General features: G+C 38.6%; 1 protein-coding gene and 1 long non-coding RNA gene across 2 annotated transcripts; one reads left to right on the top strand and one right to left on the bottom strand.

Moving 5' to 3' along the window:
* The first annotated feature begins 22,472 nt into the window (after positions 1 to 22,472).
* LOC132063391 (DUF21 domain-containing protein At4g14240-like) lies at positions 22,473 to 34,147 on the top strand. The gene is made up of 13 exons (XM_059455910.1): positions 22,473 to 22,853; positions 24,062 to 24,138; positions 24,699 to 24,782; positions 24,872 to 24,985; positions 29,227 to 29,310; positions 29,427 to 29,498; positions 29,697 to 29,764; positions 32,035 to 32,122; positions 32,212 to 32,285; positions 32,370 to 32,679; positions 32,775 to 32,821; positions 32,904 to 32,985; positions 33,756 to 34,147. Exons 1-13 carry the CDS (start codon positions 22,619 to 22,621, stop codon positions 33,867 to 33,869), a joined length of 1,449 nt encoding a protein of 482 aa, XP_059311893.1. The 5' UTR covers positions 22,473 to 22,618; the 3' UTR covers positions 33,870 to 34,147.
* A 130-nt stretch (positions 34,148 to 34,277) lies between these two features.
* On the bottom strand, positions 34,278 to 36,651 carry LOC132063392 (uncharacterized). The gene is made up of 2 exons (XR_009416370.1): positions 35,026 to 36,651; positions 34,278 to 34,640 (listed from the first exon to the last, which is right to left on the bottom strand). It is a non-coding gene; the product is annotated as an uncharacterized LOC132063392 (long non-coding RNA).
* Positions 36,652 to 72,089: the final 35,438 nt, after the last annotated feature.

A 72,089-nucleotide genomic window follows, 5' to 3' on the forward strand; every position in this document is an offset into this window, starting at 1 on the left:
CTAAAGTAGTGGTCTTCTTCAACAACATTGATTAAGCGCTACAAGCTTGTTTCTATATGTGGCAATTCTCAATTATCTGTAAATTTTGTTCTTTATTGTTATTTGTTCTCTTGTTCAGCATTATTTCAGGACTGGTACATCTTGGAGATGTTGAGAGTTTTGGTATTTCGCCTTGATTTTTCCATTGCTATTTTTGGGGTGCGTGGTCCATGGATTTTTTTTATTCAAACTGCAAGATGACCATTGACTTGAAAATGTACATGATTAGATTTTGATTGATCGATTCAACATGGATCACACACGTTTTCAAAGATTATTGTACCAAAAAAATAAAATAAAGCCTCAATTTTTGAGTCAGACTGGCTACCTGAATCTTCTGGAAAGAAAATGTAGATGTACGTGAATCTAACAAAAGGTCGATTCCAAGCACATGGTGTTTGTTTTGGAAGTGGGTCATGCAAGACCGTTGGTATGAAAGATTCAATCAAACACTTAAAATTGTTGAATCTAATCAACCTTCTATAACTAACTTCTAGTATTTGACCAATGTTTTAAGAGATGCTTTACGCAACGCGAAGATGTTTCCCGAGACACGTTTCCAGCAAACTCATGTATCTTAAATTTTATAATTTCATAAGCGAAAGTAAAATTTTCATTACAATTCTGCACATAAATCCCCAATAATATAGAAAAAAATTATTATAATTATTATTGAGAAAGTTAGGAAGACAAAAATGATAATAGCGGAGATATCTTTAAAATGAAATCGTCGTCCACTTCATCATTGATCTCCACATCTACTAATCCTTCCCACCATCAACTAATATTCGCACTAACTTTGTTTATATATTTCAAAGAAGGAGAAAATAAAAATTGTAAGAGCAATGACAAAAAATGAATAAATTAAAGTTGTTTCAGGAATATAGTGTTATAGAATCTCTATCCTATCAATTACAGGCATAATCACCTAAAAAAACTAATTATGGCAGTGTTATTTTTTATGAGAATTACTTCTTTATTTGTACATTTTAGGAAAAGTCACAACAACATGAAAACATGATAGCATAAAGTATAAATATTAGTATACCAATTATAAAAAATATGATCTATAGCAAAATACTTTTAAGATAATAAAAATCAAATTTTACGCTCGGGCGTACGTTTTTACGCCCGAGACTTACACTTTTTTGCTTGGGGCTTACGTCCCAAATTCTAAGGCGTATGCTCTATAGATCTACGCCTTTCATTTGAGCCCATGAGCGATTTTGGTACGCCGCGCCCCAAGACTGACCCCGAAATGCCTTTGAAAACACTAATTTGAACTAGTCATGTCAATTGCTAAACTTCATGGCAACTTCCGGAAAACTTTTTCACTTTTTTTTTTGAAAATCAGTGTTTGGACATGAAAATTCCAAGTTGGAATTTAAAAAACACCTAAAACCTTGCTTTCACTTTTTTTCTTCACTTTTGTCATTCAATACGAATAAACAACCAATTTTTTTTTTTTAAACAAAAGCTATAACCAAACACAACTCCAACTTCAAAAATTCTAAATAAATTTAAAAATATTTGGCTTCTATATCCAAACGCCTACTAATATAAAGTTATAAACTTCGAAGGAGTAAAAAAAAAAAAAAAAAAAGAAAAAACTACTCTAGATATTGGAATTATAAAAGGTGGCGATATGCGGAACTGAACAAATAACCACTATTTATAGATTTATTTGTGCTTGTTATGAAATATTAGAATAATATGGTGGATGTCCAATTCCTAAAGAATTAACTCCCACTACTCTTCTCCATGATGTATAGTTAATCCTCCACTACTTCCTCACCATTATGTGGTTATTACTCCCACACCTCCATGATCTCCCCCATAACTATCCCATGATGTCAATTGGTAAATGTCATCTTTAAGACATCCTTTGTAACTCTACCTCTATGTAATAGTATAAATAGAGGTATATAATGTGATATGAATAGACTTGAACAAGACTTGGAACACATTTGGATGAATAAGAAATCTCTCCTCTCTTGTCTCTTTATCTCTTTATTGTTCTTGCTTCATCTTTTGATATATTGTACTAACTTTTTAGAATGATTTTACAAAACGTTATCAGCACGAAACGCTCACTCTTTGTCAAGAACGATAGTAGGTGCTTTTTAACTTTCACATGCCTTGTTCATACCCTTTGGCCTTGATCGGTTTGCGTAAACTTGAGCTTTTGGTATGGATCTTATTAAATAATAATAGTATTATTATAAAGGGAGTATAGGTATGTGATCTCAATTTATTTTTACTTTAATTTTCTTTGGTAGGTTATAATAGTTTAAACTTAATTCATATATTGAGTTCTATAAATTATGTATAAGCATAAAGTAATGGGATTTTCTAGTAGTCGTCTATACGACTTTTCTAAGCTTTTCCAACTAAAGATATGGTCTCACTTAGTTCTAAAAGTTGCGTAATGTGGTCAACAATATTCATTTCATTGATGTTGTATAATTATTGTTTCAAATTGACCATTAGTTTTCTCGCCATTTATTGTGTCTTACATTTTTATTCTCGTGGCGTTTTGAAAACAAAGTTGCTATTAGTTTTGAGTTATTTCAAAGATCGCTCCTTTCATTTTAGTTATGGCACAAAAGTTTGAAATAATCACTTGAAGGTTGTAACCGAAGTCCTTTAATATTAATATTAATATTTATTTAAGCCTGTAACCACTAGTAGTAGTGATAATGTTATATCCCGTACTTTGTACGTTGGAATATTTTAAGTTGGTTGCGACAAGTTATGGACAAGACTTTTAATTTCCGGTTTTGTTGATTTTGTGTTAATGTACAAGTTGCATATTCATCTTTTCATTGGCATGGAGTGTTAAGGGTAAATTTGGAATAAGGAAAAATTTGGGGTTAAAAGTGAATTATGGAAAGTTAAGCATTTCATGAAAATTAAGGGCTAGAAGTGAAATTGTGGAAACTTAATATTTCATGAAAATGGCCATATGTGGCCATGTGTGGGATGTGGGCCATAGCCCACATGTGTTAATTATATAAGTGGCAAAAGATGACTAATTAAGTCATCTTCGTCATCTCCTCTCCTAGAAATTTCAAGAAGCTTGGAGAAAGAAAAGAGAGGGAGGGTTCGGCCAAGGGGAGAAAAAATGGAAGACCAAAATTCTTCTTCAAAAAATTATTTTCTTCTAGGTTTTCAACTCATCGGAAGGTCCTAAACAACATGGAGTAATTGTTAGAGCAAGCAAACCAATCATTTTTGCAAGAACAAGTCCTAGCCGAGTGAAGGAATTGAGTGAAGAAGGTAAGGTTTAATCTTCTCTTTTATATGTTATGGATGGTTTGGGTATGTTGTAGTATGTAGAGATGAATGAAATTCATGAAAACATGGATGTTGATGCTTGGCCGTGTACAAGTGTGTGGTGTAAGAGTGGTGAAGTAATTGTAGTTAGCATGTTTGTGTGTTGTTGTAATGTGTAAAAATGGATGAAAGTCATGAAATTTATGTATGTGATGTGTGGCGAAAATGGGCTGATTTGGCATAGACATGTTGAACTAAGTTTGTGTAGTATTTTGGTTGTTGTTGTTATGGATTATGTGATGAGAATGAAGGTATTGAATGATTCAAGTTGAAGTTGTAATTGTTGTGTTTAGTGTATGTGTAGTGTAGTGTAGAAGTGAAGACTTAATTTTATTTAGTGTCTTGGATTGTTGTGTTGTGGATTCAATGATGCAAAGGAAAGTTTAATGGTTCAAATTGAGGTTACAACCGTGTGTGGGCTGTTTTGAAAACTAATGTGAATTAAATGTAATTTCTTGTATTTATGAAGATGATGTTGTTAAAGTGTGGATTGTTGGTGTAGTTGATGAATTTGGAAGGAAGAAATGTATTGTTGATTGTTTTCTTGAACTTGGAGGGTTTTGGATTGTTTGGTATATTGGATGGGCTGATTTGAATATTTTGTGGTTTGTCCGAAGTGTTCTTGAATCTTGTTTAAATGGTTTGGATTAGTAGTTGAACGTATGAATATTGACGTTGGTTCGATTGTATGCGGTTGATTTGAATGAAAATGGAATATCGTCGAATTGTATAGAAAAGAGTTACTAATGTTAGAATGCGTTTTGAATTCATTATTGATGTTGTTGGAATGGTTGTTGGAATTGTTGTTGGTAATATTGGCCGAGTTGAATTCTCGGGGTTGTTGAACTTATGGGGGAAATCTTTCCAAATTTACGTAAATAAAGCGTGGGATTGGATTCTTAAGTGCTTATGGCTAATGTTTGGTACTTAATGACCTTATTGTAGATTTTGAGCGTACCGAGACTTGAGTTTGGATTAGCCTAGGAAGCAAATGAGGTATGTAAAGCTTACTTTCCCTCCTTTTGGCATGTCTTAGATGTGGTTAAGCTATGATACGTTACGAGCCTTGGGGGTAATTCTATTCTTAAAGTCCGAGCATGTTTACGATGCTTATTTGCTTCTTGATGTTGGCATCCTTATATGGTCAAGCTATGGTTTATATGTCTTCGTATGATTGGTTTTCAAATCTTTGCATAAAAAGTTTTGTTTTCAAAAGAGTTTTGTAACTACGAACGTCCGTAACTTTCACGGATAGAACCGATGGCAGTTTTGATATGCTCGTAAATGATTCTATAACGTATAATGACTATGACTTTCGTAGGCGGCCCGGGATTGGGTTGACGCTCGTCCGTGGGTCCCGCGACTTTCTTGTATAGTTCGATGGCTTTTGAAAGAATTCAATATGACTATCTTTCCGACCCCGAGTATGATTATTTATTTATTGAGTCTGAAATAAGGATTTTTATGTATGTGATTTTGATACGTAACTATGGGTTCTAAAGTTCGGTTTGATATGTTCCCGAGTGATATTCGGAAGAACACCTGATTTGACTATTGTTTCGATTTTGAACTAACAGTTCGTTTTGATTATCTATTGGGTCTTTGTAAGTGTTTTGCATTGCATATGATTTTCCACGATTACGCTCGTGCATTTATTGTTACTTCTTCGCCGAGTCCGGGCCAGTATGTTATCGTGCACTATGCTATATTCCGAAGTATGATGTGTTTTTCGAAGTATGATGTGATATGATATATGATGTGATTCGGAGTATGATGTGTTCGGAGGTATACAATATTCCGAAGTATGATGTGTTGTGGCGCCCAGATGGAGTGGCGATCACGTTCTGTCCGCCGGGTCCCATTATGGACCGCATATGATATGATATGATACATGATGATATGATATGATATACGACGATATGATGTGATATATGATGATATGATGATTCTGTTTACCGAGTCCCTCACTGGAGGGCCGGGACACGTTATATGTTATATGTATGTAACGGAATATGATCGGTTGGTATCGGGCGGGGTGGTGGGGCAAACCCGATGGTGGGGCAAACCCGGTGGTGGGGCAAACCCAATGATGAGGCAAAATTCCACATTGGTTCGGAGCAAATCCCACATTGGTCGAGGCAAATCCACATTGGTTTAGCGAATCCCTACGTGGTTTAGGCAAATCCCACATCGGTTAATGACCGTATGATAAGTTATGACGTTATGATATGTTACGGTATGTATATGATGACTATTCGCTTTATGTCACTCGGTCCATTAAGCGGATATGATACATGCGTGGATATGCATGATTTGTATTTCGGGAATAAGCATTTTGGCATTCGATTATGTATTTTGTCTTAACCTCGATGTACGATTTGTGTTTCGAGATACAAGCCCTTTTGGTATTTTGGCTATTATGCTCACTTTCTCGTACTCACTTACTTCGGTTATGACATCGTTTTCCGTATGCCATGCTTTACATACTCGACTATTCACGTCCGACCCCTTTCTTCGGGGTCGCGTTTCATGTCGCGCGGTATATATGGGATGAGTTGAAGATGTTCCGGCGGGATCGGGCGTTGCGCCTAGTCGAGTGTTAAAGTTATGATAACGAGTTATGTTAGAGCATGTTGTCGTGTGTATAAGATGTCAGTTTGTAAGCGGCTATGTAAGCCGATGTATTATTATGCATTATATTTCAGATGTCATATGATTGCAGAATTTTATTTGATTTGACAAAGATGAAAGGCATGTTTGTTTTCCGAAATTTTTTCATTATGTACTTATGTCATGTTTTGCGGGCCCAGTATGATTATGAGTATTACGAAAGTCAGCGGGTTCGCTCGGCCCTAGGTAAGGGTCGGGTGCCCATCATGCCCTATCGGAAATTAGGGTGTGACAGATAATATTTTCAGAGGCTGGATCATGTTGAAGGCATGTTTGAGAAACACCGCGAGTTGATCTTATGCCTTTTGGTGGGTTCAAAACCTAATGTACTAATAAGGGTAAGACATCGGATTTTGAGTCTTGATGCCCTATATATGATGATAATATAAGATATTGGGTTCAAGTCCCATCGATTATTGACCTAACACGCCTTTATATGAATAAGACGTTGGGTTTGAGTCCCGATGAACTATATTGATGATATAATGATGACTAAGGCAAAATAATGTGTATATTTGATGTAAATTCGTGAAGCCCATCCCACTTGATATGCTTCATTCCGTGAGGGGAATGTGGTAGCAGGGCATAATAAGTCTAAGTGAAAACAAGAGGTTAAATGAATGAACGTGGACGTGGCAAAGGACAAAATAATGTTAATCATCATTGTGATAATATAAGAGGAAGAACATTATGGGTTCTCAAAATGGCCACTTCTAAAAGTGAAGGTAATTTTTATCATCAATATGGTATGAAAGATAATTCGGACGGTTGACGTGTGACCTAATTTGATAAAATTTTATAAATCCTCCATCAAAAGAAAGTAATACAATTTAAAAGTGATGTCGAGGTGGGTCTATGAATATGATAAAGACAATGGGCTTATAATGCAAAATTTATGAAGCACGCATATATGATTGTAGTTCATTCCTCGAAGAGAATGTGGCTTGTGATAAGCATCGTGAATGCTCGCCCATTTTTTAAAGTGAAATATGTAAAATTATGGGAAGGTTTAATGTCTTCATATTACTACAGCTATAGCGGGTAAACTAAATGTATGTGAAATGTTGCTTGTTTTTCCTCCGAATTTGTACCACATAAATACAACATGATGGAATCACGTACTACGGAAGTTGGCATGACCGGTTGACCATCTGACTCAAATGTGATGTGAAAATAATTGAGAATTCATGTGGTTATATATTGAAGAAATAACATATTCTTCAAGAATTCTTTTGTGCTGCTAGTTCTCATGATGACAAATTGATTAATTTACCAGCTAAGGTTGGGATTTTATCGCATGTTTTTGGAACGTATAAACGGTGATATATATATATGGGCCCAGTCACCTGCCATGTGGACCGATTTAATATCATATGGTGTTAATAGGTGCATCTATGTTGTGGTCACATGTGCATTTGGTATCAATTTGTGATTTGGTTATTGCAAGATTGTTTGGTCAAATTATTATATTAAGAGCATAGTTCCAAACTATGAAAATTATGTCGATATGTTGGTTTGTATTCAAGTTGGTTTAGCAGAAATTGTATGCCTCCAATTATAGCTAAACAATTGGTTATGAGAACAAATCTCCCAAAAAGAAATTTGGTTTGAGATAGGTTATTTAATATGTAGTAGCACTTGTAAGCATCAAGCCAACAAGTTATAATAAGTTCCCCTATTATTGGTTCAGGGTCAGAAATCAAATAATTCCCAACTAAGAGTTTGAATGTGTGTAAATGTATGATTTAATTGCTCCACCACAATGCCCAAAGATGGGTCCCCAAATAAGGTTGGAAGGTAAATGTTAGATTTCCTAACATTAGGGGGAGGGATGATAGGCGGTAATGAAATAATGTATATTTAATGAATTATCACCGGTATGATCCTCGTTGAAAAGATAATTCAAGTTAAGCGTACGCATTTGCCGACCCAAAAGACAATATTATATTCAGTTACCGCAAATGCTCCAATTAGAACTAAAGTCCTTGAAGGACAACGTCTATGACGATAGAATCGGTTCCACACATAAAACTCCTTGAAGAAGGAGAGGAGCAAATGATCAAGATGGTCATAATAATGAGGCAGCGCTTTAAAAGAGCACCACGACATAATACTTTATAAAACCTTGGGAAAGGTTCAATTACCGAAATTGATATAAAAAAAATGAAGAGATCTCGATAAGTTATGTCGCATTGGAACCGATATCAAATGACCGTCGACGGTATCTTTGAAATAATGTAGCGCTTGACATTATAAATGGTGATGAGGATCTTGAATTCAAATTTGTCAAAGAATGTGGATAGATATAATGATTGGCCAAATAAAATACGCAATTCAAGTATATTTTGTTTCAATTGGAAAAGTGAAGTTTTGGACCTATAGTCCAAGGACCGAAGGTATAATTGGGGTACAAATGGGTTCCGTGCGAAAAGTAAAATGAGAAATAAAAACCGTAAATATAAAGTATGGCTTGTGCCTTGTGGCATAAAGGTTTTTTAAGTCCTGCGACATTATTATATGGAGATGTATGTATTCTCCTGTGGTGGATGCAATGGGATTTCTTATCAATCTGGCAATATATGAAAATTTTGAATGCATATAATTAATGTTGTCAATATGGCTATATAGACAATGAAAGAAATCTATGAAGAATTTAATTTGTTCTGAAGCATATAGAGCTTTACGAAAATAAAGCTTTAGCAAATCTTTATATGGGTTAAAGCTATTCCATTGAGTACCCCAATGGTTGTGATGTCGCTAGATATAAAGAAGACCTCATGCAAATAATGGGTATATTGGATTATATACTACAAAAGAAATATTTGATATAGATTTGTTTATCCTAACAAATATTATCAAGGTTTTGTTGATTATGTAAAATGCAGGACATTATTTGTATTATTACGCAAAGTTTGTTCTTCAAGTTACTTATTTGCATGTGAAGATATCGATTATTACGTTCGACATGTCGGTCAAATGTTGATACTTATTCAAGTCCTGCCAAGGTGATAGCTACTTACAAACTTGCATAGCTCAATTGAAAGAAGGATATAACAAAGGACACAAAATACAACACATTTCGTCAAAGTTCTTTTCCACGCATGATCTTCAACAGAAAGGTGAAATAGATGTTCAACAAATACACTCGATTGATAATTTGACGGATGTGTTCATTAAAGCATTACCAACCTCAACATTTTGAGAAGCCGTTATACAAGATTTGGATGCGTCGTCTCCAAGACTTTAGTGATATTTTAATCGGGGGAGTATAATGTACTCTTTTTCCCTTAGTCGGTAGGTTTTGTCCCAACTTTGGGTTTTCCTTGCAAGGTTTTTACGAGGCAACAAGCAATGCGTATTACAAGATATATGTGTACTCTTTTTCCTTCATTAGGATTTTTCCCATTTGGTTTTTCCTAATAAGGTTTTAACGAGGCACATTATCTATATGGACATCCAAGGGGGAGTGTTATGAAATATTAGAATAATATGGTGGATGTCCAATTCCTAAAGAATTAACTCCCACTACTCTTCTCCATGATGTATAGTTAATCCTCCACTACTTTTCCATTATGTGGTTATTACTCCCACACCTCCATGATCTCCCCCATAACTATCCCATGATGTCAATTGGTAAATGTCATCTTTAAGACATCTTTGTAACTCTACCTACGTAATAGTATAAATAGAGGTATATAATGTTATATGAATAGACTTGAACAAGACTTGGAACACATTTGGATGAATAAGAAATCTCTCCTCTCTTGTCTCTTTATCTCTTTATTGTTCTTGCTTCATCTTTTGATATATTGTACTAACTCTTTAGAAAGATTTTACAAAAGTGTTGTAATTTTGTTTCGGATGGAATAATTTATAATAAATCCGCCTTGTTTATCTTGATGCAATTGGTGTTTCATATGTATCACAAATCAAATCAACACCAACTTTAATAGATGAATATAAGGGGCCTATCTTCGTGTGTTAAATTGGGAGTACTCATTTAGATACATTGAATTGAACATTGGGAGTACTCATTTAGATACATTGAATTGAACACCAACTCAATCTAAATTTTGTAAAGAAAATTACAAGCAACTGTATCTTTAACGACATACATTCATGAATGAACGGAGTGCTAGGGTAGACTATTAGTTAGATGTTTTTAGCAGTTATCCACTTCGCAGTTGACTACCCAGCGTTTACCTGATACACCAGAGGTGTGTTCTTCCCGGTCTTCTCGTACTAAGGAAAGTAAAGGTGCTCGTATAGTATAATGCTCTAACGCCCACTCTAAATATGGACTCAACAACACAGACCTTTTTTCTGACTTGTGTGTAAATGGAAGTCTTATATTAATGAGAGATTAGACACCGATATATATACTAGTGGCCGATATATGAATATAATTTGGAAATTAAATACAAACAGAGAAATGGCCCATATTTGAAAAACAAGGTTATCCATTAAATTACAGAGCTAGTTCCATGCAGGAATCAAGAGGTCAAGTTCTAAATATCTAAACCTAAGGGCAGTATATTTTATCACGTTTGATTAAAGCTATAACAGTATGAGATAAATCGTTAAAGGTTTCCAGGATATTAGGCATTTGATGATCATGTGCATTCTCTTGTCAAATGAATTAGCAAAACAATTGTTGAAAAAAAAAAATAGCGGTCGAAAAAGAAAACCCAGGATCTTTTATGCTTGGGTTAAAATAGCAGGCTGGGCCCAAAAACTATTAACAGACTTTGTCCAACCCGTCCGAATAACTTCTTTCTGCTGCAAAAAGGGGGTCATTTGCACTTTTGTCGTGCTAATCTTTAATTTTTTTCCCTTCAAAATCGAACATGTGTCTAGAGGGGAATAAGTTACGTATCATAATATCCATAAATCATACCCGTTCCATGAAAGGACTTATGCTCCTCTAGGCATATGTTCGATTTTGAAGGGCAAAAATTAATGACCAGTCCATTTGAGGGCCAAACCTTGCAATTACTTTGCAAAAAGATGTGAGCATCCTGAATTGTATACACTGGATCCTAGACTTCGGCATCCCTTTTATGTCATGATATGAGCCTAAATCATGATAATTATCTGCTAGCCCATGTTAACCGAAGCCCAACAAGTTGACCTTAGCCCAAGAAATTAGCCTTATTGCTCTTTATTTCCAGAAGAGTCATTGGCAGTTTTCCTCCTATTTTGTGCTGGTCTTTAAGCTTTGTCCCTCATAATAAACAACTTTTTTCGGGGACATAAATTTATATTTTCACACCATAATATCTAACAAGTTATGTTCGTGCCCTTAAAAAAACTTATGCTTCCCACTAGGCATAAGTTCGATTGCTAAGGACAAAATTAAAGACCAGCCCATTTGAAGAGAAAAAATTACAGACTAGTCCGTTTGAATGGCAGAAGTGCAATTTTTTCTTTCCAGAATTGTGTCTTATTATTTGCTTTAGTAGTCTCCTTGTAATTAATTGGACGCACGTCAAGACACACGTTTGAGTTACTGTTCTTTATAAGCAGATGAAAAGTTGACATGCAGATACAAGTCCTACATAGAATTGACGTTTCTTTAACCCAAAAGTGTGTAGCAAATTTTAGCATCCTACATGCTGCAAGATGATATAGTAGGCTGTGGAATGTAGGAGCTTAAGTGGGAAAAGGCAAGTCATTTCTTCTTAGTCAATTGGCACATTGAATGTTCAGTTAGGTCAAAATACTTTATTGCAGAACTTAAAGTCTCTAAATGCGAAAATTAGCACTGTTTTTTCTTTTTTTTAAGTCCTCATAATGTCGGAGTCTTATTTTCTACATAAAATGCTGACTTTTATTTTTCATCCAAACAATGTTTATAGTTTGCCAAATAAATTATTTTCATTAATCTCTGTTGCCTGTAGTTTAATGTCACTTGATTCCGCACCATTCTACCGCAACAACATACCCAGTGTAGCCTCACAAATGCGGTTTAGAGAGGGTAGGATGTATGAAGATTTACCCTTACCTTTGTGGGAGTAGAGATGTTATTTCCGATAGACTCTCAGACAAGGTTGCGAAACATGGTATCAGAAAAAATATAACAACAAAATAGCAAGATATAAAGCAAATGAGGCAAATACACATCGAAGAAGAGAAACTACGTGATTACTAACTAATACTACTAATAAGGAGACACTCGGCTAACTACTAACCTTCTAGTCTAATCCTCGATGTCCACACATTTCTATCTAGGATCATGTCCTTAGTAAGATGAAGTTGTGTCATTGTACTATCTAATCACCTCTCCTAGTTCTTTTTCGGCTTACCACTATCTCTCCTAACCCCTATTATAGCCAGCCTCTCGCGTGGGCGGAGCTAGCCCTTCGGGCGTGGGTTCGGCCGAACCCAGTAGCTTTGATCCGAACCATATATTTGTATTGAATATTTTGTCAAATATGTACAAGTTATTAATTTAGAACCCAGTAACTTTAAAGAATTAGAATTCCGAACCCACAAACTTCAAATCCTTGCTTCGCCTCTGTCTGTCGCACCTCCTAACTGACGCATCCACACACCTCTTCTTCACATGTCCGAACCATAAGTATAACAGTATAAGTAATATTTATATTAATTGTACAAGACTTAATTTTACAATCAAACATTACATTAAAATTTAGTACCTGTTGTAAATTGGATGTCCTCAAGTTAACTTGGATGGCAAGATTCTTTGGCCACCAAGTGAACTTGGTCACCAAGCCACCCTTATTGCTTGGCCACCAAGCTGTTGCCTTTTGCTCCTATAAATAAGAGTTCCTCTGTAAAATATTATATAGACAATTAAATCTCTCTTAAGTTAAAGGTTGAATAATATATCAGTCTCTTTCTATATAATTGTCTTTGATGTATTTACTTTATAGTCTTTATTTTATAACACGTTATCAACACGAAACTCTGCCATCTCGAGCAAATACTTTGAAAGCCTCGAAGGTATTGACTTTCTTTTTCTTAATTAATGACAAATCTTTCTAAACGTGAATTTGTTGCCTTGGATATATCTAGCAAAAGCTACCTGTCTTGGGTTCTTGATGCAAAAATTCATCTTGATGCGATGGGTTCGACAGACACCATCAAAGATAAAAATCTGGCATCGAATCAAGACGGTGCCAAGACAATGATATTCCTCCACCATCACCTTGATGAGAGCTTGAAACTAGAATATCTCACTGTTAAAGATCCTCTTATGCTGTGGAATAATTTGAAAGATAGATATGACCACCTGAAGATGGTTGTGCTTCCACAAACACGTTTTAGTTGGATCCATTTGAGGCTACAAGATTTTAAATCTATCTATGAATATAATTCTGCCGTGTTTAGAATCATTTCTCAGTGGAAATTAAGTGGTGAAAATATCACTGATCTTGATATGTTAGAGAAAACATTCTCCACTTTCCCTGCCTCGAGTATGCTCCTGCAGCAGTAATACCGAGAAAGGAGGTTCAAGAAATATTCTGAACTAATTTCACATCTTCTAGTGGCTGAACAACATAATGAACTATTAATGAAAAATCATGAAAATCGACCTACTGGTACTGTCCCATTTCCTGAAGTGAATGTGGCAAACTTTCACCATTTTAGGCGTGGAAAAAGTCGTAGCCCCAGTCCTGGCCATGACCGTGGCCGAGGAATTTTTTTTAATCATGATAGCCTTCTTGCACCAAAGAATACCCTTCACCACCAGTAGTGTAAAAAGAAGGATGAAAAGCATGAAGTTGTGCAAAGGAAAAATTCAAAAAATAAATGCTACCGACGTGGAGGAAAGGGGCACTGGTCACGTACTTGTCGTACGCCTAAGCATCTAGTTGACCTTTATCAAGCCTCCCTAAAAAGGCAGAAAGAATGCTGAAGCAAATTTTATTTATGAAGATAATGTTGAGCCCATGCATCTAGATGTGGCAGATTTCTTTGAACTCTCTGAAGGAAAAATAGATCATCTGATCGATGATGGATCTGTAATAAGTCAGATATTTTCATCCATGTTGTTACAATTAGCTAATAAAGTTTTGTTTCCATAGTTATGTAAATAAAGTTTGTGTAATGTTTTGTTTAATAATAATATCTACTTTAATGTTCACTTTGTCTATTCTTTCATTTTGAAGAATATATGGAAATTCCTCAAATTTTGTTTGGATCAATGACCAATCATGAAGATATTTGTGTGATTGATAGTGTAACAACGCATGCCATCTTCAAAGATGAGAAATATTTTTCTCACTTGCGTAGGAAAAGGAGAAATGTTAGTACAATTTTTGGCAATTCAAAATTGAATGAAGGCTCCGGAAGAGCTACTATATTTCTGTCTAAGGGGACGAAACTTGTTATAGAAGATGCATTATGCTCTTCTAAATCCCCAAGAAACTTGTTAAGTTTCAAAGATATCCTCGTAATGGGTATCATGTTGAGACATTAAACAAAATAAATAATAAATATCTTGGGATTACAAAGAATGTCTCCGGCCAGAAATATATTTTGGAAAAATTACCAACTTTGTCTTCGGGTCTGTATTATGCAGAAATTAGTACAATTGAAGCACACTCGATTGTAAATCAGAAGTTTAATGATTCAAGTACTTTTGTGCTTTGGCATAACCGAATAGGTCACGCTGGATCAATAATGATGAGACGAATTATTGAAAATTCGAATGGACATCCACTTAAGAACCTGAAGATCCTTAAAAGTGGTGACTTTTCATGTGCCGCTTATTTTCAAGGTAAATTAATATCTAAGCCATCACCAATGAAAGTTGACATTGAATCCCCTGCCTTTCTAAAGCGTATACATGGGGATATATGTGGACCTATTCATCCACCTTGTGGGTCATTCAGATATTTTATGATCCTAATAGACGCATCTTCAAGATGGTCTCATGTGTGCCTCCTATCGTCTCGCAACCTAGTGTTTGCAAAATTATTGGCACAAATAATACGCTTAAGGGCACAGTTCCCAGATTATCCCATTAAGGCTATACGCCTCAATAATGCCGGAGAATTTACATCTCAATCTTTTGATGATTATTGTTTGTCAGTTGGGATAAAAAAGTTGAACATCCTGTAGCTCATGTTCATATCCAAAATGGCCTTGTTGAGTCATTTATTAAACGACTACAATTGATAACAAGACTACTACTTATGAAAACACGGTTGCGAACTACCTTTGGGGTCTTGATATCTTACATGCCGCATCTCTTATTCGTCCCAGACAGACTCATTATAATAAATACTCCCCGTCATAATTAGTATTTGGTCATGAACCAAATATTGCTCATCTCCGAATCTTTGGCTGTGATGTATATGTGCAGGTAGCACCACCACAATGCACTGAGATGGGCCCCCTAAGAAGGTTAGGAATACATGTTGGGTTTGAATCACCCTCTATTATTGGCTATCTTGAACCAATAACTGGAGATTTATTCACTGCTCGATTTGCAGATTGTCGATTTGATTAAATAAATTTCCCACAATTAGGGGGAGACAAAAAATAAATTAAAAGAGGAATTGCGTGAAAAGTTTCATCACTATCCCATTTTGATCCACGTGCCTCTATATGCGATCAGGAGATCCAGAAGATCATTCACTTGTAGAAAATAGCAAATCAAATGCCAGACGCATTTACTGATTTGAAAATAATAAGTAAGTCACATATCCCTACAGAGAATGTGCCTATCCTGATTGATGTCCCAAAGGGACAACCTACTAGTGTCATAGCCTCTGAATCTTATACACGCCTGAAGCGTGGTAGGCCATTGGGTTCCAAGGATAAAAATCCTAGAAAAAGAAACACGAAAAATGATCAGAATGACACTATGAAAGAATATAACGAAAATATTCAAGATCTAATTAATCCTGACTCCTGAAGATATCAGGGAACCCGAGACTCAAATGAATAAAGAACTATCATTAAGTTCTTCTGGTGATGGGATAGATTTGAATAGATCGAAGATTATGGTGAATAATATTTTTGCATATAATATTGCAGTGAATATTGTGAAAGACATTGAGGATCAGTAACCTCAATCTGTCGAAGAATGTCGACGAAGATATGATTGGCCAAAATGGCAAGAGACAGTTCAATCAGAATTGAATTCACTTGCTAAACGTGAGGTTTTTGGATCGGTAGTTCAAACGCTTAATGGTGTAAAACAGTTGGCCACAAATGGGTCTTTGTGCGGAAAAGGAATGAGAGAAATAAAATTGTGAGATACAAGGCACGTCTTGTTGCACAAGGATTCTCTCAAAGAGCCGCTATCGACTATGAAGAAACATATTCATCCGTTATGGATGGCATAACATTTCGATATCTCGTTAGTTTAGCTGTACATGAAAGCCTTGAAATACATCTGATAGATGTGGTTACAGCTTAACTTTATGACTCACTTGATAATGAAATTTACATGAAAATTCCTGAAGGATTTAAAATGCCTGAAGCAATTAGTTCAAAGTCTCGGGAGATGTATTCAATCAGATTACAAAGATAATTATATGGTTTAAAACAATCAGCGAGCATGTGGTATAATCGCCTCAGTGAGTACTTGATAAATGAAGGTTATATAAATGATGTCATTTGTCCATGTGTTTTTATTAAGAAAACAAAACCGGAGTTTGTTATACTTGTTGTTTATGTTGAAGACATAAACCTAGTTGGAACTCTAGAAGAGCTCCAAAATCCGATTGAATATTTAAAGAAAGAATTTGAGATGAAAGATCTCGGAAAAACAAAACTTTGTCTTGGTTTGCAGATTGAACATTTTGGCAAACGGGATCTTTATCCATCAATCTGCTTATATCGAAAAAGTTTTAAAACTATTTTACATTGACAGTGTGCATCCGTTATGTACTCCAATGGTTGTTCGCTCACTTGAAACGAGTAAAGATCCGTTCCGACCTCAAGAAGAGAATGAAGAGTTTCTTGGTCCTAAAGTACCATATCTTAGTACAATTGTTGCACTTATGTATCTTGCTAACGCTACAAGACCTGACATATAGTTCTCTGTTAATTTGCTAGCAAGATATAACTCTTCTCCCACACGAAGACATTGGAACGGAATCAAGCATATACTGCGATATTGTAACACCTCGTGCATTCGGTCTAAGATTTGACTCGTAAGACGGGGGTATAATGAACCCAATTTGAGTAGTGTGTAAATGGTGTTTGAAACCCAATCAAGACATGAGAAGAGTCCTTTAGCAAAGGAAAGTCGGAAGCTACCCCACGGAGCGTGTTTTCAAGTGAGTTTGCACCATATCTCAATTAAAATGCGTATACAGAAATATCTGTAAGGAATTTGGGAAAATTTCCTTCTTGAAAGTTGTAGATCTTTGAAATACCTTTCCAACGGTATATTATGAAGATCAAACAGACATCTGTACAAAAAGTTATGCCCATTTTACTAAAACAATATTCTGCCGATTTACGGTGGAATCTACGGGCCGTAAAAATTATACGGGCCATAGATTTGAGCCGTAAAATTGGTCCAGAAAGCCCAAATCACTGTAATTGATTTACGGTGGGATCTAAGGTCCGTAAAACTTTTACGGGACGTAAAATAGGGCGTAAAATGGGTCCGACAGCAATTTTAAAACTTCGTTTTAAGGCTTTTTCACTTCATTCTTCACACCCCCAAGCCCTAGAACGACCTTCTATTCTCTCCCATCATCAAGAACACCAAGGTAAGCCTACTCTAATCATTCCAAGTTAAGTCTAATATATATCCTTGTAATCTAAACAAGAAATCATCATTCCTAACCTAGGGTTTTCAAGAAAATCCATCTCAAGGTTCAAGAATTCAAGATTTTGGAAATCTTCTTCAAAATTCAAGTCTTTAATTCAAGTTTTGGAGCATTACCAAGTATGTAGGGTTCTTTGTCTACGTGTGGGAACATCATTGTTCTTCCCATGCCTCTTCTTCCATAAAAGTATGAATCTTTACGAAAACTAGGATTTTTAACCATGTTCATGATAACCCTAGGTCCATGTCCCATGATTATATTATGTATTGAATTATTATTAATTCTTTATTGAGTTCTTGATATTTCATTATGATTATTGAGAATCCGTTCGAAATCCATGAAAACCCATACTTTGCATCCCATGGGTACCTTCATGCAAGTTATGAATCATTATGTTATTTTCAAGAAAACACTCTACATGATTTACACGTTTTCATGCAAGTATATTATGTAACTATATTGTTCAAACCCATGTTTTGCAAGCTATTTGATATGAAACCGTGTTTATGTTATATCACTTCAGAACATGCTTACAAGTTATTTCATGACACCATGTTACAAGTCATTTCATGAAATCATTTTACAAGTTAATTTCGTGAAATCATGATTACAAGTTATTTCACGTTATTTCAAAATTATGGGCTTCTTAGCCAACTATATCATGTTCATGTTTTTGGGAGTTGCTTAGTTAACCGAGAAGGCTCGAAGAAAAGCACGAAACTATGTAGCCACCGTAGGATAAGGGTTATCAGCAAGGAGGCAACACCTTCATTATGCAGTTTGGAACCTTACATGCTTATTATTATTATTTAAATCTCGTATCCCTGGCAAGGTGTGAGTGTTCTGCTGGTAGGACGCAAGTACCAGACCATGTTGTCGGTTATATTATAGCACTCCCCACGTTACAAGCAGTTATATATATATACATGTATTTCCATTGATTTACTGTTTTCGGACTTTACTCCCGCTTCATGCTCATGTTCAGGTTATATCCAGTTTCAGTTCATGTCTTATACCTATATTATATATATCTATATGTAATTATATCCATGTCGTATACTCATGTTCATGACTGTGTTTCGCTTTTTAGTTTCAGCCCTTATCATGTTATTTCATGTCTCATGTTATTTCATTCAGTTGCTTTATATACCAGTACATTCAATGTGCTGACATCCCCTTTTATTGCCCGGGGGCCTGCATTTCACGATGCAAGTACTGATTTATAGGATGACGTATTTGCTCAGTAGGACAACATTCGTATCAGCTTATTGGTGAGCCCCATCTCATTCGGGGTTTAGTCAACTCTTTATTTTATGATTAGCTATGCATCTAAGGTATCTTTGGGGGGCACTTGTCCACGAGTATGTATTCTATGTTCAGATTTATGTTAGAGGTTTCATAGACTAGACAAGTCAGTTATGTCATGTCACACTTTCGGAGTCGTATAGCCATTTTGGCTCATTTATGTTATTTCCGCACTTATGTTTAAACAAGTATTTTGATTAAATATTATGACTTATTGCATTTTGTAAAGGCTCATCATGCATTCACGTTGTATTCCGCTCATGCTATGCCTCATGATGATTCAGCAAGCCATGTGGTTCGCTCGGTCACATGCAGTAATGCACCGAGTGCCGTGTTTTGCCCAGGCCATGGTTCGGGACGTGACAGATATCTGAAGGGAACTATTAACATGGATCTGTTTTATGCTAACAACGTTAGTGCAGATATTGTTGGTTATGCAGATGCAGGTTATTTATCTGATCCACGTAAAGCTCGATCTCAAACAGGCTATCTGTTTACATGTGGAGGTACTGCTATATCATGGCGATCTACAAAGCAATCCATTGTTGCTACTTCTTCGAATCATGCTGATATAATAGCTATTCATGAAGCAAGTAGAGAATGTGTGTGGTTGAGATCAGTGATACATTTCATCAGAGAAAGATGTGGCCTGAAGCGTAATACAAAAATACCCACAGTATTATATGAAGACAATGTTGCATGCATAGCTCAATTAAAAGTAGGCTTCATAAAAGGAGATAGAACGAAGCACATTTCACCAAAGTTATTCTTCATACATGATCTCCGGAAGAATGGTGATATTGATGTGTAACAAATCCGTTCAAGTGACTATCCAGCAGATTTGTTCACTAAAGCTTTGCCGACTTTAACTCTTGAGAAGATGATATTCAAGATTAAGATGTCGACATCTGAATTTTGGTCTTTGTCAGGGGGAGTAAAATACGCGATGTACTCTTTTTCCCTTAACCAAGGTTTTGTCCCATTGGATTTTCCTGGTAAGGTTTTTAATGAGGCAGCTCTCAAAGTGTATTACTAGATATGTATACTCTTTTCCCTTCATTAGGACTTTTTCTCACTCCGACAGGATTTTTCCTAATAAGGTTTTAACGAGGAACATCATATAATTAATGGACATCCAAGCAGGAGTGTTGTAAATTGGATGTCCTCAAGTTAACTTGGATGGCAAGATTCCTTGGACACCAAGTGAACTTGGTCACTAAGCCACCCTTATTGCTTGGCCACCAAGCTGTTGCCTTTTGCTTCTATAAATAGGAGTTCCTCTGTAAAATATTATATAAAAGCGGAATAGTCTGGTAGACCCCTGTACTTTTCCAGAATTGTCATGCCGATGTTCGTACTTACGAATTTGTCAAACAAACCCCTCTACCCTTCAAAATTGAGCATTTTAAACCCCGCTCATTCTATATGGCACTTACTAATACACTCTTTCAAGGAGCGCGCGGCCTATTAAAAAGGCACGAACAACCATTTTTTTGGTGTCATCTTCTTCCCCGATGTTCATCCTCCATTGTTGAACAAAAATGAGCTTTTTTCTTGGCTTTTTTTTTCTCTCTCTCTCTCTCTCTCTCTCTAATTTTTTTCTGTCCAATTCTTTCTCCTCTCCCCAATCTTCTTTGTTTGTTTCTTATCTCAAATCTGAATCTTTATCATGAATATAGAATCCTCTAGCCAATAATCCAAATCTTCTTTAGAAATTCAATTATATGACCTCTTTGTAGAAGGGAAACCCATCAAAATATCAAAAATACTAACAAATTAAAAATGGGTCAATCAAAAGATTTTAAAAGATCACCACACCTCAAAATTAACCCATAAAGGATTTTGAAGTAGAAATTATGCATCTTTTACCCATTAATACTTTCAAAAGACTTGAGTTGTTTGAGAAAATTTAGCCTCAAATTTTAAAAATACAAGATTTTTTTCTAAATCAGTAAAAAAGAAGAAGAAGAAAACAGTGATTATTCTCCTACTTTTCTATCTGAATAAAAATGGACCACCAAACTTCTTCTCCACCACCTACCGCCTTCAGCCATGGAAATGGACCATCAAACTTCTTCTCCCACTTTTCGATATGGACAAAAAATTTAATTTTCTGTCTCAATTTCGTTTCTTTATTCCTTTTAATTTTAATTCTATGATATATATAAAGAGGAAGAATTGTAAGGGAAGAGGAGGAAAAACGTGAGGGGGGAGAGAGAGAAATCAATGGGGAGGGGATTAATGGTTGAAGTTGTTTTTTTTAATTTGATTTTAATTATTTTTAATTTTTCATGTGACATGGCATTTACACATTGTTATTTTTTGACGTGACAGCTAGCGTGGAGGCGTTTAAACAACATGCACCATGAGCAGATCGAAAAAGGGGTTAAAATGCTCAACTTTGAAGGGTAGAGGGGTTTGGTTGACAAATTCGTAAGTACGAACACCAGCATGATAATTCTGGATAAGTACAGGGTCTACCAGACAATGAAATCTCTCTTAAGTTAAAGGTTGAATAATATATCAGTCTCTTTCTATGTAATTGTCTTTGATGTATTTACTTTATAGCCTTTATTTTACTTTTTTTTTTTGCGCGGATTGCCCTTCATTTGGGGTGGTCTTTAATTTTTGCCCTTCAAATTAGTTGTCTTTAAGTTTTGCCTTTTCGCTTAATCTGTCGAAGTTATGGGTTCGAACCAAGAAAAAAAAAAAAAAAACGCAAGGCAGAATTTTGAAGAGGACTACTATTGGATTATGGCAGATGATTGCAAAATTCTGGCAATGTAAATTCTGCCTTAAGGCAGAATTTTGAAGAGGACTACTATGAGATTATGGCAGATGATTGCAAACTAACACTTATACTAATGGGGCATAGTTTGCATGCCTAATGGGGCAAAGTTTCTTGCAAACTATGCCTTATCAGGTAGATTTTACTAAGGCATAGTTTACCTGCAAAACTGTACCTTAACACATAGTTTGCAGGCAAACTCTGCCCCTCAGGCATAATTTGCCTACAAACTATGTCCGATGGGGCAGAGTTTGTAGGCAACCTCTGCCTAGCGAATTTTCTTTTAATTTTTGCCTGTGCAGGAGTTCGAACCCGAAAACCTAAAATTTTAGGCCAAGGACAAAAGTTAAATACTTTCATTTTGATGAACAAAAATTAAAGACCACCCCAAAATGAGGGCATTACTGCGAATTGCCCGTCATTTTATAACAGTACCAGCATTATTGTATTTAAGTGATAAGGCATGTGCCGTATAGGACCGTACATGATCCAATAACTATAGCCCAACCCAGATACAAGGAGAGGACACACCCGTTTACTTTTTATACTATTTCCCAACCAACTCCTCCAACTTCTTGCCACGTGTCAATGACCAGATTTCCACTAAAATAATGTACAAAAAATCAATCAAAAGAATATCCAGGAGTCACATTGTGTCATCACTGTTGAAAGGAGAACCAACCTGGGTCTCTGATTTTGTCCATTTGAAGAGACAATTATGCAGCTGTTAAATGCATTGGAAATAGCTAGAATGGCTATGAGGGAACAAAATAATCTAAGTGCAGAAATAGCATTTGGGACAGTTACATGGTTTGTGTATGCAGGGATCTCATGTTTCTTGGTACTTTTTGCTGGAATTATGTCTGGTTTAACATTGGGTCTTATGTCTTTGGGTCTTGTTGAGCTTGAGATCCTACAACGTAGTGGCACCCCTGCTGAGAAAAAACAAGCAGGTTTACTTTCTTGATAATACTTGTCAAACAAATAATTAAAAAGATTGCTTTTTTGATGATGTTTGTGTTACCTTTTGTTAGTGAATTTGTATTTGTTTGCATTATTTGAGCATGTTTTATGAAATGGGGTCTGAATAGAGTTGACTCCAATTAGAAATGAGGCGTATTTGATTGATACTACTTGTCAAAGAAATAATAAAAAAAAAAGATTGTTTTTTTTATGAAGTCTGTGTTACCTTTTGTTAGTGTATTTATGTTTGTTTGCATTATTTGAGCATGTTTTATGAAATGGGGTCTGAATAGAGTCGACTGCAATTAGAAATGAGGTGTATTTGATTGATTAATTGATGGATAGGAATACATGTATGGTAGGGAATATTCGTGGTTGTAGTAATTTTTGAAGGGTTTGAGCTTTTGAACATTGCGGAATGGATATAGAGGATTGGTATTGTAGTCCCCAATTAGTTTGGATTGAAGCATAGAAAAAATGATACTCCCTCTGTCCCAATTTATGTGGCACAGTATGATTTTCGAGAGTAAGTTCCTTAATTTTGACCGTGAATTCAAACATAAAATCTTTATGTTTTTTAAAAATAAATATCATATAGTTGAAAACTACATAAGAAGTACAATAAGTATTCTGGAATTGTGATTTAAGTATCATTTTTAATCTGTCTGTTGAGTTGATCCTTCGAAAACTGTTGGTGCTTTTTCCTTATGGGTTTACGTGTCATTGGGGAGTGGTCAACTGGTCATAATGGCTGTTCGCTTCATCATTTTCTCTGTGAGCGTGTGGTAAAAAAATGAAATCAGATGTTTGTGAAGCTCAAGAATTCTTGTTTTCATCATATTAAAATGCGTATTCTTAACAGACGTAAATTATAACTCGCTTTGAAAATTTATTGGCTGTGTGAAATGAATGATGTTTGTTACTTGTATATTAATGTGATTTTGGAGCTTAGTCCTTGAACTAGTTGAGATATTTAAGGGTAATACAAGTCGAAGTGAACTAGTCATTTCTGGAATATCATTCTGACTCCTTTAAATAGGACTGATTAATGCCTAATGGATATAGCTATCTCTGAATCTAACGTATCCATGTAGCTAGATGTAAATACAGGAAAACCTTTAACTATCTCTGTTATTTCTGAGTTGTTTCCTTTTTGGTGGAATGTTTTTCTCATTTTCACTGATTGCGATCTTTTCAGCTACAATATTTCCTGTTGTTCAGAAGCAACACCAGCTTCTTGTGACCCTACTTCTATGCAATGCTGCTTCGATGGAGGTAATAACCCTGATATCTGGCTTTTTTATTCAGTCTAGAATGCCTGTAGTTAGGTTTCCAAAATGTGAAACAAAAACGTGAAGGGGGGGTTGGATTGGGGGAAGGTGAGTGGAGGGGGTGAGCAGGAGAAATGCAACAGCTAATAAACATTTTATTTGTTAAATTGGAATGGTTGCTGTTGATAAAAAAAATTTGATAAGGTTTAAGGCAATTTTGATAAGGTTTTAAGGCACTGATGTAGTATTTGACTGCGGGGTTGTGCAAGCGAGGTGATGTGATCATGGACTAGAAACTAACCCAGATGCACTTTCATAGCCTAGCTAAACTAAAGCGTTGGGAAAAATCTGAAGGGGACACAATTGTTGAATCAAACTAATGAATCAAATGAGAGAATAGTGATACTTGTTCAAGAAAAAATGATTGATGAAAGTAGATCAAATGTGGAGAAAATATTAATATCTTTATGTAACTTATTTACTTATAAAAGTATGTATTTTTTAATGAAGTGAGGTGATGAGGATCTTTACTTGTTTTTTGCTTTTTCATTCTTCCAATTTCAGGCGCTACCTATATACCTGGACAAAATTTTCAACCAATATGTGGCCATTATACTATCAGTAACCTTTGTTTTGGCATTTGGAGAGGTAATTTCTACTGCTTCTCAGTAACTGGTATCTTAATATTTAAGAGTTATACGTGATGCTGTGATACTCCTGCTATTCTTTGATTTCAGGTTATTCCTCAAGCAATATGCACTAGATATGGACTTGCCGTAGGTGCAAGTCTTGTCTGGCTTGTTCGTATTTTGATGGTTCTATGCTACCCAATTGCTTACCCCATAGGAAAGGTAACTACTACAGTCCTTGAGCAATTGCTTCAATGATATAGCTGGCAAGTACGACTTTTTTCCTTGAGATCATTGGAATTATCCAAGAGAAGTGACAAAACGATTTAGCCAAAACAAATGCATTAGCTTAAGTTAATTCCATTATAAGAACATATCTAAACTGTTTAAGGCATTTTTCTAGTCACATGGCTATTGTGTGTTTTTTCTTTTTTTGGTTGAACTGAAAAATTGTATTAACCAAGTGAGCAATATGTGCAACTAACTCATCGGACTCTAGAGTTAGATCCTAGAAAAATAACCAAAAGCAACAATTTAAGCTATGGCCTATTAACTATCAGCTAGCTCATATGGTTCTGCACTTTATAACTAGTGAGATATCCATGTACTAGGAATTAGACAACCATCTAACAGGGGTAGTTTTAAGTTTGGCCAAGACATTAGCCCATTTCGCCTGCTTCTGCCCCCTGATGTGCACTTGTAAAACTATCTCCTTGTGTCTGTCCTTGCAGTCCCTTCTTCTCTTGCTTGAATCTTAAATGGTTCCTTTCGATCCACACATTGTAGATAACAACTGCAAATAAGTAACCAAGCACTAAAGACTATCCTCTGGTAGCATGTATCACAGATGATACCCCTCAAACCTCAGTTTCCCAGTCCCTAACATGTCGATGAATGCCAAGCTAGTTCAGTAGTGTTTTCCATAGATAGCCAGAGTACTTACATTCAAAGAAAAGGTGCTCTTGGGATTCTTCTTCTTGAGATGAACAAAAGACACATTTTGTATCAACCTGAATGGCCCATTTGCCTAACCTGTCCACTGTTGACAGCCTTTTGTTCAATGCCATCCACATCACAAAGTGACGCCTTGGTAGTAATCCAGTGGGTCAGTGCTAGCTTCTTCCACGGAGGTTTTGGATATTGAGGAACCATCGCAAGATAAGCTTTCTTGATACTAAATCTCCCATCACAGTGAACCATATCCTCCAGCCACGATCTAGCATCAAAAATCTTTTGGAATAACCAGCAAGCCTGTTTTGGAGCGTCCGCTGTGTTGATGTCCTTGCCCTTTATATGGAAGTGGTGAATCCACTGCACCCCAAGTGTTTCTTTGCCCATGGTTACTGCCCAAAGAAGCTTAGAAAGTGTAGCCTTTTCCAAAGGAAAAGATCCACCTGGGTTGGCAAATTGTGTCCCAAGCTATAGGAGCCCTTCTTGAGTATTCATTGCTACCAGTCCAAAGAAAATTTCTACACGCTGGTGATCAATGAGAGGATCTTCTTTGGAATCAAGAAGACTTGGGCCTAGTAGGTTTGCATTTCAAATAACGAACTTTTTATCAATTGAAGTCTACCCCCATAAGTCAAGAACTTGGAAGTCCAAGATTAACTCTTGCTATAATCTTGTCAACCAAGGGCATGCATTGGCTAATGTTCAACTTCCTAGATGCTAGAGGTACCCCAAATACTTGAATGGCACTTGTCCTAGAGTGAAATGCATTTCACTAAGGAGCTGATCAGTAACTTCAGTGGAGATACCTGCAACATACATGGAACTTTTGTCCAGATTTGCCTTTCAATACTGAAATCTCAGAGAAATGCTCAAACCTGTCCATCATCAACTTGACTGAAATAGTGTCTGCTCTACAACACATAAGGAGGTCGTCAGCAAAGCAGATATGTACCAGCTTCATCTTGGCACACCTGGGATGGTAGTTAAATGAAGGGTTATGGCAGAGTTGTTTCAGTGATCTATTTTAAGTATTCCATAGCCAGAACAAAGAGGTATGGAGACGTAGGATCTTCTTGCCTCAATCCTCTTTTAGCTTGGAATGTAGTAGTCAGGCCTCCATTAATCAGCAAGGAATATTGGACAGTCTTTAACACATGTTATAATTAAATTCACCATCTTGTGAGGAAACCCAAACTCTATCAGCACCATTTGTAAGAATGGTGATTCAACTGAATCATAAGCCTTTCTTATGTCCACCTTGACTATGCAGCTGGGAGAGAAGGTCTTCTTCTGTTTATACTTCTTGATCAATTCATGTGCAATGACCACATTGTCATGTATGTTACTTCCCTCTACGAAGGCAGATTGTGATTGCCCAACCAGAGAGTCAACAACAGTCTTCAACTTTCAACTTAGCTGTAAGTACCTTGGCCAAAAGTTTGTACATTGTAGAGCAACAGGCTATAGATCGGAAGCCCTTCACACAGGTAGGGTTTGGGACTTTAGGTACCAGAGTTAGAGTAGTACAATTAACTTCCTTTAATAGCTTAAAAAGAGGGCAGGCCGGTGCACTAAGCTCCCGCTATGCGCAAGGTCCGGGGAAGGGCCAGACCAGAAGGGTCTAATGTACGCAGCCTTACCCTGCATTTCTGCAAGAGATTGTTTCCACGGCTCGAACCCATGACCTCCTGGTCACATGGCAGCAACTTTACCAGTTGCGCCAAGGCTCCCCTTCTCCTTCAATAGCTTACCATTCTGAAAGAAGCTTAAGACTGCAACTATCACATCAGAACCCACTGGCCAGTATTGTTTAGAGAACTCTACTGGGAAACCATGCACTCCAGGAGATTTGTCACAAGGCATGTCAGCAAGAGCCTTCAGAACATCCTGTGTGATGGGACTCATGAACAACTGTTGTTGTGCTTTTTAAATGATTTTGATAATGACATCAGTAATGTCTTGCATGTCTAAGAAGTTGCGTAGTTTAATATAGATGTTCCAAGCCTACTAAAATAGATCTTGGTCCAACTGCAGAAGTTCATGTAATCTTGATATCGTTGTATATTCAACTATATTTATGTGATTCTCATTTAGGGTTCTTTCTCGTAGAAATTAGTTTATAATTAAGAGTTAGTGGAACTTATTGTGTTGATGGTACTGATGTAGTTTTCCTATTCTTATGGAGTTAATTAATTTGACTCAATTTATGTTTTACCTGAACGTAGCACAAATGGAGCAAAATGGATAATGAGGATTCTTCTAGTCGACCCATCTAGCTTGAGATTGACGTGTAGTTGTTGTTGTTAATGTTAGGTTATATGATTCTCATTTAGGGTTCTTTCGTGTCTAGAAATTAGTTTACCATTAAGACGAGATCTTGTGGAACCATTGTGTTGATGCTACTTATGTTGTTTTCCTATTCCAATGGAGTTAATTTTGACTCAATTTAGATTATGTTCCATACCCGAATGTGGTACAAAATGGATAATCAGGATTCATATAGCTGACCGCTTCTAGCTTGAGATTGACTAGTTGTTGTTGGTATTGTTGTTGCTGTTGTTAAGGTTATGGTCCAATATAAGTGTCCTTCATAAAGGTTTATCTTTTTCATCTTATTTACTCGGGTATTTAATACTTTATGATCTTAAACAGATATTTTGACTAATTAAATAGAAATAATAAATGACACATTTTGAACTATATTTCTTAAAGCATATTACTTGCTGCCAAAAGTGCACAAATGATCAGCATAATGGTGACAGACACTTCTTATATGGAGCAGATATGGATATTTGAATAAAAGATCCTGGTAACTGAATGGGAAAAATTCAGGTCATGTTTCTCACTTCTAGGAAATGTTTGGACTGAGCTGCTCTCTGCATTTGAACTTTGGAAAGAGCAGAAAGGACTTATCTGAGGATGGCATTTGCATTTCTTTTTGGCTACGCATATATTTGGCTAGATACACAACTTGTTACTTGATTATATCTCTCACAAGCTGTGATATCAATGCTCAACAATATTTTGGAAGTGAAAAGAGATTAGATAAAGGAGGCTTGAAACACGAAATGTATGATCTGAATTTTTTCATAGTCAATGTTCTAACATCCTATTTTTATGAATCCTTATACTAAATCAAAGACAAGCCAATCTCGTAAGATTTTGATGGCATATGAAGTACTAAAGTCTAAAGGTGAATTTATTCTTCAGTGTCTTTGCACTTCAAATTTAGCTGGTATTTTATCAATTGTCTTTTCTGTCTTGAGCTAGTCTGGGAAGTTGATAACATTTGTCTATGACATTTTACTTCGTCTTATAATGGTCTTAATCAAGAAATGAGATCTATATCTTTCTCTACCTAGAATATATAACAACACAACATTTGTGCTTCTCTAAATTAGGTTTTCCTGACTGCTGGTGAAATTCTTAAAGTTCTTCCAGTTTAGGGTGACAGTTCTTAGAGATGGTAGAATAGAGCCTTTGACTTCATTTATGCTGGCTTCTCTTTGCAGATTCTGGACTGTGTATTGGGACACAATGAAGTACTATTCAGACGTGCTCAGCTGAAAGCCCTTGTTTCTATTCACGGCCAAGAGGTTTGTATTGTATTATGATCTGCTGGAGTAATTTTAATGTGTAACTAGCTGTTACTAAGCTACAAGTTCCTTTGGCATTTCATAAACCATGATTCATTATTGAGAAATTTGTGCAGGCTGGCAAGGGAGGTGAACTTACACATGATGAGACAACAATCATTAGTGGAGCACTGGATTTGACTGAGAAGGTAGTGTTAGTGAAACTGTCAATTGTAACATATTTTAATATGTCGGTATCTCAGAAACTGACCCTTAACTGAAGTACACCAAAGGAATATGTAGTTTCTTAAATCTTCTAGACTTTCTTTTTACTCTCCTTTTTAGCCAGGGTGGTGTAATGATGATCATCTTATCTTTTGTTCTATTTTTTTTTCCCTTATCGATAGACTGCTGAGGAGGCAATGACGCCCATTGAGTCAACATTTTCATTGGATGTCAATTCAAAGCTAGACTGGTGAGTGTTGGCAATTAGACTGGAATGCTCTTAACTAATCAAACTTAGTCTTCTGCTCTTCAAGTCCTGTGAAGTGTCATGCTTCTCAGGTAATGAACTGTCAGGGCATGAGATTTCACTGTCAGATGTATGCACTACATTTTCCCTTTAATTTTATGTTGTAACAATAAGGAGTATGTTTGTTTATCTTGGTTGTGGCTTTCTTTATGAGAATGAAGCAACTAATGAGTCAGTTTTCATGTGCTAGGCTCAAACACTTGAGCTGACGGTTAACTTCTCGAAATAGAGTTTGTTCTGTTATCAGTTCTAATGATTGAGGGCTAGCACAATGCTTCCATCAGTTCTGCTTGGAACTCAAAATTGAATAGTTTAATGGTAACATGTCATATATCTACTTTTCAGATCAGGCAATCCATGCAGGCTTTCAGTTCAATGCTTATGTGTACCAAAAAGAAGTTCAATGCTTACATGAAACTGAGTTTGGGATAATATGCCATTACAATTTGGCTGAACCAATTGGGAGACACCTGTGGTTGGCAACAACGTTCACTTAAACACCACAACTAAATCTTGATCCATTTAGACACCTGGGTAGGGCCCGACTCGGCCATTTAGACACTTTTCGCTGACATGGCACCATGAGTGTAATACATCCAATCTAGGTGCGTGAGAGGCTCATATTTTTTTCCTTAATTTTTTTTTTCCCATCTCCTTCCTTATTCTCTCCCATGCCACCAGCTCCTCAGATCCGCCATTCCCACAACCTCTGTTATCACCATATTTCCTTTCCTCTCCCTCGTCTTTTGCCACCATACCCACTACCCAGAAAATTAACCTTAGCAAACAGGTTTTTACTGTATTAGTCAAATCAACACTGGTGGGTGAACACAAGTAAAAGAAAACAAACCCATGATTGAGCAAAAGCCATGAACACAGGACCTTAAGAAAATCGTAGACTTTTACCTACTTGATTTCTTGCTAATTTCAATTTTATAACTATATTTGTCAATGGCAAAAAAAATAAGGGAGAAAGATGTGCTGGTGTTAATAGTGGAGATTTAGGGGAAGTTTGGTAGTGAGAACGGAGCAAGAATAAATGGGGAAGGGGATAATATTCTGAGAAAAAGAAACAGAAAGAAATGGAGAGATTCAAATGCAGGCGAGATTTTGAAATAATTTTTTTTTTAAAAAAGGAACAAAGAGAAAGGGAGAAAAGTTGTGGTGGCCTTAATGGTGGGGATCTGGGTGAAGGTTGGTAGGGAGGAGGGAGCATGAAGAAGATGAAGCGCAGGAAGGGGGTTTGGGGTGGGCGTGGGATAGAGACTCTAAAGAAATGCAAAATAAAAAAGAGGTTTTCTTTTTTAAAATAAAATTTCCATGTGTCACATACGGATTTCTTTAGTTTTCCACGTAGGAGGCGCTTGGCAATACACGCTTAAGCTGATTCTGAGAATGTGTAAAAAAGTGTCTAAATGTCAAGTCGGGCCCTACCCAAAGTGTCTCATGGAACAATGTTTAGTTGAGGTGTCTAAGAGAAAGATACTGCCAACCACAGGTGTCTCCCGATGGGTTCAGCCTTACAATTTACATAATTATCAAGGCTTATTCTCATCATCATCTTTTCTCTTTCTTTTTTTTTTTTTTTTTTTGGGTGGGGGGCTGCAACGGAAGATTATTTAGAGGTTTAAGAGGATCGCTTGCCAATTGAACCTTAAGAGTTGACTTATGATTATGTTCTTAGTCTTCCAAAAAAAAACTAGGAAAACTCTTTCCTTATGAGTTGTATAAGATTACCTTCATTGCTGTATACAGTAGTTATGTCCTCGTGCAAATGGTTATGCTTGCATTTGTTATTTCTGGGGTCCCTGGGAGGATGTGACTAAGGATCTATGTTGCTCGGATATGGGTGTGGGCACTCGAATGGAAGGCAGATCTAGAAGTCGGATATCATCACCTAAATCTTAGGATTTGGGGAAACAAGTAGGAGTACGGTTACCTTTGTTTAGATACAACCCGTAAATGTATATTACGAATATGTACTTTGAGAATTAAGTGAATTTAATAAAATAAAAGCTAATATAGTTAAAAATTTATAAGCACTTAATAGTTTATTCGTAAGTTATCTCGTATAATAGCAAAAGTGTTCCAAGTACTTTATGTATGAATATGGACTGAATGCATCTACCATATGAGTATGACAGCCCTGGAAATGTTTCTTCTGAATTAAGTTCTAGCAAGTGATTAAATCGATTTCTTTTTCCCCATCCTAGGGAGGCAATGGGAAAAGTTCTTGCTAGAGGTCATAGCAGAGTTCCTGTGTACTCTGGCAATCCAAAGAATATTATCGGTCTTCTTCTGGTTAGTTTTGCATAACCTTCACATCACGCTTCACTTGTAATTCTGCTACTCTTTGAAGTCATGATAGTTTGGTACTTAAATAATGTTAGGTAAAAAGTCTTCTCACAGTGCGGCCGGAAACAGAGACGCCAGTTAGTTCTGTTTCAATTCGAAGAATTCCACGGTATTAATTTCTAATTCTATACTTTTTGTGTTTTACATTTGTGACGTTTAAGCTAGAAATGTTGTTCATCATACATCTTTTCAGAGTTCCTGCTGATATGCCGTTGTATGACATACTAAATGAGTTCCAAAAGGGTAGCAGTCATATGGCTGCAGTGGTGAAAATTAAAGGAAAAAGCAAAAAATATCCCTTGGTCATTGAGGAAGAGAAATCTCAGGATAAGTCAGATAGCGTTGTCGTTGATATTGAGAGAACTAGATTACCAGCAGCAGTAACCTCACCGGCATCTGGTGATGCAGTGACGAATGCATTAACTCAGTCAGCAGATGACATTGAGGATGGTGAAGTAATAGGTATTATCACATTGGAAGATGTATTTGAAGAACTTTTACAGGTATCTATTGGGATTCTTTTGTTTTCCTACTTCCTCTTTCGCATATTTGGTGTATAACAGATGGTACTTACATTTTAAAACTGATCATGGTGCAGGAGGAAATAGTAGACGAGACCGATGAGTATGTTGATGTACATAGAAGGTTGGACAGACTTAGAGAACTTAGTTATATCTAATCAGTGTTATATGTATGGAAGAGGATATTCTAACATTGATTTTAACAGGATACGCGTGGCTGCTGCAGCAGCTGCTTCAGTAGTGGCACGAGCTCCATCAATTCGTAGATTAACAGCCCAAAAGGCAGCTGTAAGTGCACATATATCTTATATGACTGTCCCTAAATATGATGAAACTTTCTTGAAAGTCAATGTTCATCATGTGAGATTTCTAGAATACATAACTAAGGTTGCAAGAAACTGGGTTAGCATTTTGACATCAACTGATTGTAAGTAACTACATGGAGCATGAGCTTTTATTTGTGCACCTAATGCACCTATTTTAATTTGTATATTTTCTTTTATAAATCTTTGATGCGTCTAATATTCATCAATGTTTATGATGGGATTATATATCTCTCTCCTAGATGATTTACCAATCTACTTAACACTATCAAATAAAAGCATCCTCGTCTTTAATTAACTGCTTGTACAAACAACTGAACTCTCCCAATTCTCCCACCCCTTCTTTCTTTACATGGAAAAAAAAAAAAAAAAAAAAAAAAAGGTAACAAAATGAAGAAGACTACATTTATGAGGGACTGAAACTGGAAATCTTCAACTAACAGTAAAATCTTGTACATGTCTTCTAAAATAATTCTCTCAGTCGTTGAACTTGGTTTTAGAATATATAAATCCAAGCGGCATAAAGTTTAAGAGGAGGCTATATTGGTAGTAGATTACTGTGAAGCATTTCTCTTCGATTCTTGAACTTGTTACCTTGTTATTCAAGTGAAAATAATGATTGGAGAGGTAACTACCTATGTTGCTGTACATGTTAATTAAAGGGAGTTTTGCCTTTTTGTAGTTCAAGGTAAACGTTTTTCTAATTACGGCGGACTTTTTTATTTGATTCTTCAGGGAGGCCAAAGTAAGGAAGGACAGAGCCCCAAAAAGTCCAGTGAGGACCTTTCTACCCCAAGAAGAATGCAAGGGAGTCTTAGGGAGCCTCTTCTTGAGAACAAGAGACAATAATAATTTGCTGAAGCTTCTCTGTTTCAGTAATGGGTGAAACCAGAGAGAGGCTCTGTAAATTTTGAAGGGAAAAGGAACAAATGCTTCTGCAAACTGCATATATAATTTTGTGAGGATATACTTATTTATATGAATTCATACCCACTGTTGGTAAAATGTCTCAGGTTTATTAATTTTATAGGAATACTATGATTTCCCTGCTGTTTGTAAAAGACAAATTGGAAGTAACCATGAATAACCCCCTATTCTTGGCAAAGAAATGAGAGAAATTTAGCTCATTTTGATTATGTTCTGAAGGTTATATTTTTAAAATTAGTAACTAAGTGGAAGATATCACAAGTTGTTTTTATGCAACATCATCAATTAATAAACCTTTTATAGACTCAGATCTTCTTTTCTTTCTTCTTAGTCATTAAGTTGCTTAAATAATAGGGCCAAAGGAAGGTCCTTAGTGTACACAATAGTTGCTAGAAAATGAGTAAATAAGTAAAATACAAACAAAGACAAGAACAATGGAAGACGAAAGAGGAGCTGGAAATTCTGAAGCTCTCTTTCATGTTGCCCACTAAAAATGTAAAGAAGTTGAAAAAAACTGAACTACTGTTATACTTCATTTACAAGATTCATGCAAAATCTTCTGAATTCCATGTTGAGCTAAACATTATAAGTTGGAACATCGACTTGAACAAATGCTTGGTCATTTTATTTACTTTCCTCCTCCCACCCTTCTCCAGGGGCTCAGTTGAGTGGTTTGTAAAAACTTGGCCGCACCTAATATTTACACTAGACTATAGTAAATTACTGATAATACAGAGGTGAGAATGTATGTTCATTAACCACGGTTAAGTGATAACAATGCATGTAAAAACACATGTCATGTTTTCATTGGATTGTTGTAAACACAGGATGTGAGTGAGCTTTTTCTAATTCAGAAAATGACATAAGAGTCTGCTTTTAGTTTAAATTGCTGGCGTACAAAGTTGTCTTTAACTTTAGAAAAGAAAGGGGGAGGATTCAGAATTTGAACTCACTGCATAAACTTAAAATATTTAGTTTTACTTGCTGGTACACAAAGTTTTCTATTTCTAAACTTTACAAAGACACTTGATTTTGTGCCAATAAACAAGAAGATGGCTCAAATTACTAAAAAGCTTACCCAAAGATATATAGTATGCTATATTGGAGTCTCTTCTTCATCAAAATGTTCAATCATTTTATCATTCCAAAGAAGAAGAGTCACTGAACATCTCCAAATGATATAAATCCTTGTTCTCTGTTCTTGAATGTACTTACAACACCTCTGCCATGACCTAAACTTTAATTCTCTTGGCAATAGTAAGTCCCTTGTCATCATGATCATGAAACTGACCAAATCCACTAAGAACTTGAAACGTTTGGCTATTCAAGAAATGAATATTGGAGAAACTAATAAAGATATGTATTCTTTGATAGCAAGATTTATATAGTTGGAACTTTGAAAATACAACAAAAATAAAATGTAAATTTTGAGGTAATTGACAGATGTTGTCTGCTGATTGGTGAGTGTGTGCCAGCCTGTAAGGGGACCTACTAATTTGGAGAGAAAATAAGCAGAGTGATCAGCTTGTCTCCCTGCAGAACTCCACTCAATCCAATTTGTCTACTATTTCAATACTTAATTCTTATACAAGAAGCCCATATTTGTCACGCTTATAAACAAGTGTTTTTTTCAACAGTTTGTGGAGATACTCGTACAAATAGTTGTAGTTGGGAATGAATATTATTGAGATATGCTACTAATTAATTAGTCTCAACAAATATTATCTTTTTACTATTGAAAAGAGAATATATGGTAAGATGAGAATAAAATCGTCGTAGTCGGTTTAAAATACATGAACTTTGATATTTTACAATATGAAAATGTTCTTAGCCATTGTCTTGTCCTAGTCCCTTTGCTTATTCCAAAAGGCATATATAGTACCGGAAACAGTGCAAGGAATATGGATTCTTTTCAGATTGATTAATAGTACATATTTTCATTGTGCTCCTCTCATTCTCTTTACACACTATTATTCTATTTTAATTAGTTATAATAAACTGTTTACTGCATTTTTAGGTTAATTAATGAAGAATATTATACAAAGTGAATAATTAGATGTTTGATGATTGCTCCTCTGCTTTTTTAATCTACACACACACACACACTCATACATGTTGTTTATGAAGTGAATATTTATAAAAAATTATTAAAGAAAAGAAAAGGAGAACATATAGACCTCTTCAAAGAGGAAAAATGAGAAGGTCAAGTAACAAAATGTAATTTACAATTACAAAGAAGAAAAACAGAACACGATATTTACATAAGGATCATGAAAAAACAAAAAACAAAAAACGAAAAAGAAAATTGAACTCAACATATCTAGGAAACTAAATCATCTATTATTATGGATTCTAAGGTACTTGTAACACAAAACCTATAGTTAATTATGCAAATCCTCATAGGATGTGATTTACACAATGATGACAAAGATTAAAAAAAAAAAAAAAATTGAAGGTAAAAAATCAAAAAAGGTACTCAAACCATTAGAATAGAGAATCTAAGAGTAGTTGTCCCAACACAAAAGCATAGTTATGCAAATCCTCATAATGTAGAGCTTCCCTTTCTGTTGTTTCACCATTCTTTTTACCTTTTCAAATCTCAGCAGCTTCCTCATATTCTTCCTCTCTAATATTAACCCAAACTTTGCACTAGGTATTCACTACTAAATAGACCTCGTAGCAATTTATACATGGCTTAAATTGTTAATCTCCTATATATAGATAGATATAGCATGCAAGAAGGAGACTTTAATTAATTAGTCAATATTAGAGTAGGGTCAGAGTGCACCCTGAGATAACATCCATATCACGTGCCCTTTCTGGTTTATAGTACTAAGTCTTCCAAGTATGTATAAATAGATAATCTTTGCCTGCCACTATACTCATGATTGCCGCCCGTGTTAACAGTTCTATTTAAGTTTAGCTTGATAACATCTAATGTAAATTTTAACTTCCATATGGGTAAATTAGCCCCACTGTTGTCTCTGTCTTTTCATGAGCACCATTATGTTACTACTTTCCTAACTTACAAAGGGACATACATAAATCAGAAGCTAGTTTAATTTGTTTGGAAGAACTTCCTTCCAGGATCCCAGGAGTATTTATGCCCCCATCCATGCAACATTAAAACTTCACATGACAGTCCAAGTCCATGATACATTCATACATATGGTTCATTTTTGTCCAACAGATCTTCAGAATTTGTTCTTTGAGTTACTCTATTATATCGAACCTAAATACGCGATAATGTAAATTTGTGTTTTGACTTATATGACACTTCAGTTTTTTCTCTCATTTCGATATAATATTGATTTGCGTAAAATGTTATATGCATTTCTTTTTCAAAAGCTTGTCAGCCTAGAAATCTGTCAGTCTTTCATCTTAACCCCGTACACATCATTCTACCCTCTATTAGGGTGTCACATACTCTCTCAGGCCTATTCCTTCTCAAAGACTGACCTTTTTAGTCGATGAAATCATAAGATTATAATAATTAGTCACGAGCTTTTCACAGTCAAAATCAAAGGTTTGTTGGTGGAAAGATCGGCATGCCTTCTATTTGTAGTTGACTTTAAGCGCACCTGAACTACCCATAGTCGTTTATTTACATGCTTGCACTCAATAGTTAATCAATTCGTTTGGCCGAGTGATTCAAGGGCGTAGCATTAATGGAACTTCTATGCGCTCTGACTCTATTCATCACCGAAGATATTTGCATGATATAACCACTGTATTACATTGCAAAATTCAAATAATGGTACTTCACATATTGTATCAGAATGATGAGTTTCCTCTTTTTTATTTAATTTTGAAAATCAACATACCGAATAACCATCAAACTATACATAGTTATAGTTCTCTTGAACGGAGTTCAGTGCAATTTTTCTTAGTACCGCTTGCCTTTGTAGATTTGCTGAGTCTCTCGGTAGAAAGCAAAATTACAAAACCAAATAAGGTACTTCATCCGTATCAATTTATATATCATACCTTCCTTTTTAGCCGGTTAAAAAAAGAATGTCATATATTTTATTTAGGATTAATTTAACTTTAAGTTTCTCATTTTAACCTTAATTAAATGATTTATATCCACACAAATATAATATTCATGAGTTGTTTTATACCACAAGTTTTAAAAATATTATTTTTCTTTCAGAACTCCGTGTTCAGTCAAACATCTGCCATATAAATTGGGATGGAGGGAGTAAGTTCTAAGTGAGTAACTTTTTTTTGTTTCCTTTGCATGTTTTATCTTTTTAATAGCAACAATAGGGTCGGGAAAAACCTCGAAGAATCAACTGTGGGAGATTTTATTGAATTTGAATCCATGAGCATAAACATATATGTCCCACTTGCATGCTAAATAATGGCAGAGAAGTGTTAACTCCTTATCTTGATGAAGGCGGCGGCTCAACGAAATCGGTGGCCTAAAGCCAATCCTCTATAAAAGGTCTTGAAAATATCTAATAAATTTTACATATTTTTATTCCAATGTATCTTGTATATCTTGTTTGTTCACTCAGTTACATGTTAGCTTCACTATTAGAGATATTTAGTAACTCTATTCACTAAAATTTAAATAAAAATTTGTGTAAGAAACATATATAGACGGTTACGATAATATTTTTCTAACTTCTCATAATCTAATAATCTCAATTTCGTAACACTATGTAAATGTCAAAATAATTTCATACATTTCGAACAATTCAAGTCTATCTTGAAGTTAAAAAAATATGGTTTAATCAAGTATTTATAAGAAACAATCAACTCTATAAGAGACTTCATCTTTTTAAAATTATCAAAGTAGTCATCAATTTGTTCACTTTTATATATTGAATAATGTTTATTACTCTGATCTCTAATTTATGTGAAGGCGTTTGATTGGACACGAAGTATAAGAGAAAAAGAAAGATTTTTGAAACTTTTGGTTTAGAATACGCCAAAGAAATTTTGTGACTATAAATCATCTCATAAAGGATAAAATGAGATGTCATTCTTTTTTGGACTAACTAAAAAAGAAAGAATGTCATATAAATGAGACGAAAAGAGAATAAAATTAGAATTATTTATTTCAATAACCTCTATCATATTTCAAGAAAAGAAGTACTATAAAATCTAGTCTCTTTTACTCATAATTTTATAATATATAAATAATGTATATAAAATAAAAAAATTGGGGCCTTCATTTTTTGGGGGGGCCTAAAGCAACTGCTTTAGTTGCTTCCCCTCCAGCCGGCCCTGATGAAGCCAAGAGGAATCAAAGATAGATCTTTAAAAACACATCAAATACCTAATAGTGGACCTACGAAAATGAAGTACACTTATCTCAAGGCTAATGCATACTGAAAGTCCCATTGGTGGGACAAGATTAAATTTGGCCCCGTCCTTATGGAGTTTTCCATCAATAATTAACTCAGTTATCGACACAGTTTACGAGCTTAATTTAAGGATAATTCTGTTGAGGGTGTGACAGGTTATTAAATGGACATGTTGTTTCAAATTTGTAGTGACTTTATTGAACTCAAAGGAAAAGACCAGAGTGGTGGGGGGAAGCTTCCCATTGGCATGTCAATTAATTAGGTGCTTTGAAAGTTTAATAATGCTTGATGTTGACTAACTGAGACACTACGATCACAACATTCTCTTTTCAAGCATAACTAAAAGGCAAATTAAAGCAACTCCATAAGCCCAGATCCACACCACATCTGAAATTGTACGTATTAGTCTGTTGGGTCCTTCTTGGTGAAAAATCAGACAGCCCAAATTGCACCATATATATACAGTTTTATTTAACCATTTGGTGTTCAAAACTCATTGACTCTGACTAATTTGGCTTTGCACGGTGTTGACAGAGAGTATGCTGATTGGGTGGTGTCTGCCACGTTGTAAGGGTCCTACTGGTTCGGAGAGAAGAATAAGCAGAGGGATCAGCTTGTCTCCCTAGTTGTCTACTATTTCAGTACTTATTCTTATGCACAAGCCCATATTTGTCAGTTTCAATAAGCAAGTGTTTTTTAATACATCTTGTGGGGATATTCATACAAAATTACAAATAGCTATAGTTGGGGATGGATAATAGTAATGAAAGATGCTTTAAATTATTCTCAAGATATATAATATTTTTACTATTGGGAAAAGATGATGAAAAGACCCCGAATAAAATCATCGTCGATGGTTATAAATGCAAACTTTGATTTCTTGCAATATGAAAAGTACTATGTTCCCTTAGCCATCTTCTTGTCCTACTCCGTTTGCTTATTCCAAAAGGTAGTAAGTAGATTCGAAAACAAATTAAACAAAAAAATATGTTTTTTCTAACAATTTAAGCTTTTAAATGAGATGTTCACACATTCCGATATGCTACCTGAGCGATCAAAAGGTTAGCTTCGAGTCTCACCCTAACCCGTTATCAAAAATAATTTTCGTGTGCTTGGCTAATGAGAAAAGAACCAGTCTAGATGTTTGGTATCGTATTGAAGATAAATTAAATAAATAATAATTTGATCACTTTACTAGTTTAAACTTTTTATAGATGATCACACACTTCAACAATTTTCCATAACAACAAGAAATTCGCAGAAGGGATATGGATTCTTTTTGGGATATCTAAATTCACTTTCCATTGCCTCCTCCCTCTCTCTCTCCCCTTACACTCTATTTGGATGATTGTTTCCCATGGTTCATTAACGTACAGTATGGTATAGTACAATATGGTGTTGTATTGTATTGCATTGTATTAATGAACATAGCGTTTGGATAGACTGTATCGTTTGTTGTGATTTAATAACATTTGTATTGTTTGGTTTGACTGTATGGATCCGTATAATAACTTGTAAGTTTACTAAAACATCCTTAACTCTTAATTAGAAATTAGTTTATATATATATATATATATCAATAAAACTTAGGTAAAAGATAAAATAGGAACTTTGAAAAATAAATAGGTGGTGGGTGGGGGTGGTCATTGGGTGGGTGGTTGTGGGATGAGGGGGGGGGGGGTAGTGGGTGGTAGGGTAGGGCGAGTGGTTGTGGGGTGGGGTTAGGTGGTGGTGAGGGGTAGTGGGTGGGGGTGGGTGGCGTGAGGTGGGTGGTTGTGGGATGAGGGTGGGGGTAGTGGGTGGTAGGGTGGGGGTGAGTGGTAGTGGGGTGGGGTTGCGTGGTGGTTGGGGTGGTAGGGTGGGTGGGTGGCAGAGGGGTGGGGTAGTTGGGGGTGGGGGTGAGTGGTAGGGTAGGGTGGCGTGAGGGTCGGTGGTAGGTGGGGGTGGGGGTATAACGGAGAAATGAAATACGTAACCACGAAAAAGCCACCAAATCTGTGGTTACAAAATTGAACCTTTTTATGGTTATATAACCACGGAATTACAACGGGCTTACAACACTGTACCACATAATTTTAAGAACAATGAATATAAACATGGTTTCATAGAAAATCATACATTAATGAACCACGGGAAACAACCATCCAAACAGAACAGTGTATACGGTGAAAACCGGATATGGTCCAAACCGGTGATAGGGAAGGAGTGATGAGTGTACCGGATGATTACCCGGTCCTTTCCGGGGAAGGCTCTGACGGGAGTGAAACGAGCCTCTCTTCCTCGTTATCGAAACGGCCGAGTCCGTCGCTCCGAGCGTCCGTGGCCGTTGTCCCGTATAGCCGCTTGCCCCGAGCTACCGTTAGTCCGAATAGCCGTTACACGTGAGCTGCGCATCAGTAGCGTCCTGTCATGGTCAGCCACCAACCATGCGTGTGTCAGACGGCGCCGTCAGTCCAATCCCACCAAATCCGCTCAGAGCTGTCCTTGTCATTATTTTATTAGTTCACATTGTACGAAGCCCATGGGGGCAACATTATAAATATGGGGCATCCCCCTCCTTTGAGGGGGTTGGCTTCTTCATGATTTCTAAGAACACTTGTAATAGAATAGCCTATATATACAATCTTTTCTTAAATTCGATTCGGCCAAGGCCGTCTTTGCTCAAGTTTATATTGCATTCAATACACCAATTGTCCTATATTGCGCATAAACGTTCATGTTCTCAAACGAATCACCATCACTAGCCACTTAATTGATCGAAGAACCCTCTCACACACATTTTCTCCGTTCCATACATATCAAGAACAAAGCACATATCCTATACCCGCTCGTAAATTCAATTGATTATCCGAATCCGGGGTAAACAGTTTGGCGCCCACCGTGGGGCTAGGATAATAGTTCTTAGTCTTGATTTTTATCCAACTCATCTAAATCATAACGCCTCCACCCTAACGCCTCCATCCCCCGTTCGTCTCGTCAAAACGGATCTATGGTCGACGTCGGACAATCCGATCATGTTAATAACACCGAAATTGTGGCGTAAAAATGAGGGGAGCGAACCACGGGGATTATTAAACCCTGATGACCCGAACCCCATTAACTCGAGGGAGGGGATCAATCGACAAAACACCGTGGATCAAGAAAATGCCGCCCTACCGGCCACTGATCCTCTAAGAACCCATAACTCCGTCACATTGTCTCGGACCCAAAGCCAGAGGGAACCGGAGGCACCAAATGACGGCATTAATTTGCGTCTGATTTTCGAGATGTTGCAGGAACAAAGAGCAGCGATCGCCGAGCAAGGAATGGAGATTGCCCGGTTGCAAAGTGGACAAGGGGAAGCAGGGCCGGAAAAGGCTAAGGGTACGGCGGAAATTGGAAGGAACGAGCCACGGATGGTCGAGAGTAATGATTCTCGGGCCGGTTCCTCCACCGAGGTCCTGAAGATGCTTGAGACTTTGGCAAAACGGGTGGATTCGACCGAGAAGAGAGTCGAGACATACAATTCTCGGGTGGACCAGATACCGGGGGCTCCACCTTTACTGAAGGGGCCGAATTCGAAAAGGTACATCCAAAGGCCTTTTCCGCCGAGCGCGGCCCCGAAACTGATCCCGAAGAGGTTCAAAATGCTCGACATCCAGAAGTACAACGGCACCACGGACCCGCACGAGCACGTGACCTCATATACTTGCGCCATAAAAGGCAATGATATGGAAGAAGATGAAATTGAGTCGGTATTGCTGAAAAAATTTGGGAAAACTTTGTCGAAGGGAGCGCTGACGTGGTATGACCATCTACCCGAGCACTCGATCACTTCGTTCGAAATGCTGGCTGACGCCTTTGTGAAGGCACATGCCGGTGCCATCAAGGTGCAGGCCCGTAAGGCCGACATCTTCCGGATAACTCAAAGGGACGATGAGTTACTGAGGGAGTTCGTGACCCGGTTCCAGAGGGAACGGATGGAATTACCCCCGGTGCCAGAGGAATGGGCCGCACAAGCTTTCACAAAAGGGCTCAACATGCTAAGCTCGGTTGCCTCGGCCAAGTTGAAGGAGAATTTGCTGGAATACGAGGCCGTAACATGGGCCGATGTCCACAATCGGTATGAATCGAAGATTCGGGTAGAGGATGATCGCCCCGAGCTCTCCCCGATGAAGTTCAAGGCGGACGAGGTCGCGAGAAGCGAGGAAGGGTTATGAAGCGGTCCGAATCATCTAAAGAAAGGTTTAGGCCATACTCGCACCCGGGAGCGATCAAATTCCGGAGTCGGAAAAGCCAAGGAAGGCCCGAGTCACTTCTCGAGTCGAGGTAGCAAGGCCGGACGCGCGCCGTTAAACGGCGGGTCTCGTTCAGAAGCGATACCGGAAGTTCAGCCAGCAATAAAGGCCCTCCAAGGATTTCGGAGTACAACTTCAACGTCAGTACCTCGGATCTTGTCTCGGCCATCGGTCGCGTCCCGGATGTGCGGTGGCCGAAACCACTAAGGACAGATCCGGGGCAACGGGATCCGAGCATGGTTTGTGAATATCACGGGACCCACGGTCACAAGACTGAGGATTGCCGCCAGTTGAGAGAGGAGGTAGCCCGGTTGTTGAAAAACGGCCACCTCCGAGGTCTATTGAGCGAGCGAGCCGTAAAACCATTATAAGGAAAGGGAAGTTCATCAGATGGTCGAACCGGTTGAACATCAGCATATAATCAATATGATAGTCGGGGGTATTGACATCCCTCGATCCCCGGTAATGAAGCGGACAAAGATTTCCATTGTTCGGGAAAAACGTGCCCGAGATCATTTACCCGGAGGTTCCATCTCTTTCTGCGACGCGGACGCAGAGGGCATCATTCAACCGCACAATGATGCGTTGGTAATTTCTGTACTTATCTTTAAAACTAAGGTTAAACGCATCTTGGTTGACCCAGGCAGCTCAGCCAACATCATTCGATGGAGAGTGGTAGAACAGTTAGGACTGCTCGATCGGATCTTACCGGCAACCCGGGTACTCAGCGGGTTCAACATGGCAAGCGAAACCACGAAAGGGGAAATCTCACTGCCCGTAAACATTGAAGCCGCCATTCAACAAACTTTGTTCTACGTGATCGAAGGGGACATGAAGTACAATGCGCTATTATGCAAGACCTTGGATACATAGCATGAGGGCGGTACCTTCAACGTCGCATCAATTAGTCGAAATTCCCCACCCTAGAGGGAGTGAAAACCATCCGCGGTGAACAGCCCGCGGCAAAGAAAGGAGATGTTCGCCGTGGAGGAATCGAGCCCCGCCTAAAGAACCGGCTCACAAAGAAAGGGGTATAACCGGAGGGGAAGCCCCCTAATAGCAATCAAAGAATACCGGGGCGGATCTGGTGTACGGAGAGGATGACTTCGGGGTACCTAGGTCTTTTGTCATGCACGACTCGGACGCAACCAAATCGACCATAGAGGAACCGGAGCGACATCATCCCATTCGAGTTCTTACCGGACAGAAGGTATACTCCGGGCACGGGGCTTACCCCGAGCTCGGCGCAAATTGATTGAGTTTCTTCGAGCTAACGCCGATTGCTTTGCATGGTCGCATATAGATATGACAGTATATCACCGAAATAGCATCACACAAACTCGGCTTGACGGGAAGTTTCCCCGTGAAGCAAAAAAGGAGGCCCGTGGCGGAGACAAAACACGCCTTCATCAAAGACGAGGTAACAAAGCTTTTAAATATAGGTTCCATCGTGGGGAGGTAAAATACCCGCATTGTCTTGCTAACGTGGTGGTGGTGCCCAAAAAAGGTAATAAACTTCGGATGTGTGTCGATTATAAAGATTTAAACAAGGCGTGCCCGAAGGATTCATTTCCATTGTCGCACATCGATAGAATGATCGATGCCACTAGGACATGAAATGTTAAGTTTTCTCGACGCTTACTCCGGTATAACCAAATCGGGATGCACCCGGAGGATCAAGAGAAACATCCTTCATTACCCGTTATGGGACTTACTGCTATAACGTCATGCCTTTCGGATTAAAAAATGCCGGTGCAACTTACCAACGCCTAGTTAACGAAATGTTCGAAGAACAAATAGGGAAAACAATGGAAGTTTATATTGACGATATGGTTGTTAAGTCCCGGAAACAGAGGACCATTTAAAGCATTTGCGAAGCCTTCGATGTGCTCGCATACAACATGAAGCTTAACCCGAAAAAATGTGCCTTCGGGGTAAGGTCCGGCAAATTTTTGGGCTTCATGGTGTCAAACCGGGGAATCGAAATTAACCCGGACAAAATCAAAGCCATCGAGGACATCGAAGTTGTGAACAACGTAAAAGGGGTGCAAAGGCTCACCGGAAGGATAGCGGCGCTGAGTCGCTTCATATCAAGGTCCTCCGACAGGTGTCACCGTTTCTTCTCCTTGCTCAGAAAGAAGAACGATTTCGTTTGGACATCGGAGTGTCAAGAGGCTCTGCGGGAGTTGAAAAGGTATTTGACCAGCCCCCCGTTGCTGCACACACCGAAGGCCGGCGAGCCGCTTTTTCTCTACCTGGCTGTCTCCAAAGTAGCGGTAAGTGGCGTTTTGGTCCGAGAAGAATCAGGTACGCAATTCCCTATCTATTATGTGAGTAGAACTTTGGGGGATGCGGAAGCCCGGTATCCCCATTTAGAAAAATTGGCATTAGCATTGGTAAGCGCCTCCAGAAAACTCAAACCTTATTTTCAATGCCACCCTATACGTGTAGTGACCACTTACCCTTTGAAAAATATCATGCACAAACCGAGTCGTCCAGGTAGGTTAACAAAATGGGCTATAGAAATTAGCGGTTACGACATCGAATATAAACCGAACGGCCATCAAATCCCAAATCTTGGCCGACTTCGTGGCCGACTTTGCCCGAGCATGGTCCCCGAGGTCGAAAAGGAACCTGGCGACCTCGGGAGAGACCACGGCATTTGGACTCTGCGTACGGATGGGGCCTCGAACATTAAAGGTTCGGCTAGGAATCGTCCTTAAGTCCGGTAGGGATATCATTCGACGGTCAATTAGAACTGCTAAATTGACTAACAACGAAGCCGAATATGAGGCTATGATTGCAGGTTTGGAGCTGGCCCGGAGCATGGGAGCCGAATGCATCGAAGCTCGATGCGACTCGCTCTTGGTCGCAAACCAGGTGAACGGTGTTTTCGAGGTCAAGGATGAACGGATGCAGAGGTACCTCGAGAAAGCCCAAGTGATACTTCACCGATTTAGAGAGTGGACCGTGCAGCACATACCGAGGGAACAGAACAGCGAGGCCGACGCCCTGGTAAATTTAGGGTCCTCGGTCGACGGGGAGGAGATCAACTCAGGCACCACAGTTTACCTGTCAAACACGGCCATAGAAAACGGACATGCCGAGATAAACACAATGGGACTAACGTGGGATTGGCGCAACAGGTACACCGACTACTTGCGTGATGGTAAGCTCCCGAACGACCCAAAGGAATCGCGGTCGTTAAGGACAAAGGCAGCTCGATTTTGCTTGGTGGATGGTCAATTGTATCGACGATCTTTTCTCGGCCCACTGGCTAAATGTTTGGGCCCCGGCGAAACGGAATATGTATTGAGAGAGGTCCACGAAAAGGAACCTCGTGGCAACCACTCGTGCCGAAGCTTCGGTCCGCAAAATCATCGTGGTCGGTTATTATTGGAATAGGATGGATGAAGACTCTAAGAATTTCGTCCGAAAGTGTGACGGTGCGAAACACGCCCCGATGATTCACCCGGCCGGGGAGTTCTTGCGCTCGGTGGTCTCACCGGCCCTTCATGAAGTGGGGAATGGATATCGTGGGCCGTTACCACAGCACTGTAAGGCCCGTTTTATTTTGTTTATGACCCACTATTTCTCTAAGTGGGTTGAAGCAGCCTTTGAAAAAATCGAGAAAAAGAAGTCATCGACTTCATATGGGATCACGTCATCGCCGTTTCGGCATCCCGGCCGAGATAACTTGTGATAACGGCCCTCGTTCGTGGGCGCAAGGTCGACGGTTTATCGGGGTTGAAGATCAAGAAAATCGTATCAACCCCGTATCACCCACGCGAACGGACGGGCGAGAATCCACGAACAAAATAATAATCCAAAATGCGAGGAAAAGGCTTGAAGCATCGAAGCACCGTTGGAAAGACGTATTACGGAGGTCCGTGGGCTTACAACCACATCCAAACCGAGCACGGCGAGAAACTCCATTCTCGTTGGTTTACGGGCCGAAGCCCTTATCCCCGTAAGTCGGTGAACCGACTCTCCGTTTCGTGTATACCACCGGGAGTCGAACGAGGAAGCCATGGCCGTGAAGCTTGACCTCGCGGATGAGCTACGCGAATGCGCGTCAGCATAGCGGCCCAAAAACAGAGAATGGAAAGATACTACAACCGGAGATCGAACTTTCGGCATTTCCAAGTTGGGGACCTAGTGCTTCGAAAGGTTACCTTGCACACCAAGAACCCCCAACGAAGGGAAGCTAGGTCCAATCGGGAAGGCCCATACAAGATAACCGTATAACGGGCAAAGGATCATACCAGTTAGAGTCAATGGACGGGCAACGTCTGCGCAACAACTGGAATGTGGCTCATCTAAAGAGATACTACTGTTAAGGTATGGCCCGTATCCTCCCACTAACCTCTCATTTGCGGTGAAGTCGAGAAGATGGAAAATAGAGTCTGGGCAGCTCGAAAACACGTGTTGCATTCTTTTCCTTAGTACGGTTTTGTCCCCAAAAAGGTTTTCGACAAGGTTTTTAACGAGGCAACAAGTACAACGTGTTCCGAACAACGCAAGGGCATAACAAACACTCGCCGGAGGAAAATAACAAAGACTCGCTCCGGCCTCAAAGCTCGGATCGGTCTTTGGAGGTAGTACACCATGCCCACACCGAAGACGACACCGAGTGGACGGGGAAGATCCAACATTTGCTACGGCAAATAAGGCCGGCCACCGCCATAGCCTTCGATGAAGGACAAACGATCATAATGAATCGTGTCCCATCCAAAATTTGCTACGGCAAAATAAGGCCCGGCCACCGGCCATAGCCTCCAATGTAAGGACCAAACGATCATAATGAATCGTGTCCCATTTTTACACTCGCTACGGCAAAGGAAGAAAGAGTCAAAACTCTCATATGTACAAACGTTTTACAAAAAGCAAAGTTGTCAAAAGCTGTCGAAGTTAGCAACTTCCTGTTAAATTATACTCTACAAAATAGCAAAGGCAATCGACCAAAAACTCGATAAGACCCCCAAACGGGGCTGCCACTTTGTTAGCCAAAGCTGAAATAGAGCCGAAGAGAAGCTCTCGACTCTAATAAAACGGTCCTCGAAGTTCGGAGACAACCGAACCCTCGAAAAATCGGACAAAATCCAAACGGGCATGATGAATCAATGACCACGAGTCACCTTGTCCCGAAAACGGACCAGCAATCGCAGCAAAAATAATGACAAACATTCGAACGAAGAAGAAGGAAAGATGCACTTTTCATTTACACAACGGATGTTCTTTACATCAAAAGAAAAATAAAAGTCCCATGAAGACAAAAATAAAATAAAATAAAAAGATAGATTCCAAAATACTGGCCCTACACTATCCGGCATGACCAGAGGAAGACGAATGTTCGGACTCTGTCCGCTCGGAGTCGTCTGATTCGGACCCGAGAGCACGGTTAGCCTTCTCCTCCATTCCTTTGGCCTCAAGTATCAGGGCCGGAAGATCCTCAAAGCCATGCTCAACTTGCTCGAGGGTGAGACGCCGAGACTTCCACTTCTCATACTCAGCGACATAGCGGTACGAGTCTCTCGGCCGCCTCCACTTTTTTCCAAGTTTCCTCCAAATCGGCCTCGCCTTGGCCGCGCTGGACCTCAAACGAGCTCCGGTTTCTCTCGAGGTCATCTCTTGTATGGTTGGCCGCATCCACCGCCTAAGGTCGTCATTGGCTTTGATCACCTCCTCGAGTTCGGTTCTAATACCCTCACACATCCGGCCCGCTCCTCGGCTTTCTCCTCGAATACCCTCGCCGCGCTCTTGAGGGAAGCAACGCCTCGTACCGAGTTGCGGCTCCTTCTGGACAAACCCGCGTCGCCCTTCACCGAATCCGCCTCCCCCCGAAGTCGGGGAAACCGTGCCTCGAGTTCATCCAACCGCGTAGAGAATGGGTTTTATCCCGGCCAAGCAGCGATCTTGTCCGCCTCGAGGCTCGGTTATAATCGCCCATGGCACCGGATCATTCGCCAAACGACGATTTTTCCTCCCGACCGCATCGAAGCTCGGGGGCGAAGGTTGGCCAAAGACGCGCCGCCCGATTTAATTCTCCCTCCTTCTCCGAAGAAGGTGTTTGTTTCTCTCGTCTCTCCCCCGAGCATCGAGTTGGCCCACGAAGATCGTCTATCTCACGTTGGGCACGGGTGAAGGCCTCGTTGACCAAAGACCACGCTCTCGGGACGAAACAAATCGAAAAACTTAGGTAAAGAAAGTGTGGCATCCGAGAATAAAATGAACAAAAGTAGCTAAAAATCTTACCCGTTGCCCGTACGCATGCCCTCGTTAATAAGACACGCCTAAGAGACTCCGGTCATTTTACGTCTATCCGAATCTGAGAGGAGGGGACGCAAGTAGCTCGCCACGCCCACCGGACGCGATAAGAAGCTACAGTCCTCGGGGACGGTGACTACTACTGATCGAGTTCTCCTTGGCTCCACGCTCGGGGCCGGGAAAATGTTCACCAAACTATCCCCTGAGGCCGGACTCGGAGGACCGATCGGCCGACCCTCGTTGCCCGAGGAACAGTAAAGATGACCGAAGCCCGCTGCTTCGCAAGTGGCGGGGGGAGTCCCCGAGAACATATCGTCGAAATCATCCACACGCAGAGCCGGAGTGGATGAACTTGGAGCAGCCTCAATATTCTCGGCGAAGGCCAGGGGCTCCGCAGTCACGGTAGGATCATACCCGGGGGAGGGACGAACGCCCGGTAGTGGCCCGTATCCGGCCTATAGTCGTCCTTTTACCGGCCTCGGCAGCAATCGCTTCCCAGGACCTTTTCCTTTGCGGGGGGAGTGTTTTGAAAGTTTCGCCCGAAATGTCGACAAAGTCAATCGACCGAAGAGGAACGGGTGAAAGTATTTCTTCCGCACCGAACGTGGAGCGAACAAACGAACTTCGCCGACGGGGAGGGAAGGGGCGGAGCGGAGACCGCCTCCTCCGTATTGGGGGCCACGGAGGGGACCGAAGCCGACTCTCCGAACGATGATGTCGGGCTCGGCCTCTTCTCGGAGGCGGCAACGCCGCTCCTTGCTTTCTTCCTTTTCGATGTCCGGTGACTTTCGGAAGTCCTTTTCTTTTCGCAAAGATCGTCGAGTAAACGGGAAGAACCCGCCGTGTCAAACTCGGATGGCGGTGCAGGACGAGCGGCTCCCGATTCGGGTCTCGAGGCCACCGAGCCCTTGGGCAAACCTGAAAGACAAAAGCAGTAGCGAAGGTTGTGAAATCAAAAGGCCACGGGCAGTGGAAAGCACAACAAGACATGAAAGGGAATAAAAGTGTTACCGTGGTTTTGCGCCACCCACCGGCCACGAGACAGGTGAGCCCATGTTCGATCCTCATAGGGGTGCTGGCAAAGAAGCGCAGTGACCCATTCGCTCAGATCGCGAATAACGGGAGGAACGTATCCGTTGGCTGAATAAAAGCAAAGAGAAAGCAATGAGGCAACGAGATCGAAGAAGGGCAAAAGAATGACTAAATGCGTAAAAACGATTCGAACTTACGCTTATCATTCCATTTCTCCGGGAAGGGGCATATGTAGCGCGGGGATGATATTCGGGGGTTTTCACTCGGACATTATCGCTCTAACTGCCCACCGTCCGTTCTTCGTCCATCTTCGAGAAAACGGCCCGCCGCGCTTTCGACAAGTTTTATTACGCCGCCCCGAAGACCCTGTGGGTACGGGCGTATCAAGTGGCCCAAACGTAGAATTCCTTCTCGGCGTTGTTGGCTAACAACCGGGAGACACGCAACGACCCTCCAAACGATCGGCCATCCGTGCCAAAGTCGACCATAGGTCCCGCACATATCGAGAATGACCTGATCGTCGGAGGATCGATTTTTGAGGGTAAAGGGTAGGTATATACGAACAAGCTAACCCTTCTCGGTGATCGGTGATGGATTCATAGGGCCGGTGACAAAAACCCCTTACCGGCGGTGTCCCATCCGCGGCCGGCCCGACTCACATCGAGTTTCTCCTCGGTAATCGATGAAGGATATCGCCTCACATCGTATCCCCTGTCCGAAACCGAGGACGGCTTGTCGACCTCGAGATCCTTGTTGAAATTGAACTTGGCCGGTATAATATCCGAAGCCGTGAGCTCGGTTCTAACCGGGGAAACAGTCCCGGAACCCGGTGACATCGGTGGAGCGTCATGGGAAGTAGATTCGGACATCTTGGGAGTATAAAAGAAAGGGGATTCGAAAGTAGAACTTGAGGAAAGTGGAGAGATTGGCGAGTCAGGGACGACGGCCGGCCGGCGCTCGAACCAAAACGCTTGAAAAGGTGGTGGCAAAATCGATCCTTTTCGCAAAATGTGAAGCGGCGGATCAAACAAAGAAGACAAATGAGAAGACGATTGTTTATGGTGAAGGAGAAAGAACGCGAGAAATAAGGAGGAATTGGAGAAGGACGAAGCGTAAAAGTGGTAAAATGAAGGGTAAGGGCCTTATATAGGCATGGAAGAGAACTGATTCTGAGAACGACCAACCAAATTTCGCCACGTGCCCCGTTATTAATGAGAAGTGACTCGAAACGACCGGCAAAAGGCGGTTGACGAGCCGACCGTTCGGGAAAGACACGTGGCCAATAAAAGAGGCGTTACGTAGCCGGCTCCCCGCCAAAATGCGGCAAGAACGAGCCGGCCGAATCACCCGCTTTCGAGGAGTTATTCCCCGTTATTCCGATGGGACCCGGCATGACGAGAAGTGAGGGGCTATCTCGATATCGCGTGAAACCGGATATGGTCCAAACCGGCGGATAGGAAGGAGTGACGAGTGTCTTGGATGATTACCCGGTCCTTTCCGGGGAAGGCTCTGTATCGGAGTGAAACGAGCCTCTCTTCCCCGTTATCGAAACGGCCGAGTCCGCTGCTCCGAGCGTCCGTGGCCGTTGTCCCGTATAGCCGTTGCCCCGAGCTACCGTTAGTCCGAATAGCCGTTACACGCCAGCCGCGCATCGCAAGGCGTCCGTCGGCGGCCGCCCACCAACTACGCGTGTGTCGACGGCGCCGTCGTCCAATCCCACCAAATCCGCTCGTAGCCGGCCTCCTTGTCATTATTTTATTAGTTCACATTGTACGAAGCCCATGGGGGCAACATTATAAATATGGGGCATCCCCCTCCTTTGAAGGGGTTGGCTTCTTCATGATTTCTAAGAACACTTGTAATAGAATAGCCTATATATATAATCTTTCTCTTAAATTCTGATTCGGTCAAGGCCGTCTTTGCTCAAGTTTATATTGCATTCAATACACCAATTGTCCTATATTGCGCATAAACGTTCATGTTCTCAAACGAATCACCATCACTAGCCACTTGATCGAAGAACCCTCTCACACACATTTTCTCCGTTCCATACATATCAAGAACAAAGCACATATCCTATACCCGCTCGTAAATTCAATTGATTATCCGAATCCGGGGTAAACAAACAGGGGGTTAGACACCATGCATTGTCCTCCTTATACCGGTAAATATTTTGCTTTTATAGGGGAATTTTTATTTGATCAAATATAATCTCTTTGACAACGTTGATTATGAAGAGTCTTTTTATACAAATTAGAGAAAACAAAAGGAAAAATTATAGACAACTCCGAGGAGCTATGCAAATAAAAAAGGGTTAAGTAAAACTCGGCTTACAATTATATATATATATATATATAACGCCATTTACATAATGGTGAAAAAAAAAAATTGAAGGCAGAAATCTGTGAATTAAACTGAACCATCGGAATATAGATTTTAAGAGTAGTTGTCGTAACATAAAAGCGTAGTTATACAAATCTTCATAATGTAGAGCTTCCCCTTTTGTTGTTTCACCATCCTTCTTAACTTTGAAAATCTCAGCAGCTTCCTCATATTCTTCCTCTAATATTAGCCCTTTGATCTCTAACCAAACTTTCACTAAGCATATGCCGGGTAGTCACACAAAAGCTCCAAAGGAGTTAGCCTTTTATTTATACACGAAGAAGACACAATAAGTTAAATAATAGGAGTATATAGATAGATCCAACAAGCAAGAAGGCATAGTCGGACATACATAGATTATTGAAAGTGGGACTTAGTAAACCATCATTTTCACCAAAAAGACCATATCTTTATATATGTGAAAAACTCTAGAAATTACTCCTTATGTTCTACTGTATGCAAAGGTAATGGTTGAGCACCTGTTTATGAAATTAAGAAAGACTTTTAACATATAAGTAAAATATTTCAAATTACCAAAATAAATATTCTTTTAAATTAACGAGGGGTGATAAAGTTCAACCTGTATGTTCAGCCTTCTCCTTATAAAAACATAAGTAATTTTTTAAAATCAAGTAATTCCAATAAGTCATGTCGTTTAAGGGTTAAAATCAAAACGCTAGCTAAGATTAAATAGTTTCAGAAAAGAGGAAGTGAGACATGGGGAGAGGTAATTGAATAGTACTATATTCATAGGTTGTGCAAAAAAAAAAACCTTAAACTTCTTAAATTTAAACTTTGAACCTGCCTCTACAACATAAACATTTTGAAGGTCATTATGGTAGGGTCATATTGCACCCTGATATAACATTCATGTCATGTGCCCTTTCTGTTTCAAAATTTGGTGGTTTTAGGCATAGAGGGGGTAATACTAAGTACTTATAATCTGTGGCTGCCATTCATCATTGCCACCCGTGTACTGTTTTAACTGATAACAGCAAAACCTTATCTTCCATGTGGGAATTAACCCCACTTTCTGTCTTTTAATGAGCAGCAATATGCTTTCCAACTTACAAATTAAAGGGATACATAGAACTCAAAAGCTAGTTTGATCAGAAGAGCATCCAGCAGGACCCTGGAAGGTCCCCATCGACGCAACATTAACTTCACATGACAATTTCTACCTATATGCAGACGAGAAGCATGAACACATTGTATTTTTAAAAATTTGGAGTCAAAATTTGATAATTATGAAATATTAGTGATTTTTACACATATATACACTTATGTTCAGTACAGAAATATTGAGTTCAATTAAATCCAGAAGACGATAAAGCTGCATCTGCTCTGCATGCATGTATGATTTTGACTTTTGAATAGCGTGCGGTCTTCTCCTTTCTTGCTTCCTATCTCGTATTTAAAGAAGGGAAACGGGTCAAATTTGCATCCGTATTATTCGAAATTGAGCAACTTTGGTCTAATATTACCCTCATCGTTAGGATTTTTTTTTGTTTTTGTCCTTGACCCTACGGGCTCCAAAGTCGGGGTGATTTTAAAGTGTAGTAAGAAATTTGAGGCTAAACCTTTTCTCTAGAAGAATTTGGACACGTAGAGTCAACTAATTTTATGTCGAAGCTCCATAAATGGCAAGGGAAAATATGAGAATCTACTAACTGCAATAGTATGAATGACCAAAAGTGAAACAGAGATTGGAATTTTTTGATTAGTATAAGGGAAATTTTAAAGAATGATCGATGCCATATTTGAAGAAAGATCGCTATGGATAAGTTAGCTGTTAATTGTTGGGAAGAATCTTTCTGCATTTTGGTATTGCAGTGTTAATGTGGGGTTTATATAACCTTGGACTATCCCACTTCAATAGCTAGATCTTGGGGTTGGTTCTCCCTAGGTTGTATCAATGGCATCAGAGATCACCCATCACCCTCTGTGCTCACCTTGCCGTGGATAGTGACTCCGGTATTACAGTGTTCGCCGGGAGCTAACAACGTCTAGCACACGGTTGTCGAGGACGACGGATGCAGAGCGTCTTTGGTTTGTTATGGTTCATTGCAAAGTACTTGAGTCGCACATCAATATTGCAATATGTTAATATGAGGTTTATATAGTTTTGAGTTCTTCCACCTTAATATAGCTAGCTTTTATGCTGTTGATTCTCCCTCGATTGTATCAGAATCAGTTGATAATGAACCATAAGAACTACTCCTTTTGATTAAATTACTCTTGTCTCTTTTTTAAAAGAATAAGAAATTATTACATACTTAATTCTTGGACTAGTAGGTCGAATTGGAAAAAAAAAAAAAGTGCTAACGTCTTATGCGTTTTCTAAAGTGACAACTATTTTAAAACAATTTTTTTTTTTATTGTTAAATAACAGATGAAAAGGACCAAGAGAGTACAAGCTAAGATATTATATTACAAAACCGCACTAAGCAGTTAACCTTTTTGTTACTTTCTTTTCTTTGTTAGCAGCACGAGAGTTCTCAAAGAATCAACTGTACAAGATTCCATTGAGTTCCAATTCATGAGCATTAACATAGATGTCCCACCCCTTATCTTAAAGGCAAGATAAGATCTTTATTAAAACATCAATAACCCTATTAAAGTGGACCTATGAAAATGAAGTAGTTATATCAAGTTAATGCATATGCTCAAAATTGATTGATGGGACAAGATTAAATTTGGCCATGTTCTTATGTAATTTCTTTTATCAATAACTCACTAAAGACACGTTTTACAAGCTTAAACATTAATGCATATTAAAATGTGTGACCATTTAATTTTAAAAATCTACGAGAATTTCTTTTTTAATAATTATGGTAATAATGAAACTTAAATATCATATCATTTGAAAGCTTAATCTGTTAGAGATGATATCTATACTTTCATTTATTTAAGGGAAAAAGTGCAAATATACCCCTCAACTTTATGATTTAGAGCAGCTATACCCCTCGTTAAAAAAGTGAAGCATATATACCTCTGCCGTTATATGGTGCAGATATACCTTTTTCGCTGACAATTTTTTTTCTTAAGATCATTTAGCTTGTTTTTTAATTAAAAAAATGTCACATGGCTCTAAAAATTGAAGGGTATATTTGTAACGGTTCGCATTTTCGCGGGCGGGGTTAGAGCTCGGAAAAGCTACTTCGAAATCATTGGTGCTCTTTCGGACTTTGTTTTAAAAGAGTCGCCACCTAATTTTTAGGAAATTAGGAAAACCAGTTTTGAAGGGTTTATTCATACATGGTGAAAAATCCTTCTTAATCCAAAGTTCTAGGTAAGAGTTCTCGCGATCCCTGGGAAGGTGTTAGTGACCCTAAGATTAAGGATCCGTACTATACTGTTGACCTTCGAATTTCAACGTGTGAGTATTTGCATGAACTGTTTATTTGGTGTTTATTTTCCCGAAAAAATCTGTCATTTTTGCATATCATTTTTTGAAAAAAGAACTAAATATATTCCCTTTACATATAGGGTACTTAAGTTCGAATTTATAATATCTGAATAAAATTAGTTCCTTTTACATATAAGGATAATGTTACTTTGTAAAGGTAAAAGTCTTTTTAAAAGTTTGGTATAAATGAAATTCGTTCATGCTTAGACTCATAAATGGTCCGGGTTAGTCCGTTTGGTACGTTTTTAGAACACCTTTATTTAAAACTTTACTTATTTATTTTAAAAAAAATAGTTGGTGCGGGTTCATGAAAAACTTGGGTTTATATAATCAAATTTATTATTTATGCTCCTGGAATTTTGTCTTAAAACCCGATTTATAATAAAAGCCATTTGTCATGGGCTTAGGCCCAAATTACGCTCTTTTATAAAATGATTTAAAGATTTTCTTAGTTCTGGCCCAAAAAAACTCTACTCTTTTCTTCAGTTCTTGGGCTAAGCCCAAAGCATTACTTGTTTTACTTTATCGAAAAAATTTGATTAAATGGGGCCTGAAATATGACCTTTTTGGGTTGTGCCATGGCCCTCAAATTCTATAATTTGACTTAGCTTATTTTCAGAAAAATAATGTGTATACCTCAGTTCAAGCGAATTACACATATATATTCCTAAAACTATTTTTTAATTCGTCTGATTTTTGGTTAAAAAGGGCAGAACTTATTTTTGTAAAGCATGTCATTTACACAGTTCTAAAAAAACCATTCCTTCGTCTGATTTTTAATTTAAAAGGATGAAACTCATTTTGTAAAAGCATATCATTCACACAGTTTTGAAAAAAACCATATTTGTGTCTGATTTTAGTTTAAAGAGACAGAACTCATTTTTTAAAAGCATATCACTCACACAGTTTTGAAAACCCAATTCTTTTCGCCTGGACTAGAATAGGATTTTTGAAAAAAGGACCAAAACTTAACTAAAAAAGGGTGTTTTTTCAAAGTTTTGCAAAGATAAGTCTGGTTTGAGGAAAGATGATAGTAACGCGTTATTCCTTGTAAAAGATGGGACTGATCCTTTTATTTCCCCTTACTACCTTAGCCATTTTACTTCTTTTTTTTGGAAAATGTTTACGCTAATCTGGGTTTTAAAATCACGTTGGGGCCTAAGGTCTAACTAAATGGCATATGCACCGTTCACCTAAGATGCCTAATTCAAATGTAAATATTCCAATAATAATGCGAGTTTATACAAATACAACATTTCAAAGAAGAGAAAAAATTGATATCTTTTGAAAATAAAGGAGGAAAAGGAAATGCATTAGGGGTGTACCAAATCCCTTAAAAGCCATTTTTACCCATGGTCAGACCTTCATGCCATTCTTACCCATGGCTAGGCCTTTAGAATATTAGCTTCCCTTTTTAGACTTAATAATTTGAAAGAATATTCCTGTTGGGCCTTTGGCCCAACAGGCTGGTTGGACTCTAGCCCAAGTGGCCGTGCAGTAAGAGGGAAAAAGAAAAGGAATTAAATTAGTATAGGTTTGGTGGATCTAATACTATCAGGATTATATAGGTATACACATACATCGCCATTTTTTAAATCTATGTTTGATGGACCTAATCCTATCATAACCATACAGACATATACATACATATACATATATCTCCCCACTTGATTACAAGTGCACAACTAAGGACTTAGTTATATACCATTGCTTCACTGGAAAATCTCAAACCACAATATACCAATAGGAAAAGGTTGTCACCACCCTTGTTCCCGACACCGCACAAGTTCCAAGGGGTTTCGCGAACCCACGGCATGGTCGGATATCGGGGAGTAGCTAGACCTATCCCCCTAAAACCTCCTCAAACTCTCAAACAAAACCAATGTTGCCACAGTACATAATCGTAGTCTCAAAGCTGTGTACAAGTATCAGCTTATGAGAAACATTTTGAATGCAAAGTAACTTTAAAATGAATTCAGAATCATGATAAAGAATGGGACAGACACTGTAATACCATGGGACACATAGAATATGCATATCAATTCCAAGATACTCAATCAAATAGGTGTCATAACCAGGTCCTACTCTTGTATTTATATACACATACTGCCCATGACTAGTCTTTTTTCTTTTAGGGATTCACACAGTATATCCTTGTTATACACATGGTATGTGTATACCAAGTGTATACCATGTGTATACTCCCTTCTTTTACAAATCTATGTAGGGTCTATGTTTAACCATACTCTTACATGTCCAATCACTATACACAAGGCAAAATTAACCAAAGTCCAACTTTAATTTTCATGCACATCAAAATAAATGATTTATCAATTCCAAATATTAACAGTCCTTATAGTATGAAGTTAGAACTTGTCTAAGGTGATCATATGAAGCACAATAGGAGCGTACAAGTCAAGGGGGAATTCCACAACTTATAATCACCCAAAAGATAGAGTTGTAACATCAAGAAGCCTAGATCAAATACCATTAAGTGAGACTGGGATTATCCAGTTTTATATTCCCAGGAAGAAGACCACAGAAAGAATCCTTATTTTGACACAATAGTGGTAAGAATACATTACACCTCAAAGCTTCATACCAGTTACCAGTTAAGATAGATAGGGACAGAGTCAACTAGATGTGTCAATAAATCCCAAAAAAAAAGGCATAAAGTTCAAACACCAACATTCACATATTCAAACTTCCTTAAACTCCTAATAGGGACATTTTATTACCAATAATCCTAAACCAGTTTATTGCTTTTAGAAACAAACTAGAGACCAGCTCCTTGAAATGATCACATTCATTACTCCTAACCTCTTAAGTGAAATGAAAGGTTTTAAGGAAGTCATATCCCTTCAGGACAAGAATGTCCCCTATGGCATATAGACTGGTCATGATGCCCCTCATTTGGGGGTTAGATACTATGAGTCAAGGTAAGCTTGGCTCTTCTCTGCCCCTCTTGAGGTGTCTTGAAAAGACCAGTCTAAACCAAGTGGCTCATACTGCCCTTAGGAATACCTATCACACCCCCATAATCAACATCATACCAACTCCCATCTAACACCATTCATTTTAGCATAGGCACAATACATTGATAATTTCATCCTCCTAACTCTATGTTTAACAGGATTTTTAAAACACTAATGATGCAAGACCAATTACTACTAGACAAATCACAGTTTTTTATTCTTTTAATCTAAGTTATACTATAATATTCAGTAGAGTTTAGGTGACTCAATTTAGTTCAAGAGATGAAAGGTTTTTACCAACCTAAGATTAACTAGTGTTTATTTCTAAGTTCAGACCAAGCTAAGTGCCTTCACATGACCAAGTCCACACATAATAACCATACCAATTTTAAAACACATTCCTCAGGAAGCAAACAACATATCAGACAAGCCAAACTTCAAGAAAAGAAAAGAAACATGGATTCAAACAACTAAGTGAGCAACTTACTTCTTTAGGACTTAATTAATGGCAATTTGACCTCTCTAATCATGACAAGGACATGACAAACACCTATTCTTTGTTTCAAACTTAGTTTTAGACAAAAGCTATCACAAGAATTTTCCCCTAAGGCATGGCAAACCACCCTTGACCAATTATGTTACACCTCGTAGTTTTGGACGTTGAGGTTTGTTAGGCGTTAGTTACTTTAATTGCGATCTGGAGTGATATGCGCCCATCTTATGGTTATGAGGGTTTAAGACCATGTATGAGAGGTATCGAAAGGATTGGAGGTTGATTGGGCGAAAAAGGAAAATTTGGACGAACTGGCAAAAATTTGCCCTACGCGTTCGCGATAGAGCCACGCATACATGATGGCCATGGAAATTCCAGACCATCGCGTTCGTGAGAGGCCCTCGCATTTGCAAGGGCCTATTATTAAGTCGGTTCCACCTATTTTATCTCCCTATATAAAGGATAAAAACCCCTTTTTTCACCAAATTATTTCCCAAAAACTCGTAAAAACAGATAGGGGAGTGAGGATATCATAAAATTGAGTGATTTTCAAGTGGTGGAGTATTAGTTTAGGCTTGAATAGCGCACGTTGTGATTGTAGTATCGTTTTGTTGTAGATTTTGGCTTGGAATCAAGGTGAATATTGAAGATATTGATGTTCTAGTAAGAATAAGGTATGAATATCTCCCTATTGATATTGCTTTAGGTTTACTTACGAAGATGGAACTATTAAATGGTCATATAATGAAGTAGTTGGTTTAAAAATCGAATGAACATCATATGGGATGTTTTATGGAGTATTTTGGTATTGATAATGATGTTTTAATGTTAGTATTGTTGTTGTTATTGTTGGTTTCTGGTATTATGATTTCGGGCTAGGAGTATAAACAGGGGAGATGCTATCCGAATTTCGGCAAATTCTAAATAGATTTCATTTGAAGGCTTAAGACAAGCATATAAAGATAAGCCTAACAATGGTATGAATTCTCTTGAATGTAGATTTGTGAGCTTGGAAGGATAAGCGTAAATAGGTAAGAAGACCAAAAAGGTATGTTAAGGCTATCCTTTCTTTCATTTTGGCATGAACGAACAAACGAGTAAGCGAGCTTCCATATTACTCTACTCTTAGAAGCACTAGGAGTACTTGAGTCTTTGATGTTCCTGTAGCTCTTTTATGATTTTTCCTTGACCTCTTAAGTCCCGAAGGGGCATCCATAAGTTGTACGTTTCCATGATGGCGTCTAAATCCTGAAGGGGACATTCATAAGGCCTCTTTATTCATATGAATTTCATATTTGATTTTGAAGTCTCGAATGAGACAAATGAAAAGAGGAAGAAGTTCCCATTTTGACATAAAAGTAGCTCCGAAGGGAGTTCCTTGGATGTTTTACAAAGATTATCATGCATTTGCACACTTATATATATATACACACGACATGATTTTATGGGGAAGGGGGAAGGGCTATGGCGTTATATACGCAAATCACCTGATCAGCTGGTATACGATGATTGAGATGATCGAAGGGGCTGACCGATGGGGCCATTATGATATGATGCCCGACGGGGCGAAGCTCGAAGGAGCGAATGGGCAAAGGTGCTTATACATATATAAATGTTTTCAAAAGTACATTATACTATTATGCCCGAAGGGCTATGAGCAGGGCAAAGGCATGCATTATATACATATATACTCATGATGTATTAAAATTTCATATGCACATACATGATTCGTAGTGTTGGTCACAGGTACAGATTGAGTCTGCTACTCCTTTATCATTTGAGTTAAGATATACTGTTTCAGTTCCGACTTACATACTCGGTACATTATCCTTACTGACTCCCCTATCGTTCGGGGGCTGCGTTCATGCCCGTAGTACGGCATAGATAGAGAAGCGAACGATCGACCGTAGACTTTCCCCCAGCTGTTGCCGGTGCGCTCCCCTTGATCCGGAGCTACGGTTCATTTTCGTATGCTATTTTGACGTGATTATATGGGTATGACGGAAGCCCTGTCCCGTCCTCTCTACAGGTTTATATTCCAGTAGAGGTCTGTAGGCGGTTGTATGTACTTGACAGATGATGTAGCCTTGTCGGCTTTTATGTTTTTGGGTATAGCATATGTAGCGGCCTAGTTGGCTCGCACTGTTCTTTTAGCATATACATATATACGAATTGTACAGTGTTCACGATGTTATCCTTTCATGAGCCAGTATAAAATCAGTTTGAGTTACTTTGGGCCCTTGTTATTCAGTATTATCCAGATACGAGTATAGGGGTATTTGGTCACTAGAGATCGGGCACTCATCACGGCTCATCGGTTTGGGTCGTGACAGAAGTGGTATCAGAGTAGTTCTATCGTAGGGTTGTCTATAGACCGTGTCTAGTAGAGTCTTGTTTATGGGTGTGTCATTCACCACACTTATAAATAGGAGGTTACAGGACATTTAAGATGTTGCCATTCTTTCTATCCTAGATCGGGCGATAGAGCTGTGAGATAAGAATTTCCTTTCTAATGATTTGTTCTGATTTCAGCGATGCCTCCTAAGAAAGCTACAGCTACCCAGAAAGGCAAGGGAGTGGCTGGTGAGGCCACTAGCCGTACTCAGCGGGCTACCAGAGCTCGGGGCGAGTCTCAGAGTGAGAGCTCATCTCAGACTTCACATACCCCGCCTCTAGCACCTGCCCCAGTGCTCCCAGTTCCTCAGCCAGATGTATCGGGCCAGGATGTGCGGGATGCTGTACAGCTATTGACCAGGTTGGTAGCTACTCAGGCTCAGCGGCAGGGAGTTGGCGTTGACCAAGCAGACCGAGCTGGCAGTGCGAGGGTCAAGACTTTCCTCGGTTTAGATCCTCTGGAGTTCTAGGTGTTGAAGCAAAATATAGATCCCCAAGATTTCATTGATGGGATGCAAAGGTCTTTGAGGGTTATGCATGTTGATGAGGTTGAGTCAGTGGAGTTGGCTTCTTATAGGCTACGTGACATCGCAGTGCAGTGGTATCAGACATGGGAGCTATCTAGAGGAGAGAATGCCCCTCCAGCCGTAAGGAGGGAGTTTTCGGATGCTTTTATTTGCCATTATTTACCACCAGAAGTTTGACGAGCCCGAACAGATAGGTTCTTGCGTATTGAGCAGGGTAGCATGAGTGTTCGGGAGTATTATGTGCACTTTGACTCTTTGGCTAGATATGCCCCGACTATGGTGGCTGATGTGGAGGATTGAGTTCATCGTTTTGTGGCTGGTTTAGGGCCATATTTGATTGACGATTGTACGACGGCTGCATTATAGCTGGGTATGGATATTTCCCGTATACAGGTATATGCACAGAATTTGAAGGACCGTAAGCGTCAGCGGAGCGCAGAGCGTGAGCATAACCGAGGCCATGGTAAGAGGGCTCGATCTTTAGATATTGCTGGTGAATTTAGAGAAGGTTAGAGGCAACAATATTCTAGATACCTAGCTTATCCTACAACCAGTGCACCTCTATAGTTTCGAGGATCTCAGTACGATAGAGTTACTTATTCTGGATAAGGGCAGAATTCTCGTACTACAGGTTCACAACAGCAGAGGGATTTAAGACAGGAGATGCTACCTCCCCCGCGGTGTGCTATTTATGGTAAGAACCACTTGGGACCGTGTCGTCGGGGTGCATGTTATACTTGTAGGAATCCTAGTCATTTTGCTAGGGAGTGCCTAATAAGAGTTGGGGACGGTATGACGCAAACAGAGAGATCGGTTGCCGCATCATCACCTTCGGTAAGCGCTCTAAAGCGAGGACTTCAGACATCAGTTAGCAGAGGTAGAGGTGGAGCATCTAGCTCTAGCAGTGGTCAGAACCGCATATACGCTTTGACTAGGCACCAGGATCAGGAGTAGCTACCCTATGTTGATACAGGTATAATTACTATTTATGTGTAGCAAAAAAAAAGTTATTATTACGTATGGTGACTGGTGTGGTATTGTGTATTTTAACTTGTTGAGTCACAGGTTAGTAGTATTATAGTTACCGAGGAAACTCTGCAGAAACTTCCATAGAGATCCCTAAGACTTTAACATTCGAGGACAAATGTTTCTAGGGGGGGGGGATGTTACACCTCGTAGTTTTGGACGTTGAGGTTTGTTAGGCGTTAGTTGCTTTAATTGCGATCTGGAGTGATATGTGCCTGTCTTATGGTTATGAGGGTTTAAGACCATGTATGAGAGGTATTGAAAGGATTGGAGGTCGATCGGGTGAAAAAGGAAAATTTGGACAAATTGGCAAAAATTTGCCCTACGCGTTCGCGATAGAGCCTCGCGTACACGATGGCCATGGAAATTCCAGACCTTCGCGTTCGCGAATGCCAGTTAATAAGTCGATTCCACCGACTTTATCCCTCTATATAAAGGATAAAACCCCTTTATTTTCACCAAATTATTTCCCAAAAACTCAAAAAATAGATAGGGGAGTGAGGATATGATAAAATTGAGTGATTGTCAAGTGGCGGAGTATTAGTTTAGGTTCGGATAGCACATAGTTGTGATTATAGTATCGTTTTGTGGTGGATTTTGGCTTGGATTCAAGGTGAATATTGAAGATATTGATGTTCTAGTAAGAATAAGTTATGAATCTCTCCCTATTGATATTGCTTTAGGTTTACTTATGAAGATGAAACTATTAAATGGTCGTATACTGAAGTAATTGGTTGAAAAATCGAATAAACATCATATGGGATGTTTTATGGAGTTTTGGTATTGATGATGATGTTATAGTGTTAGTATTGTTGTTGTTGTTATTGTTGGTTACTGGTATTGTGATTTCGGGCTAGGGGTATAAACAGGGGAGATGCTGCCCGAATTTCGGCAGATTCTAAATAGATTTCATTTCATGGCTTAAGACAAGAATATAAAGATAAGCCTAACAATGGTATGAATTCTATTGAATGTAGATTTATGAGCTTGGGAGGATAAGCGTAAATAGTTAAGAAGACCAAAAAGGTATGTTAAGGCTATCCTTTCTTTCATTTTGGCATGATCCTATGATATGAATGAACAAACGAGTAAGCGAGCTTCCATATTACTGTACTCTTAGAAGCACTAGGAGTGCTTCAGTCTTTAATGTTCCTGTAGCCCTTTTATGATTGTTCCTTGACCTCTTAAGTCCCGAAGGGGCGGCATCCATAAGTTGTACGTTTCTATGATGGCGTTTAAATCCCGAAGGGGACATTCATAAGGCCTCTTTATTCATATGCATTTCATATTTGATTTTGAAGTCTCGAACGAGACAAATGAAAAGGGGAAGAAGTTCCCATTTTGACATAAAAGTTGCTCCGGCGGAGTTCCTTGGATGTTTTACAAAGATTATCATGCATTCGCACACTTATATATATATATATATATATATACATGATTTTATGGGGAATGGGGAAGGGCTATGGCGTTAAATATGCAAACCACCTGATCAGCTGGTATATGATGATTGAGATGCCCGAAGGAGCTGCCCGAAAGAGCTGCCCGATGGGGCCATTATGATATGATGCCCGACGGGGCGAAGCTCGAAGGAGCGGATGGGTAAAGGTGCTTATACATATATACATGTTTTCAAAAGTACATTATGCTATTATGCCCGAAGGGGCTACGAGCAGGGCGAAGGCATGCATTATATACATATATACTCATGATATATTAAAAGTTCATATGCACATACATGATTCGTAGTGTTAGTCACGGTGCTGTATTGAGTGCGCTACTCCTTTATCATTCGAGTTGATATATCTTTTTCATTTCCGCCTTGCATACTCGGTACATTATCCGTACTGACTCCCCTATCGTTTGGGGGCTGCGTTCATGCCTGCAGGTACAGATAGACAAGCAGACGGTCCCTTCGGTAGGACTTTCCACCAGCTGTTGCCGGTGCGTTCCCCTTGATCCGGAGCTACGGTTCATTTTGGTATGCTATTTTGACGTGTTTATATGGGTTTGATAGGAGCCTTGTCCCGTCCTCTCTGCAACATTATATTCCAGTAGAGGTCTGTAGGCGGTTTGTATGTACTTGACAAATGATGTAGCCTTGTCGGCTTCTATGTTTTTGTGTATAGAATATGTTGCGGCCTAGTTAGCTCACACTTTTCTTTTAGCATATACATATATATGGATTGTACAGAGTTCATGATGTTATCCTTTTATGAGCCAGCATAAAATTAGTTTGAGTTACTTTGGGCCCTTGTTATTCAGTATTATCCAGATACGAATATAGGGGTGTTTGGTCACTAGAGATCGGGCACTCGTCATGGCTCATCGGTTTGGGTCGTGACAAATTACCAACACTAACCGAATTCCACAGCCATGAGAAACAATGTCTAGGGAGTTGAGGAAGCCTTAGGGTGTTGAAAGAAGGGCAGGATAGGGTGAGGTCATCACCTCCCCATCCCTTTCCTAAAAAAGGGATCCCATGCTCTACTGGTCATTACCTCCAGTTTATACCTAGGCTCACATTTTACTCTCCCAAAGCAACCCCACCCCTTTACCTTATTCTCCTACCAAATGCTAATCACCAAAACCCATGGATAAGGGTGGTTTGCCATTGCCTACCCCCTTAAAATGAGTCTCATCTAGACCCCTAATTAATCACATAAACTAAATAGTTTCTAGTCAACTTCAGTTCTAAAACCATACCATGTGAAGCCTTAATGAATACCTTTAGCCATTAACACTTAAGAAAGTTGAATAATTAAATCACTTAAGAGTTTAGAGAATCAAATGGAATACCAAACTCTAGGTTCTAAATAGTTCCATCTCCAATTGATCAATCATTTGTTAGACAGTTAAAGATACATCAGGCCTCAAATTATTCCTTCTTTTTTTAATCTATCTTAAATTTCTTTTGCAAATTCAGACATAAACCAGTTAAAAGAGAGAATCTGATAACATGAAAGTCTAGTTTGAGCTCTATTCAAATGAAGCCAAGCATGATACCTAGTCCTGCTAGTAGCATATGGTATTTCCTTTTTTATTTTAAAACAATCTCAACAGTTTTATAGACTTTCATTAACTCTTAATGGACCCTTTGTCACCCTATGATCTTATGAGTGCTCTTGAATCTCAAAATTCATTTTAGACTTCTTTATCCTACTCTAGTATGTCAGTCTCTTTAAAATTACCATTTAGTGCACAACATATAACCCTTCAGAGTTACTTGACTAACTTAAACACATTCAAGCAGACTTCGGAAGGCTCAGACCCACACAAGTGCAAGCAAACTTAACTCTAAATGCCTTAGCCAATTGTCACAGATTTCTTATAGACATGTCTAGTTCCCCTAAGTTCTGTTTTAACCTGATCATGATCCCTTCCTATGTTTTACCCCAATCACAAACTCATGTCCCTTAGTTAACATCAAACAAGTATGCAGGCCCACCCAAGAACAAATTCAGGAAAGAGAAAAGAAAGCCAAAAGTCACATTCTTATAAAACAAAGACAATTACTTCAAATACTTCTAATAGATATCACAGCCTTTTGGTGTTCTACTACATTCAACATGATTAATGTTAGCTTAAAAGTTCATCAAATTAGTGCCATGACTTAGGTGACCACATCCTCATCAGATTTAAGCATAGAACAACAAAAGTAAGAACCTTCAATATAGCAGAATATATGAAATCTATTCCACATATTTAAACAATCATTGCATTATTTAGGCATACACATTCAACCTACTTCAAAAGACCACTTATTAATGTCAGACATAGCTTTTAAAAAATAAAGAGGGGCGACCTCCTCATCTATATCTTAATCAATGCCTATTCAATACATAAACTCAACTGAACCACAGGTAAAAAGCAACTAACCAACATTAATGAGTTATTATTATTTAGACTAATACTAAACAATACCAAAATAACTAAACAGGAGAGAACATTACCTTTTTATGGTGCAGCCCTGATCAAAAATGAATTTGAAAGCCTCAAGTGTTTCCAAAACCCACAACTCAGCCACACAGACTCGAACAAAAAGAAAGAAATAAAACTTTTCAACTCATAAAGACCTCACACTTAGGGAAGTCCTAAAATTTTACTAATAGAGGCTACATAACAAAATTCGAAGTTTTAGCCTTTCTTTTGAACTTCCACAATTTTCTAAAGTCTAAAAAAACTCTTTGCAAATTTTGACATTGAGACTCAAACTTTCTTTCAGAAAAAACCTCTTTTTTTTTTTTAAAAAAAACCTTTTCCCAACTTGTTTTGTAAAAGGGTTTGGGGTTCTATTTATAGAACCCCAAAAATCATCTAACTCCATTTCCAGAAAAATGAAACTTAAGACTAGATCTACGCCTCACATGGCCTCTTAAGCATATGGATGGTCAGATCTGAACCTTACTCGGTTCGATCCGACCTTTTCAAACCCAACCAATAAAATTTAAGCAAGGTACAATATCATACAACAAAATCAACCATAATAATCCATTTGTTACTAAGTAAATTCAAAGAAAAGCAAAGAATAAAGTTTCATTACCTATTCGGGCAAGATTCGAGTAAATACGACCTTAACATTAATTGCTTTACACAAAAATGCCACTGCAAAACTGCATGTCTTACACACGCGCTGTAACTTTCCATTTCTAGACAAGAGAGAGAAAAAAATTGCAGGCGGCGCTAGGATTTTAACATGAAAGAGGAGAAGAGAGAGAAGGGGGGGGGGGGTGTATATCCCCTTAAACGCTTTTTTTTAAAAGGATCTGGGCCGGGTCTCAGCCTGGTTTGGGCTGGACTCGGTCCACATTTTAAAGAATAAAATGGGCCTCTTTATTTTGGTATACATATAAATGTATACTGTATACATATATATGTATAACTGGTGTGTGTGTATATATATATATACTAGTATGCGTATATAAGTAATTTAAAGATTAAAGATAAATTAGGACATATTTATTTTATTTCATAAAAATAGTTTTAAAAAATGGGCCAAATTATGTCAATGGGCCCAAAATTGCGGACAGGGCCCATAATGAATCCTGACCCAGCTAATCATTTCAATTACGGCCAATTTTGGCCTTAATTAATTTTAATTCAGCTGGTCATTTCAATTATGGCCATACTTGGCCTAATTAGCAAGTTTAGAAATTAAATTACATTAATGACCTTGATTAACCAATGAATTTGGTTATTTCAATCAAGGCCATCAAAAGGTTAATTTTGCAAAATTGACCCAATTTCCTTGAACCATGAACTGGTCAAATTAATTGTGTCCATAACAAAATAATTGAAGCCTCAATTTTCAATAAGGTCCATTAATTAATTAATTAAAATATTTATTAGATAATTATACATCAATTTTTATAAAACACATAATCATGCAAAAATTAAAGATTAAAGGGTGAAATGATTAATTATTTAAATTACTCAAAATCCATGGATTAAAGGGAATGAAGTATTTACTAATTTTGACAATTTCGATAATTAAATTTTTTTTTTTAAAAAAAAGCTCTTTCCTCTTGATTAAATCAAATAGGTACCTTATAAATGTCATAAAATGCCAATTAATTTCTAAACAACTTTGTGATGTCATGAACAATCCTTTCATAAATTTAAAAGAGCAGAAATTGTTCTGAGCAATTTTATAAAAAAAAATATAAAAATTATTTAAACCCTTTAAGGCGCATGGCTTATTTTATTTATTTTCCAAGGACTCTGAGTAATTAAAGTAAATTATGGAGGTCAAAAATTAGGTGTCAACAATATTTACACATTTGCCCCTATTTAATAATGTCGCATTCTGAGAAGGGTATGACAGGTTATTAATAAAGGAAACAAGTTGTTTCAAATAGTGGTAATGCCTTTTTGGTGAAAGAAAAGCTTTATTAATCACCAGAACAAAACTATTACATTGTAATTCACTATCTATGAGACTAAGGCATCCCTTCAGTCTCAAGCTATATGTAAACAAATAAGAATAAACTAAATTCTATGTATGCTGGTATAAACTCTCAATCCACCTTGTTCCTATCCTACTTTCCTTCTTTCTCCTCGTGCTATTTACTCTAATATATACCTCTTGTTTCAGTTGTTCACATAGCAGTCTTGGCAGGGGTACATGCAGTTTCCACAGTGCATCATTCCTGGCTTAACATATATTGTAAATCAGTGCCTCTAGAATTGCTATGATGAATTTTTACGCAGTTCTTGACTTTCCTGGTCATTGTCAGCCTTCTCCATATCCTTTAGAGTTCAGTATTTAGAATTCCTATACTTATCCATTGCAGAATATTATTCAAACATCACTTTGAAAACTGACACTCAAAGAACAAGTGGTCAGTGCTTTCCACTTCCCCTCCACATAGAATACAACTTTTATCATCTGTGATGCCAATCTTCTTGAGCCTCTGTCTTGTTAGTATTCCGTTTTGCACTACTAACCAACAAATAAAGCAATGCTTGGGAGTACTGGTCTGATTCCATACCCATCTGCTCCCAGGCCAAGCTTGCATTACACCTTTCCTCCAGTAGTACCCTCTCTGTGTATTTACCATCTGCTTTCAACCATCATTACCCCACATAGCCTTGCTTGTATATATCTTTAATGCTACATATTATCCTCCAATACCAGCAACAATCCATAGGTGGATCATAGTACGTTCCACCAGTTTTGGTCCTTTAAGTACAGGTGGTTCACCTATTTTACCCATAAGTTATTAGCTTTCTGGGCCACATTCCACACATACTTAGCTACAACTGCTCCATTCCATCCCACACAAACCAGTATCCCAAGGCCTCCAGCCTTCGTTGGTCTACAAACCAAATCTAAAGAAACCAAAGGTGATTTTTTAGAGACTTCCTTACCATCCCATAGGAAGTTCCTGTTAGGTTAAAACAACCCAAAGATACTCTTAACATGATGTGATATTGTCCGCTTTGGGCGCCCGCACTGTTTTCTCCAAAAGGCCTCTTATCATTAAGAGTATCCAACACCTTATAAGTAGCTCCTTTTTCTTTTCAACTACCAATGTGGTACTTTGTTCGCACATCCAAAAAATCTACCCCTCGAACTAAGTTTCACATGGCTCATTACCATAATTCATGGATCAGAGATTCAACATGTCTGTGGGCTACCCACATCGTGGAGTATTTACGATCATCGAAGCCCAAAGGCCGTGTATTAGTCTTCAAAGCTATGGGTAAAGGTCGTAAATCGGCCCATAGATGGATAAAGGCACTAAGTCGGGCCCCACGCCACACTTCGCCATCTTCATACTCGTCCCGCCAAACCATTGGCTCTGACACCAGTTGTTGGGCTAAACGGTCAAAAGATACTCTTAACATGATGTGATATTGTCCGCTTTGGGCCAAGCCCGCATGGTTTTCCCAAAAGGCCTCACATCATTAAGAGTATCTAACACCTTATAAGTAGCTCCTTTTTCTTTTCAGCTACCAATGTGGTACCTTGTTCACACACCTAAACAATCTCCCCCTCGAACTAAGTTCCACATGGCTCATTATCATAATTCACGGGTCAGAGATTCAACAGGTATGTTTGCCACTGTTACACCCTGCACTTTCAGAGCATGATCATACCACATATTTCACCATAGAGATGGAGTATCGGAGACGTCCCATGAAGTTTTGGACGGTACAAGCCATGGAAAGTACGTAACAATGAAGTAAAGGATGAATTACGATCTCGTAAGTAGTAATCGGGAAGGACAACCTTGAAACACGAGAACATGACCATTATCAAGTATAATAAATGATAAATATCATGTATGGAGAGTTTCGGAAGATTTCGGGATCAAGCAAATCGAAGAAAATAAGTTTGACAAAAATTTGGTAAAAGTTGGCAGGATTTTGGGCAGATTTTTAGTCAATTTTGGAGGGATATATATCCTAGTATATTAGGAGTTTTTAGGTGTTTCAAAAGCCTAAGATGAAGTTCTTCGAGTCTAGTTTTTAAAGAACAAACCGCTCGTCGATACGACATTGGAGTAGAGAATTATAAATGTTACAAGTTAGGCGGGCGAGAA

Source organism: Lycium ferocissimum, chromosome 7 (genome assembly GCF_029784015.1).
Source record: "Lycium ferocissimum isolate CSIRO_LF1 chromosome 7, AGI_CSIRO_Lferr_CH_V1, whole genome shotgun sequence".
NCBI classification, from domain to species: domain Eukaryota; kingdom Viridiplantae; phylum Streptophyta; class Magnoliopsida; order Solanales; family Solanaceae; genus Lycium; species Lycium ferocissimum.

Bases quoted from the DNA above. Each gene is read 5' to 3' on its own strand.
- LOC132063391 (XM_059455910.1), top strand. From the start codon at position 22,619: ATGCAGCTGTTAAATGCATTGGAAATAGCTAGAATGGCTATGAGGGAA. The intron at 22,854-24,061 runs GTTTACTTTCTT...CGATCTTTTCAG, and splicing joins TGCTGAGAAAAAACAAGCAG to CTACAATATTTCCTGTTGTT. The intron at 24,139-24,698 runs GTAATAACCCTG...TTCCAATTTCAG, and splicing joins GCAATGCTGCTTCGATGGAG to GCGCTACCTATATACCTGGA.